Below are 72,089 nucleotides of genomic sequence, written 5' to 3'. Positions count from 1 at the left end.
AGTGATTTCTGTCCTATCGGACATGTCTGAGAGAACAAACACCATGCATTCATATAATTGATTCTCTTCGATGGGTGATGAATGCACAACCTTCAGAGCAGATCCACAACAACGTTCAACTTTCGGCGAGAATCTAAAATTACAGAGCATTGAGGACATGGACGCGGATTGCGTACAGGTGATGCTAGGTGGGAGTGTGAATCGGCCGGGAAGCGTGCTGAGATAGTCCGCGCATTTGCGATAAACACTGTGTCCGGATGGCGCCGCACTTAACTCAATTGCCTTGTAAGCAAGTTGGCCGTCACCGACAGAGCGGCGAGGACGTGTGCTTAGCGTCCCACCGGTCTAGTGGCGTACGCGAATTTGTTTACTCTGCACGAGCGCGAGTCGCTCACAAGTTCATTGAAGTAACAAGGCGAACTCCTATAGGAATAACAGTGTACATTCCAAGCCGAATACCCGCGACCGCGAGCGTATGAAGAGGTCGGAGAGATATAGTCGCAACATACTTTTTTTTTCGAAATTGAGTTTTTCATACAACGACATTGTTAACGATGCCCTCTTCAAATTTTGTTGAATATGTTCCGTCTTTGTGTATCAGATGGCAGTATATAGCGAAGTTCCGTTCTATATTTTGCCATCTGATGATATTTTCAGAAGATACATAGTTGCAAGAGACAGCAAAATTGCAGTTAGCTCAGGAGCGTGTGAAACTTCTTCGCATATTCAACGAATATTAGTGACATTACTGGAAATGAAAACTCTGGTTCTTTTGATACTGACAGTGATGAATCTTGGGATCCATCGAGCAACAGTTCCAGCTCAGGAAAGACGATTTTTAAGTAAATATATAAAAGCTTTCATTTCTGGTAACTTTTGCTTAGTTGCTTGTGACTTGTCCCTCTTAACCTTGCTCACACTTTTGATCTTCGGCTTTTGTCTTAATGGGAGAGATCTGAAGGCATATGCCATTGACAGCTTAACGTTGTAATAGTCTAACCTTAATGACAACAGACGTGTAAAAATATCTTTCTCCTGAATGCCACTTCGACGGTATAGAATTCTTTGTGTGGTTTATGACTATATCTCATTCGAGTTCGTGACTATTTTGCTCTTCATATTACAGCTTTAAATAAGTAGAATAGCTGAAGAACCGCCACAGAAGCCAAAATCTCAAAAAAATTAAGATAAATACTGACCAGTGGAAAAAATGAAGACGTAACGTCGACGTAATGCTGCTCAGCAGTACGTGTCTTCCAAACCCAACCAGACTGTTCAGTTAGGTACCGTATGTGGAATGGTAGTCTTAAGACGTTTTTCTAAGGGTTCATGACTTACAGAAATATGCGAGAAGAGTGAGGACTTTACAACAGCAATTGAAGCTGCGTTTTCCTGTTACAAAACGATGACGAAGGAGCTTTGTATGTAACGCTGTGCTGAAAGTCTCCCTTTTGCTCCAAATACAATGTTCTAGAAAAATTTGTGTTAGAAACGAAAATATACATTTAAGTGGCCAGTCCTATCATGAAAACGTGAAATTAATCCACATAAATGTCAATATGGGGCTGTATAAGGCGTCAGAGGTTTTTTTCGGGGCCATTCAGGAGAAACAGTAGGCAACAAGACCCCAAGACAGTGTATCTGGAATGCAGTTTCACAATTGTATCCTTATTTTGAGATAAATAGTCGGATGCTACAAAGAAGAGCCCGATGATACTGTATCTGTAACTAAATTCAGATAAATTTTTGTATTCGAATTTCAAATAGGCTTCTGACCGCCAAAACATAACACTTGTTCAAAATGTGATGCGTTTCTAATGGTGATACATAATCCAAAATTATATGCAGTAGAAGTTACAGGAAAGAAACAACAGTATCAACTGTATCTCACAAAGGCTGAAAGTGGGCGAAATATTACTGTGTCACTAACTGCTCTGGCTGATGAGAATCCGAAAGAGCACCAAACAGTAGCAACGGATGTGCAACACATGTTTGCCACGTCTAAACTAACAGTTCGTCCACCATTTTGCAATAGGAAATTATGAACAGATAACTACAGTATGCACGACTGTGGATCATATAAGGGATATATGTTTCATGGAGTGAGAAAGAGAGAGGAGGGGTTTCAGATGGAGTTGGAAGCTACTTGATAAGGTACTTGGAGATAACTTACCATCAAACAAAATATTTCCGCATAATCACCGACAGCTGCAAGGGACAGGCAGAGGATTGTGCTTCTACTGCTTTGCAAAGATCCATTGTTGCTACCAGGAGATTTGAATGTGTCCAGCATTGTTTCCCTTTGGTTGATCATATTAGACTCCCTTTCTATAGCGATTTTGGTTGCAATAAGTGTATGCAAGGATCATACATTCAACAGTATACAGACCAGACGAATGACCGGAAGTAGTGAAATCTGCGAGTCCAAAATAATTCATTGCGACCAGTAAGGAAAGAGACGACTTCAGAAATTTGGATAACCTTAACACATTAATCTCGAAGCCAGCCTTATTCACATCCAGAGATCCGATTCGTTACAGTGAAGCTACTCAGTTTAAATTTGGGATGAAGATAACTTAAGACTAAGTGTGAAGCACTGCTTTTCAGACATAGGAGCCCTCACGTCAGTGGATATTCACATCATGAGAGGAAGGCATATTGAACCAGCACCATTTCAGCAGCCAGTGAAGTGTAGAAAGCCATTTTCAATTAGCTAGAAAAAACTGATAATGTACTGTCTCTCATGGCGTACATACCTGCACCAGATGAATACTTCGTTGTGTCACGTACTGAGAACAATCTGAGAAATGGTGAGACCGAGGAACTTCCTCGATGTATCTATCTCAGTGTGAACTAATTTATTGGACTGAGTGATATGTTACGTATACATAAACATGTAAAAATTGTAAATAACTAATCACTGTTTAGGTGTAGTTCAAAAGAAATCCTTATAAATTAATATTTTGTGTTCTCAGTTGTTTTTCGGGAGATACAGCCATAAGCCGCTACTGACAACATATTTATTAGGCTGTCGCTAAAATTGACATTACATACCATAAAACAAGCTCTGTATTTTACTACACGCTTTGCAATGTTTTAAACTATCATTTAAGGTACAAAGAAGGCTTCTATTTTGTATAAAATATTTTTAGATTTCCATGGAACTTTAAGGTTGCTGTATCGCAAAACTAGTTACAGGTGACTTATAACTATATCTCTCCGACACTTTCATACGAAGTAGAAAACTTCTTGCGTGATGAACTACATCTAGATCCACGGGACATCACTGGTATTCGCTTTTCGATCACGACCAATGTCGTCAACGTTAAGATGATTAACGAAGAACTTTGCACGAAAGTGGGTACCAGTGCTGCCGGCAAACTCCAGTTTAGGCACTCAGATGGACATATCAGCGCTGTTACCGTTGAACATACAGGCCTGGGCATGAAGACCCTACGGGTTTTCGAGCTACCTTTTGAGGTACCAGCCGATTCCGTTATCTTCGCTTTTAAGCCGTACGGTACTGTCACTAGACACGTGGCTGAGAAGTGGCAGATTTTTCCAATGTATCCCGCACTCAGTGAAATGTATCCCGTACTCAGTGAAGTAAGACAGGTCAAAATCGAGCTCACGAAGTATGTCCCTACATACTTAAACATTTCCGGCTGTCGTGCGGTTATCATGTACGATGGACAACCTCGCCCATCCTCAGGATGTGGACAGGTGGCTCATGATAGCCCTGATTGACTGCTGCGGCGGATCACCCAGATTCAACCGGACGAAGAGGTACAACATGTTCCTTTTTCGATTCTAACAATTACTCATGCACAAGTTATGTCACCTAAGACGTGGCCGGCCGCGGTGGCCGAGCGTTTCTAGGCGCTTCAGTCTGGAACCGCACGACTGCTACGGTCGCAGGTTCGAATCCTGCCCCGGGTAAGGATGTGTGTGATGTTCTTATGTTAGTTAGGTTTAAGTAGTTCTAAGTTCTAGGGGACTGATGACCTCAGATGTTAAGTCCCATAGTGCTCAGAGCCATCTGAACCATTTTTGAACCTAAGACGTGTGAGGTTGGGGATCGGGACAGGTTACCACTGCAGACAAACCGACACGTCATTGACGAGGCACATACCGCCCTCTCGCTGGAGAGGGAGTCGCCAGATAACCTCGAACAGCAATTGCCAACGCGCAACAAGCAGATGAATGTTGATCCACAAGTCGCGCCAGCTCAGGCTTTCCTCTCGGAAGCCGCAGAGGAGTCGGATGCACAGTAACATTCTCATGCGGAGACGCACTTCCGGAAGCAGCGTTCGCCTCTGCAAGGACAAGGAACCACTGCCTCTTGCAAACATATATACACGATCGTACTGATTTCGACCGTGTTGTGGGCGCACCTGCTACAGAGGCGTCGACCGACACTGCTCTCCCTTTAGGAACTGAGACGTTAGATTATTCTTCTCCTGGAAACCGGTTCAGAGATGAAAGGGCCAATGGAATAGAGTTGCAGTTGCAAGGAACCATGACAAGAACTCCTTGGTAGCCGCTGTAACATATCGGCAGCCTCTCTCCATTGACTCGTTGGCAGACGACGTGGAAGACGACTATCTGACGGGCACAGCACTTATAGAAGATGCCGAGTTACACCAACCTCACCAGCATGATAATTGAGATGAATGGGTGGCGTTGGGGTGACTAAATTGCTTCCACTGATGAATGCCATTGCCTTAGAGGGCTAACAACAGTCTTATCGATTCGCGACTAACAACATCAGTACCATGCGCCCGCGCGCGAAGCTGTCATTCCTAGGCGACCCTCTTTATGGGGCCGACGTTTACGTGGCCTTTTTTTGCAAGAGGTATACGTTCTTGGCTTTATGGTAATCTTTGGATATATGACACTCATATCACATGCACCGGATACCGGCAGTCGCGTCGCAACATTTCTCAAAGAAGGTTTATTGCCACCGATTTACGTTATCCACCGAATGTCGGGGGGATGGCGCGTATGGTCCACGGGATGCATCTCGTCAGTGTTTATGCACCGTCCGGTGCCAGGAAGAGGCGTGAACGTTCGCTATTCTTTACGGAGGAATTGACGCCATTATACCACGGCAGGATAGACGATATGGTGATCGGAGGTGATTTTAATTGTACACAACCTCCCAAGGACCAAATTCCTCACCATTCACCGTGCCCACCACTCCGCGCTGTCATTTGCAAGCTCGGATTGGGAGACACTTGGGACATTATCTATACTGATAGACCGGGTTTCACGCACTTCACGGAATATCCGTCCATCACACAGGACGTATACCCTCCGCTCTTTCAGGAATGCGGTCACGGCAGCCGAGTTGTGGCCAGCAGCATTTACTGACTACACTGCTTACGTCTCTACCATCACGCTTAGACCTCAACGGTTGCGGCGCAGCTGCAGCCAGTAAAAATTTAACATCGCTTATCTGACCTCGCCGGAGTGTCAAGCGGTGGTGGGAGACACATGGAGACTGTGCCTATGATGACGAGGACCGTATACGTCTGCTTTACAGTGGTGGCTGTACCGTGCCAAGCCGAGCCTTCGATGCACCCTGCAGACGTTTAGTAGGGAAGCTGAGGCGTGGAGGCGCAGCACTAGAGACTTCCACTACGCCATCCTCAGGGAGTGTTCCGTTATGCCCCCATCACCAGATGACTGTGAACCGAGTAAAAGCGAAGATTCTGACTTTGACGAGTCAAAACTTGGAACGGACCATCGTTCGTACACTTTAACGATCGGACTCGCCAACGAACGGCCCTCCGTGTGCGATATAGTCACGGAACGAAAGCGCAGACACAGGACTTTGTTCCATGAGGTGACTATGAAAGATGGAGATCGTCACATCACGCAAACAGACATAAACAATGAACACTTTACCCATTATTCTGACCTATACGCGGAGATCTGATCCAGAGATCGTTGCTGCTTTCGCTGGTTTGCAGCATGGCACAGTTACTCTGGAACTCTATCAGGAACTGCTAGAACCGGTAACTGAATAAGAAGTGTTGGATGCCATAGGAAAAGAGGCACCCAATAAGACACCAGGACCACATGGGTTACCCCTGGAGTTTTATAGGACGTTCCAGAGGCTGTTGGAAACCTATTGGACAATTACATGTCAAGAGCTCCTGATGCCAGACGTACAACTTCCGCCTCCTTTGTGGAAGGTGTCATCATCCCATTTCGTAAATAGCGGACGATCACGTATTACTCCCTAGCTACTATTAACTCCGTTGAAAAGTGCTACGAAAATCTTGGCACGTTTACCGGCAGCTGGAATTCGGCGTACGACATCTCTTGTCGTATCAGTGGATCAGGCATGGGTGGGTATGACGCCTAATATCCACGCCGCACTATGCCGCTTCAGAGACCTGATTGCCCTCACTAAGGTGCATCGTGTACTGGGAGCGTTCGCTGCAACTGACTTTAGTCAAACATTTGATCGCGTCAGTCATATGTACTTAACTGCTGTTCTTCAGAATATATGAATATACTTTACCTGGGCGCTTTCGTCGAGGTTGTGCTACGTCTACTACGCGGTGCATCTTCGAAAGTGCTTGTCAACGGTAGACTGTCGAACACCTTGCAGATTCGCTGCTTTGTTGTACAGAGATGCACCTTATTGACGAGAGACTACGCTTTAGCATTAGAGCTTATATTGTGCGATCAGCGACACCGCCTCACGGGATTGTTTTTTGGTGGCAAGGTTTTTATGTGCACTGCATACGCAGATGATATGATGTTAGCTCTTCTCGACAAACATGATGTCCGCAGAGTCATGGATTGGTTAGCCACTTACGTTAAAGCTTCGGGGAGCCGTATAAACGTACATAAATCGGTGGCCTTGAAATCGGCATTGGGATGACATCTGCAAGCGTCGTCCCATTCAGACTGGGCGATAAAATCCGCAGTCTTGGTATCGACTTCACATAAGACATCTCATGCACGACGACATTTAATTATCGGAGCTTCCAGCAATATATCCATTATCGTCTTCCAGCTCTGTACCTTCATTAATGTCTATCAGTCATCACGAATTCCGCGTGTAGCGCAAACGCTACCGATGCCTAAACACATACAGGGGATAGGCAAAATAATGTGAACAGTGGTAGTAAAGGGATGGTTGTGTCTGACGGTCAACAACGCAGATAAGGCACGTGTCACGCTGGACTATGTGTGTTCAATATGGACTGTACATCAGTTCAGGTTGTTTACGAGTAGTGCACATTTGATATTTGCGTTCAGAGGCTGAGGTCTTCAAAGTCATGACAGCCTACAGAAATCGTGAAAAGAGATCATCGCGTAAAATTAATAGTGGGCGTGAATCAAAACTAAATTACAGATAACGCCGTACGCTAACACAAATTATGTCAAAACAACACAAAACTACGGCGGCTAAAGTGACTGCAGAGCTCAATAGCCATCTTCGAGACCCTGTATCTATCGACACTGTCCACTGAGAATTGCATAAAGCGAATATCCACGGACGAGCTCCTACACCGAAACCATTAGTGATGACGACCACCGCAATGAATCGCAAAACGTGGTGTTAGGAGCATAAATCCTGGACGGCAGATCAGCGGTCCGAGGAGTCAATGTTTCCGTTATTTCTAACACTGGGCCGGGTTTACGTCTGGAGAACGTCAAAAAAAGCCTATAATCATGATTTCTTGATTCCAACGGTTAGGCATGGAGGTTTTTCGGTATTCTGCTGATCCCATCATTACTCTCAAAGGCCGTGTTACAGCCAACGATTATGTGAATATTTTAGGTGATCAGGTGCACCCCATGATTCAAATGTTGTTACCCAACAATGATGCCATATTTCAGGACGATAATGCACCCATTCACAAAGCGTCTTTCCTGGCCAGCACAGTCCCTGGACTTGAACATTATTGAACTCTTGCGGGCGGTATTGAAGGGCAGACTCCGGAGCAGATTTCCGCCTCCCTCGTCACTACAGGAGTTAAGAGGTTCTGATCGAAGAGTGGCATAGCATTCCACTGAAGACTATACAATAATTATATGCCATCATTCCAAGAACAATCCCAGCTGTATTACGGGCAAATGGGGGTCCAACCCCTTATTAATAAACCGTTCCCAAGTATATACAGGTGTTCACATTATTTTTCCTATCCCCTGTAGCTCAAAGCTTCATGGAGGTATTCGGCTCATTTGTCAACGGTGGAATGATTTAAGGCTTGATACGGCTCCCTCACTCTTCCTAAAGAACGTGGTGGACTTGGACTTGTTAATGTTCACGATCGAGAAGGTAATATGGCGCAATGTCAACGCGGTAAGGCTAGATTCAGACGTAAGTTCGACCTGTTACTTGACTGTGAACAAAAAGCAGATTCCTCTAGAGAGACTCCATAAGATTCATCTTGCCGATTCGCCTTTATGGGTGAATTGCTACATTCAGGATATGGAAGAATGCCGACTACGTTGTGGGCCGGAGGATGAGCTGTGGTATTTTGTGCGTCAAACTTTGGCTGTCTTTTTGCGAATGTCGCCGACTTACGTCGAGTCCCGCACTCCCCTCTGCCCAGACGCTGTTTATTATCCGAGGACGAAACACAACGCTGGCATATGGATCGGAGATCACGCGATTCATTAATTGTTTGGAGATGGTATCATAGGACTCATGGATTTGTGGAACTACTTAAACGATCGCCATTGCGCTATTGTGAAGAACCCTAGGTACAGCCAATACTTCTCGAACTTCTTGCGGAGCATCTTCGACAATCCGCCCCGTAGCTGGATCATTCATGGCAGGAGGTAAATTTGATACATCCACATGCAGGAGATTGAACAGATAACGGTATCTACACATGTCATAACAGTACCTATACATGTCATGAAGATGGTTCGGCGGCTTCCGTGGATTATCGACGTCGTATGTCCGTGTTCCAGATGTGTTACTTTGCATTTGCTTCCTTTTTTACACGCAAGTAGTACGTATGCCTTCTTCTTTAAGCCTCTTGGTGACCGGGACAACTCATGGGAAAGACAGATTTATTTTTTGTCAATAAGTAAAAAAATTATCTCCTGCGGCACTTACCCCTTTCGTATCTTCCTCTTTGGCGACGGAAACATCGTGGCGACGCCTCGTAAAATGACCTATGCCCACTTTGCTCCCGGGACCATAACCTTCTCCTTTTTTCTTAAAGGAAAAGAAAAAAATAACAGGAGACCTGAAAGAAAAACTAAACAGGACACCATAGGTTCAAGTCCCAGTTCGGCACCCATTTTCACTTGACACCGTTGCTTCTGCATAAAGTTCCGATGCAGCTGGTATCATTAGTTCCTTCCCTTTCCTTTCCTTTCTCTCCTCTCCACACCAGTTTCCACAAAATGTTTTACTGCTATTTTTGTCCTGAACTTTTTTTCAGTTTAGATGCAATAACTGTAGCAATTTCACCACTGCTGCCAGTCAATACTGTCTATGTCTGGCACGGCAGTAGCCACTATTCAGTGAACTGCTTATTGTTTGACCTTGAGCTCTGGCTTTAATTTAATTTGACTTCATATTCAGTACTACAACCAATTGTAACATGTGAACATGAACGTCACTGTTACGCGCATTCCGTGCGTCGTTTCCATCAGATAAAATCATCAAAATGTAGCACGAGCTGAAAATGTTATCAGCAACTTTCCACTCCTAGGGGTGGTAATGGTGCTTACCCCTTTGTTCCCTACCTAGCACGCCTCTGTTCCTTAACAAAAAGTAAACAAACTATACAGTCTGCCCACGACCGCGGCTGCGCTATAAGGAACGGTGCGGGCAGGCAGTGGTGTGCAGTACTGGCAAATTCACGTGTCATACGGATAAATCAGGATGACAGAAATGGCGCGTGGAAGTAACAGTGTTTCGGGAAAGTGCGTTATAGTTCTTCACTCATGGTCATTCACCGCCAATCACAGTATAATGAATCTATACACTGCTAATAACACAGCGCCACCCACTAGTTAGTTTGCATATGCTAGCAGTTGTTTCAACGACAACGCCTTCCGGTACCTACCTATAAATACTGGATCAGAGGCAGGGGCAAATTGTGGCGGCCAGACACTGAAAATCAATTTATCCCAACCGTTTTTCAGTTGTTCAACTTCAGCATAATTCTCATTAAATTCAAGGGAAGCTTGAACATCAGTTAGTTAAATGGCTTCTGTTTCCTGCATTGCCACTGGACAACGCGAAGATATCATGCTGTATACTTGTCTGGCCGTAAACGGAAGTTATATACAACGGTGCACTCGTTGAAATAAATTTATACTTACTGACAAATTAATAAATAGTAGTTATATGTTCTTCCGCCGCTTCTTGGTAGAATCACTTCATATTACATATTTATTTTTGAATAACCACTTTACTGTTTTTGTTCCACTTATTTTTCTTTATTTCTAACTGACATGAAACTTCCTGGCAGGTTAAAACAGTGTGCCGGACCGAGACTCGAATTTGGGACCTTTGCCTTTCTATTTCTAACCACTTTTCGGCTTATTGGGCGATCTTCAGGAAAAAACAATCCCGAAGATGGCCCATTATTCCGAAAACTATGTAGAAATAAACGAAAATCAGTAGAACAAAGACATTTTAGTTGTTATTCACCCCTACCTAATAAATAGTAATTATTCCACAGTTACATAAGAGATTTATCTTTTCCGTTTTTCACTGCTGCAGCTTGAGCATCAGGTGACTAGATTTGTCGTTTTCTTTATCATTGTTCATTGAGGCTGAAACAAATCCGAGGTTGAAAAACCTGACTATTTTCTCTTCCTCTTCTTTCTCTTTTTTTCTTTTCTCCTTATTGTCGCACATGCATCTGACAGGTAACAGGGCTGCGCGAAGACTGTGATCTTCAGGAACAGCAAGGAGAATCCCTGAGACGGTATAGTTACAGTAATTCTTCACTCTAGCATTGGCGGATGCTATCTGCCGTTGTCGCGAAGAGAACGTAGGAATGGGGATAGGAAGAAACAACAGGTTTTTTAATTTTATTAATCGGTTTTCCGTTGTTTATTCAACTTGCCCTATCAGTGGTGATAAAAATTGCAGTTTCTGAATAAAAAGTTTTATTGTAAAAATTCCCATGGTGTCATAGGACTCATGCATCTGTGGAACTACTTAAACGATCGCCCTTGGGCTATTCTGAAGAACCCTTAGTACAAGCAATACTTCTCGAACTTCTTACGGAACGCCTTCCACAATCCACCCCGTAGCTGGATCATTCATGGCACGAGGTAAATTTGATACATCCATATGCAGGAGATTGAACAGATAACGGTACCTACACATGTCATGAAGATGGTTTGGCGGCTTCCGTGGATTATCGACGTTGCATGTCCGTGTTCCAGAAGTGTTACTTTGCATTTGTTTTCTATTTTACACGCAAGTAGTACGTATGCCTTCTTCTTTACAAATCTTGGCGACCGAGACAACTCATGGGAAAGACGGATTTATGTTTTGTCAATAAGTAAATGGATATTCTCCTGTGGCATTTACCCCTTCCATATGTTCCTGTTTGGCGACGGAAAAATCGTGGCGAAGCGTCGTAAAATGAACCCTGCCCACTTTGCTCCCGGGACCGTAACCTTTTCATTTTTTCTTAAAAGAAAAGAAAAAGTGAACGGGAGAACCGAAAGAAAAGTAAACAGGAGACCCTAGGTTCAAGTCCCAGTTCGGCACACATTTTCACTCGACACCGCTGCTTCTGCATAAAGTTCCGACGCAGCTGATATCATTAGTTCCTTCCCTTCCCTTTCCTTTCTCTCCTCTCCTCTCCACACCAGTTTACACAAAATATTGTACTGGTATTTTTGTCCTGAACTTTATTTCAGTTTAGATGCAATAACTGTAGCAATTTCACCATTGCTGCCACTCAGTACTGTTTAACATCGTCTGGCACTGCAGTAGCCACTATTCAGTGAACTGCTTATTGTTTGGCCTTGAGCTCTGGCTTTGATTTCATTTGATTTCACATTCAGTAATACAACTAATTGTAACATGTGAACATGAACATCACTGATAAGCGCATTCCGTGCGTCGTTTCCATCAGACAAAGTCCTCAAAATGTAGCACGAGCTGGTTGGTCCCGGCGGAGGTTCGAGTCCTCCCTCGGGCATGGGTGTTTGTGTTTGTCCTTAGGATAATTTAGGTTAAGTAGTGTGTAAGCTTAGGGACTGATGACCTTAGCAGTTAAGTCCCATAAGATTTCACACACATATGAACATTTTTTTGTAGCACGAGCTGAAAATGTTATCAGCACAGTAACTGGATTGTTAGAAACAAAGTAAACCAAGCAGTGCTCGTTTAATGACGATCTTGAGCAACTGTCACTTGACATTAGAAACACTGCAGAGCTAATAACGTTGTCGCCAAGTGGTGTCCATGTGCAGTACTTCGGCTGGCCTGTTAGATGGCGCTCGGTGGACGATTTCATTTATGCGTACATCGAACAGCCAATTTAAGAGTGCGCTGCCGTGTGCAATCTTATGTTGCTAGAGGTGTAACTATAATATTTCTGAATTGGCAACAGTGGCCTTCATTATGAGGCGATAACTGATGAATGTTGTCATCTTTGGACATGTTCCAAAAGCCGGTGTGATACAAAATTTGTTTTCCAATATCAGTCTGATATTTTCCTGCCGAGCAATCTGGGAGACCCAAGTTCTGGAGAGACTTGGATCCCCCACGAGATTTGGGACGCCGGGGATTTTGCCCCCTGCCCTCCCTCTCATAGGACCCACTACGGTAGTTCGTGCAGTCGTGCAAAGCTGCTGTGTGAGCGTGGCTTAGTGGTTATCTTATCTGCCTAGTGATCAGGATGCCACCGTTAGAATCTTGGCTGGAAGAAATTTTTATTCGTCGCTCCAGTCTGCATATACACTTCAGTATATGTTTCTTAACTTGTTTTCTTTTTTTATTTATTGTTGTATAAAGCCATGGTTCCCAACCAGGGATAATTACCCACTTAGAGTTAAAATGAAATTTTCTGAGGGGTAAAAATCAAACGATTCGATACTGTTTAAACTAAACTAAACTAAATTATTTTCAAAGATCGTTACTATTATCACAATCTTGTAATACTATAGTACTGATTATGTAAGTTATTAATAATTACTTGTCTCAAGTAGCAGCATTAATAAGATGCAGGTTACAGGTTCCGCGCATGGTCTACCCACTACACACATATGTTGTGCTTTGTCCCGTCAATCGCTAATGACAAAAGTGAAACGTATACGTAACAAATGCTAAATATCTCAATGTCTTCTCCAAGTTGTAGATAGTAACTGCAGGAAGTCCATAAATTGCTACATTACTCGCTTAGAGACAAATAAATGAATTAATTGACAGCACGACACAGTAGTAACTACGTAAGGGCTACTGTAGTGCTGTTCACAGTGTTATTATTATTATTATTATTATTATTAGAGTGGTCAGACACAAAGCATTAACAGCCTGAAGTCGTTCAATTTCGGCCATTTCTGGGGTAAGGAGTGCAGTAATCAAGTGGTTTACAATTGGTAAGTATGGTGCAAATATCTGAATCTGTTTGAATTTAAATGGGGTTGCAGTGTATAGGTCAAGCAAGCCGCAATGGAGAGGAGTAATGCAGGGGAAGTATGTTTTGTAACAAGTGTTTACCCCCACTGTGAATAGATACCTTTCTTATCTGCAAAGTGGTTGCGAGTAGCACTTGCGATTCATCAGGAATTCCTTCGCCATTCATTGTAACACACACACACACACACACACACACACACACACACACACACACACACATGAAATATCGTTCATCCTTCATCATTTAAAAATAAAGGTGTTCCATCAAAGAATTCCATTCTACAGTTTAGTTATGTACTAAAGTTGGTTGTAATCTTTGGAGGGGGGTAGGAGGGGGGGGGGGGGGTAGGTAGGGCAGGGGTAATAGTTTATGTCTGATTGCACTCAGGGGTAATGGTCTAAGAAAGCTGGTATAAAGCAGCTGCAGTCAGTTAGATAGATTAATGAGACAAAGAAATGTCTACTAGTCAAGTAAATGGTGATACCAGTTTTGCGCCAATATGTCAAATAATTAACGAAACACGGACAATAAAGTCATTTAAAAAGTTTAAGGTGGACACCCTCGCCTGCCCTCGTAGCAAGGCTGCTGTTAAGTATTAATAACTTTCATCACTGGACTGGTTCCTTGTTTTAAGCGAAATGAAATTAGATAGTAAAATAAGGAGTCAATAATGGGAAGCTACCGTCAGAACTAATAACATGTAATACGTAAAAAACAACTGTCTTGACGTCTTTCTTAACAGTGAAATAATAAAAATTCAGCTATTTTTACGTATGCAAGTTTTGTTGGTATCCAGAATTCGACCTGTAAGTTATAGCTACACTGTGTGGTCAAAAGTATCCGGACACCTGGCTGAAAATGACTTACAAGTTCGTGGCGCCCTCCATCGGTAATGTTGGAATTCAATATGGTGTTGGCCCACACATAACCTAGATGACAGCTTCCACACTCGCAGGCATACGTCCATTTAGGTGCTGGCAGGTTTCTTGGGGAATAGCAGCCCATTCTTCACGGAGTGCTGCACTGAGGTGAGGTACCGATGTCAGTCGGTGAGGACTGGCACGAAGTCGGGGTTCCAAAACATACCAAAGGGGTTCTATAGCATTCAGGTCAGGACTCTGTGCAGGCAAGTCCATTACAGGGATATTATTGTTATGTAACCAGTCCACCACAGGCCATGCATTATGAACAGGTGCTCGATCGTGTGGAAAGATGCAGTCGCCATCCCCGATTTGCTCTTCAAACCTGTGTGAATTCTTAAGGGACCAAACTGTTAAGGTCATCGGTCCCTAAGCCTACACACTACTTAACCTAACTTAAACTAAGTTACATTAATGACAACACACACACACACATACACACACACACACACACACACTCATGCCCGAGGGAGGACTCAACCTCCGATGGGGGTAAATTGCTCTTCAACAGTGAGAAGCAAGAAAGCGCTTACAACATCAGTGTACTCTTGTGCCGTGATAGTGCCACGCAAAACAAGAAGGGTTGCAAGCCCCCTCCATGAAAAACACGACCTCACCATAACACTACCTCCTCCAAATTCTACTGTTGGCACTACACACGCTGGCAGATGACGTTAACCGGGCATTCGCCATACCCACACCCTGCCATCGGATTGCCACATTGTGTACCATGGTTCGTCATTCCACACAACGTTTTTCCTCTGTTCAGTCGTCCAATGTTTACCCTCCTTACACCAAACGAGGCGTCGTTTGGCATTTACCGGCGCGATGTGCGGCTTACGGGCAGCCGCTCGACCATGAAGTCCAAATTTCCTCACCTGCTGCCTAACTGTCATAGTACTTGCAGTGGATCCTGATGCAGTTTGGAATACCTGAATAATGGTCTGTATAGACGTCTGCCTATTACACATTACGACCCTCTTCAACTGTCGGTGGTCTCTGTTACTCAGCAGATGAGGTCGGCCTGTACGCTTTTGTGCTGTACGCGTCCCTCCACGTCTCCACTTCACTATCACATCGGAAACAGTGGACCTATGGATGTCTATGAGTGTGGAAATCTCGAGGACAGACGTACGGTACAAGTGACACCCAATCACCTGACCACGTTCGAAGTCCGTGAGTTTTGTAGAGCGCCCCATTCTGCTCTCTGACTATATTTAATGACTCCTGAGGTCGCTGATATGGAGTACCTGACAGTAGGTGGCAGCACAATGCACATAATATAAAAAATGTATATTTTCGGGGTGTCCGGATACTTTTGATCACATAGTGTATAGTAAAAATAATGACAAGTGGCCAGTAATCTCTTTTAACAATGATTCTCATTCTGAAACAACAGAAGCACCTGGTATATACTTAATCAGACTTTTTTCATAATAAACCATGGAAACTATCAGGAACCGATACAACTAATTCCAATGTTCCGGAAATAGTCCTTACAGTGTTACTCTAAACAGACTACACCATTTAACAAAAAAGTGAAGCACTCAGAAGACATGTTCGGTTGTCGTTGTCACTTCGTACATCTATACACCATAGACGGATATATAAATGATTCGAGTTGCGATTCTCTTTAGAACTGATACCATAGTGCAGTATTGTTGTTCGTGTTTAGTGTTGTTACCTGACCTTGTTGGGTATATAACGGGCGTCAACAGCGTCAGATGTTGAGTGATCACTGTGAAGGACACGCAATAGTATCCGCGATAGTATCGTGGTACCATTTTTCAGTAGAGCAATACTTGTCAACTAATGGTACGTGTCTCTATGAACTGTCTACGTGATGTTTAGGTACTCCTATGGCCAGCAAGTTCTCCAGATCAGTCCCCGATTGAACATGTGTGGGACCAGCTAGGACGTTAACATATTCCCAGTTTCAGCGTCTAGGGTATCAGGGACCTGTTATAACAATTGTGGGCCAGTTTGACTCAGAAGATGGTATTACAGCTGTATGACACCCTTCCCAATCGAAGTGGGATACAGTGCGTGCATCCAGATTAGAGGAGATGCATCATCATACTTGTGAGTGAGTTCATACTGCGAAATTCTTTGTACAGTATGTGATCTAAACTATCAGGACACCCCCAAAAACATACGTTTTTCATATTTGGTACATGTGCTGCCACATACTGCCAGGTACTCCATATCAGTGACCTCAGTAGTCACTAGACATCGTCAGAGAGCAGAATGAGGAGCTCCGCGGAACTCACGGACTTCGAACATGGTCCGGTGACTGGGTGTCACTTGTATCATACGTCTGTATGCGAGATTTACACACTCCTAAGCATCCGTAGGTCCACTGTTTCCGATATGATAGTGAAGTGGAAACGTGAAGGGACGCGTACAGCACAAAAGCGTACAGGCCGACCTCATCTGTTGAGTAACAGAGACCACCGACAGTTGAAGAGGGTCGTAATGTGTAATAGGCAGACATCTATCCAGACCATCACACAGGAATTCCAAACTGCATCGATACCTCTCCTCAGCTCAGCCGTCCGTGAGAAATGGGCTGCCATTCCCCAAGAAACCTTCCAGCACCTAATTGAAGGTATGCCTGCGAGAGTGGAAGATGTCAGCAAGGCTAAGGGTGGGTCAGCACCATGTAGAATTCCTGCATTACCGATTCCTGCATTACCGACGAACTCGTAAGTCATTTTCAGCCAGGTGTCCGGATACTTTTGATCACATAGTGTATATTTGCCTCGATTTTGTACACACTGACATAACATCACTTACCCTCTCAAACAATGAAATGGCAATTAATTTTCTCTTCCAATTCTGGGTGCTTCATTTTTTTGTCAGGCAGTGAATTAGTGTAATCTTTGTGATAGTTTAGTAGTACGTGACTATTAGGAAACATTAATAGCAATGCTAAAAATTTCGTGTATAAATGTAAGGGAGTGGTGAAAAGTAATGCCTCAGAATTTTTTATTCTGTTCTCAGAGCCGATTGAGACAGTACGTGCCGTGGATATTACCTGGTCGACTTTCCCGCTTCGCTGACGCTAGTTGCTACAAGGCTCCGAATTGAAACGTGTAACATGGCGATATGTAACGTAACTTTGTCGGTATGTGAGAAACAGCGTACTGTAACCGACTTTCAAACTTCAGAGAACGTGCCTCGAATTTAAATCTACAGGAGAATGACAGCTGTATACGGTGATGACAGTAGCGACATCACTAATGAGCTACGATGGGTTGTCTCGTAATTAAGGAAGCGGTGGTGCTAACCTCAACGAGTGTGAGCGAGCTCGGGGCGGACGACCACGCACGGCAACCGAGGAGACTCATAGGAATCGTATTGATGAAGTCATCAAAGAAAATCGTCCTGATAACACAGACACAGCTCTCAAATAAGTGTGGCATATCACGAGAACATGTACAGGCCATTACTGCAGAAAGGCGGTACAGAAAACTGTGACCTCGGTGGGTGCTTCGAAAGCTCACTCCTGACATGAAATAGAGGATATTGGACATCTGTCCACAGTTTCTTTTGTGTTTTGAGTGTAAGGGGGATCGGTTCCTTAACAACTTTGTGACATGTAACGAAAGCTGGGTTCACCATTTTGACCAAGAAAACAAGAGAGCATCAATGGAGATCTGCCGCAAAGGAACACCAACGCCACAGAAGTTCAAGGCCACGCCATCAGTGGGCAAAGTCATGCTCAGAGGGGTATGGAATGGGCAAGCTGTGGTGTATTTGGAATTCGTGGCTGAAGGCACCACTGTAATTTCTGCAAGGTTCTACGAGATCGTGAGAAAACTGAAAACACGAATTCGTGGAGTTGGTCCACACATGGAGCACCCTCTCCTTGAGCATAACAATACCAGACGACACACAAGCCTTGCAACATTTGCAGAGGCCGTCTCCTAGGTTTCACTGTCATCTATCGTGTTCCGTACAATCCCGACTTGGCGCCATCCGATTTTTGTCTGTTTCCTAAATATAAAGAAAACCTTTGAGGATTTCGCTTTGCTAGTGATTTAGCGGTGCAAGCAGACGTGAGATTGTGGCTCCGGTAACAAAGTCAAACATTATACAGTGATGGCATCAGAAAACTGGTCTCGCCTTTGGAGTAATGTGTTCTTCACCAGGGTGGAAAAAAGGTTCAAATGGCTCTAAGCACTATGGGACTCAACTGCTGTGGTCATCAGTCCCCTAGAACTTAGAACTACTTAAACCTAACTAACCTAAGGACATCACACACATCCATGCCCGAGGCAGGATTCGCACCTGCGGCCGTAGCAGTCGCACGGTTCCGGACTGCGCGCCTAGAACCGCGAGACCACCGCGGCCGGCTCACCAGGGTGACTATTTTGAGAAATAAATATGTAAATATGAAGGATAAAGATGTAGAATGTTAATAAAGTTTGTTTTATTTAAAAAGCTTTAAGAGCTCTCACATAAAAATTCGGAAACATTACTTTTTAGCACGCCCTGGTATATGACCTCATCAACCTCTATCTCACTGTTAATGAAAGTGAGCATTTAGTCTGGTGCAGAAATTGTAATAGGATCACTGGGCAAATGCAGCAGGAGTTAAAAAGAGGTCCGTTGGAGGTTCCTTCAGATGAAAAGTAAAGTAGCGAAACACATTGCATGCATTTATGCAGAGTGCAGCGACTATTTGCAGTGCCTGTATTGTCCTTGAACAAGTCAATAAAATGTTCAAGTGTGTGTGAATTTCTAAGGGACCAAACTGCTGAGGTCATCGGTTCCTAGACTTACACAGTATTTAAACTAACTTATGCTAAGAACAACACACACACAGACACCCATGCCCGAGGGAGGACTCGAAACTCTGGCGGGAGGGGCCGCGCAGTCCGTGACAGGGCGTGTCTGACCACTCCGCGCAGCCGCGAACAACTTATCGGAGTCAAAAAGTTCTGCCAAAGTGTAAAACATTAATTGTGTTCATTGTGTGCCACCCTGTATAATCTGTTGTCTTAAGTGTACAAAAAGACTTTATTTCCTTCTACTAGAGTGAAATGCCACATGAACAAGGAAGTAATCAAGATGGTTCAAATGGCTCTAAGCACTATGGGCTTAACATCTGAGGTCATCAGTGCCCTAGACTTAGAACTACTTAAGCCTTACTAACCTAAGGACATCACACACATCCATGTCCGAGGCAGAATTCGAACCTGCGACCGCAACAGCAGCGTGGTTTTGAACTGAAGCGCCTAGAACCGCTCGGCCACAAGGGCCGCCAAGGAAGTTATCAAGGTTGAAAATAGGCCTGATAGGAGAAGAGAAGTAACAGCACATATCTTGACATGTTAACTAAACCTGATATTCGTGTCATACCTTCTTGCCTACACAAAAGGTTGTGTGTGGTTTATATAACGTGATTTTTGAGAATTCTAAGAATGTTCGGAGAGTAGAGCGTGACGTATTCGTATGAAACCGACAGTTGGTGTTTATACTTGTGAGTTCCATAAACTCTGACTATGTTATTTAGCCCGTGTAATTTTTTCCTCTTGAGTGTAGTATTTTTATATCATTTCTGTTATATGTCCATGTTCTAAAGTTGTATTTTCAGTCACGAACAGAGGCGTGTTACCTTATAGAAGAATATATTCATAATCTGTATCTCCACTACAAAATAAGCTCGGTTGGTGGCAATTGTTTGTTTCTCTAAACTGTGTCTTTTTGTCCAGTGGATATCATTGTATGTGATGTTTTAAATTTTATTTTCACTAGCACTTGTTGTAGGCTGCAAAATTTGTTTACCAGTATTCCCATGTGAATTCCTTATCTAATATAACATATCAATTTAGGTTCATTTATTTAAATTACTAAGGAGTTCCATTTTAGAGTGCTGTTTTCTAAAATTTATCCACAGTTGAAAAGCGTCTAGACTATTGTAGAGGAATTGGAAGCTATCTGTTGTTATGTTGGGCGAACTACAACGAGAAAAATACTTTAGATAACCAACGTATTAGATTGCTGCCCACCCTTACAGGTGCTACAGTTTAATGTTCTATCTGAAACACATGTCATTCCTGATGACTCATCACGTCGTTGAGAGGTGAAGACTAGATTAAAGATAGACTGAAAATTTTTGTGATCCGACCTGGATTCGATCCTCTGAACTCTCTGTTTGCAGGCACGCCCTCTGCTGCTACATCTTTTGGCCTGACATACTCGTAAACTACTGGTCAAGCTGCTTCAGTGCGACAGATATCTCCTGTTGAAAAGATTTCAACAACTCGTGCCACGTCAAAGCACTTACTGACGGAGAACATTCTGCCGCTCGTCAGCAGTTCGAGTGTAGAGCGTATAAAGGCAACCAGTACCGAAACTGTGACAAGGGAAGGGAATGATCCACGTGCACTCAGAATAAATATCTGTGGAACACATTCAGTATGTTGAAAGACAGTTCTGGTTGCAAATGTATGTACGGGTTGCACCCAGTTTCAGACTATAGCCCATGTTAAAAGAAACGATGAGTTTCATCTGGGCTCTGAGGACATATTCGTTTCATTCTTGTTACTCAGAGAAGGTAAAAAAATTGCCGTGTACACAGTGTTTAACAATCAGTAGCATTGACCATAGCAATGATCGTGTCATGTCCACAGCACTATAGCTATAAAACAAAACATAAATTCATATACAGTCAGATGTTAGCGTACTTTTGCTAAAATGCAACTATTTCCGAGGACTGTTAAAGACATTTTAGAGAATTTCCCACGAACAACAGGTACCTGATGTACAAAACTGGCCTCACTATTTGTCGATGATAGTCACATTACTTTTGAACGTTGCCATTTGCTAACACTGTTGCCAGTGGAGATGACGACTGTATAGATTTCACATAAGATGACCAAGAGATCTGAGAGATCTCGTACTTACCTCTCCTCGTAATTATTTTACCTCGAGCTCATATGCTTTTGCGGTTCTTCAGATTTCACCAACCAGAGTGTAAGGTGCAGGGGGTTCTCTACGAGCCCCTTAGGGAAGCCAACTGGGACGTGAACCTCTGCAATGTTGCTTAACGCCGGTCTCCACGCTCACTGATCTAAATAAGGGGGCTACGTTCAATTTAATTTAATCGTATGGCTAGAGCCCCGCGTCTGGAAGACCGTTCACCGGGTGCCGATCTTTCATTTTGACGCCACTTCGGCGACCTGCAGTCGATGAGGATGATAAGATGATGATGAGGACAGCACAAGACCCAGTCCCTGGGCGGAGAAAATTTCCCGACCCAACCGGGAATCGAACCCGGGCCTAGAGGATTGACAATTCGTCACGCTCACCATTCAGCTACCGGGGGCGGACAAGGGGGCTGCGTTGACGAACTCTCGTAACATTCTCCACTCACGCACACAACCTAAAATCTATCAGAGTCAAAACTTTTAAAAAATACTAGGCAGCACACGGTTTTTCAATTTGTTATGCAGTTATAAATAACTCACTTAAATCAATGTACACTGAATACCCAAAGAAACTGGTACAACTGCCTAATAACGTGTAGGGAATCCGCGAGCACGCAGAAGAGCCGCTACACGACGCGACATGGACTCGAGTAATGTCTGAAGTAGTGCTGGAGGGAGTTGACACCATGAATCCTGAAGGGCTGTCCATAGATCCGTAAGAGTAAGAGGGGGTAAGACCTCATCTGAACTACACGTTGCAAGGTATCGCAGATATGTTCATTGTTGTTCATGTCTGGCGAGTTTGATGACCAGGGGAAGTGTTTCAACTCTGAAGAGTGTTCCTGGAGCCACTCTGTAGATATTCAGACGTGTGGGGTGTCGCATTGTCCTGCTGGAATTTCCCAAGTCCGTCTGAATGCACAATCGACATGAATGGATGCAGGAGATCAGACGGGATGTTTACGTAGGTTTCACCTGTCAGAGTCGCATCTAGACGTATCAGTGGTCCAATATCACTCTAACTGCACACGCCCCACACATTTACAGAGCCTCCACAAGCTTCAACAGTCCCCTGCTGACATGCAGGGTCCTAGGGATTCATGAGATTGTCCCCATACCCGTATACGTCCATCCATTCGATACAATTTGAAGTGAGACTCGTCCGATCAGGCAACATGTCTCCAGTCATTGACAGTCCAGTGTCGGTGTTGACGGGCCCAGGCGAGGAGCAAAGGTTTGTGTCGTGCAGTCATCAAGGGTACACGAGTAGTCCTTCAGCTCCGTAAGTCCATATCGATGATGTTTCGGTGAATAGTTCGCACGCTGACACTTGTTGATGGCCCATCATTTAAATCTGCAGCAATTTATGGAAGGGCTGCACTTCTGTCACGTTGAACGATTCTCTTCAGTCGTCGTTGGTCTCGCTCTTGCAGGATCTTTTTCTGGCCGCAGCGATATCGGAGCTTTGATGTTTTATGAGATTCCTGATATTCACGGTACACTCATGAAACGGTCATACGGGAAAATCCTGACTTCATTGTTACCTCGGAGATGCTATGTCCCATCGCTAGTGCGCCGACTATAACATTATGTTCAGAGTCATTGAAATCTTGATAACCTACCATTATAGCAGCGCCGAATTCTGCCTGTTTACGTATCTCTGTATTTGAATACGCATGCCTATACCAGTTCCTTTGTCGCTTCAGTGTATGATTATTAGCTACCGACTGAGCGTGTTGTTTTCTACTATTTTCTTGAAGAGTCTAATTAAATACGTTCTACTGACTCATCCAGAATTAACAGCAAGGCTTTGCGATGCTTTCAGTGTGTTTACTTTCTTTGTTTCTTCCTTTGATAACAGATACCACTTCTAAAACTACTAGGTTCTGCCATGTATTTGCAGTCACAGAATTAAGCGAATGAACTCTTACACTAGTAACGACGAACAACACAGTGCTGCAAGTAGAAATGTGTTCCATGTATTATTCGCAGAACACAATTTCGAAATGAGGCTGCAACCTCTGAAGCAACGGTTCACTTTGCCAGAACCAATGAGAGTAACGAGTTTTGGCTGGTAACCAAGTAATACATCTGGCGGGAAGACAGCACAGAACAGGAAGCAGCATTAGCTGCAGTCTAGCGGGAAACTGGAGCGCGCCGAATTGATATACGGTTTGTCGCCTCCGCCTCCGGGACAGCGCGAAAATTACAGGCGTCCTCCGCGACTTTCCCATCCGGGCGAACCACGCCTCCGACCTAACTCAATCCGGAATTTGAGCTTCTGGTCAGATGAAAGTATGGGCCGACTTAATGGGACCCAGTCGTGTTAGAAAAACTGAATGACACAGTTTTAATGTCCTCCAGTAGGAAAGAAATATTTCCAGTGAAGTGGACAGGTTGCCCTAGTATTCTGGAAGCACGTAATTTTATCAGCTCGTGCTTTGAAAAAGAAAATTTAAGTTTAACGTGCTGTCGACTTCGAGGCTATTAGAGAAGGAGCACAAGCCGAAAGAGCATAATGATATGGCAGGAAATAGTCTATGTATTTTCTAAAGGAGCCATCCTGAATTCGCATTAGCTACTTGACACATGCTTATCTGAGAATGAGTACATCATTTCACCATTTTCAAGAGCATAGAATATTTTGAGTCATTCAGCAGGTACGAGTTCATGAGCCACAAACTTATTTTTTTCAGTATCAGATCCATATAAGCATGTGCAGTCATTCAACTACACCAAACCAGAATGAATTCTTGTTTAATACTAACAAGAATCCACTATGTATATTCATAGAACTTGTAGGCTACTTTAGCGGAATGCATAAATTATAGATTGGGTTGTCCTAATGGTTAATATCTGTAATGTTTAATCGGATTCTGATGAAGACATAAAACTTACGATACCGGAAAAACAGTAGTGGCCCGACTGAGTTACCTTTCTGAAAGACGACTTTTTGTCACTCTCTTAATCATACATTCAAACGTACTTGTGTTCGCCCTTACCTCTAAACACACACGAATAAATGTAAATGTGGATTATAAAATCTATGTTTTAAGCTCACTGTGGTATCTATCAGGTATAGTTTAAAATTTCATTAGCAGGTTAAATGTTTGAAGTTCTGTGAAAGCGAGCAGTCCACTTCCGCTTCATAGATTGATACGTGGGAAAAACGCTGAATAAGTTTATGGTCATTTACATTTAATGGCATTGCGTATCCTGGAATACTGAAAAGTGGTTAAAGATGATTGATTGTCTGTATACTGGTGTAAGTTTTGACACGCTGCAAATGATTCAGGGAATCTGGAACCAAAAGTAGGCAGTTGTCTATTGAGTAGGTACTAAAACATTTCGACTCTATGATCAGTTACGAATACGTTTGTAGAATTTGATTTCCGGCGAGGAGTAGTGTAATAAACGGAGCTTTTTCTTCTATAAGGGTCTATCAAAATGTTTCCGTCTGAGGGCGTTTGCAACTGTGTGGTTATTTGTGTTTCGTCCTACGGAAACAGTTCCGCTCACGTTGCAATGATATATTTTTATGCTGTCCGGTTCACACGCCAAAAGCTATAGTAGAACCAGTGGCATTATACGAATCCAACGGGTGCAAAAAATGTTTTCAGTATGAGGTTAACTGAAAGAGTAATTGAAAAGTAGATTGATAGTAAAATCTTCAATATATTGTGACTTATTTGATTCAAAACACCACCAAGCCCGTGCTAATCTTAAGTTGCAGTTTCGTCATTCACATGCAGTCACACTCCCTCTTAATATCCAGCTTATGGTAAATAACTAAATCCGGTAGCAAAGGGATTACCAAACGGATTGCTTGTAACTGAATAGTCGCTCAAATATTATACAATTTGACCGCAACGGCCGGCCGTTGTGGCCGAGCGGTTCTAGGCGCTTCAGTCTGGAACCGTGCGACCGCTACGGTCGCCGGTTCGAATGCTGCCTCGGGCATGGATGTGTGTGATGTCCTTAGGTTAGTTAGGTTTAAGTAGTTCTAAGTTCTAGGGGACTGATGACCTCAGATGTTAAGTCCCATAGTGCTCAGAGCCATTTGAACCATTTTGACCGCAACGAATGTTGCTCCTTGTGTAACACACCCTGTGGATTTTTGGCACTCAAAAGTCACAGTTTGCATATTAAAAGTCGGAGTCTTACCTGCTGGTCTTTCTCACACTTTCAGATCCACTTTGGTATTCCACGGTAGAATTTTAATCATAACTCTGCAAAACTATCACACAGTTTCATGCTCCTTGTATCCGAATCTCAGTATGATGACGGCAGATCTCCGAATTGCACTTAGGGTTCATACGCCAATTCTCTCAGACGACAAAATACGCGCGAACGTACTGTCCTCTGATTAGTTGATATACATCGTAAACAATCCAGTAATAATATTAAACTGCGCAATCCCGCTCTTTCACTTTTGATCATAATTCCATAACATTTGTGATAATTTATTAAAAGAACAATTTTATAATGTCCACAAACATCAAAATAACTCCCTCTTTAAATAATAAAATTACCGTAAAATATATCTTGATTTCCCAGTCTCACAAACTGGATAGTTGCACTCAGGGGAAATTTCAGAGTATGACTGGCTCTCTCAGTACACAGTGCTCACGCTAACGTATATTCAGTCAGTACACTTAACAATGTACATTTATTTAATACTTCACATTCACACAATCATCAACACTAATAAGTAAAAAATTGAGGAATAATTAATGAAAGTTGTAATAAATACGAATTAATTTTAATCCATATTTTGCAGCTGCATACGTCACTATATTCAATACACCGGAAGTACCAATTAAAAATCGCCTTCAGTCACAAATTTTCTTGTGTTATTAAATAGGCGATGCATTTCAGACCCTGTGGGTCCATCGTCAGATGTAACTAGTTGTAATACGTGATTTGTTTTTGTTATTGAATGAGGTAAAATGCATATTCCTGTCTGAAATGCATCGTGTATTTAATAGAAAATTTGTGACTTAAGGCGTATTTAAATTCATACTTCCAGTGCAATAAATAGTTTTGTTTCCTGTCTCTTACTTACATACACACGGTACAAGGCGCTACCCCTCACACTGCTGCACGACTCCGATGCGGGTATACAGTGTGCCTCTCCTGTGGGTCGTCAGGTGCATTTTCTCTGGTGTTTCGGCAGATATTTGCAATTTCGCTTTTGCAGCGTGTAACTGAAGTCAGCCCAAACAAATCCTGCTTATCATGTCTTTCATACGACGCCCATTGTCGATGGGAAGCGTCGGTTTGTTTCCCATTAGAAACAAAATTATTTTTAAATCGCAATCTTATATGCCAATGCAACAGGGTGATCCAAAATTAGTTCAGCACGTTATTTGTTTTATCGATTTGTATTAACAGGAACAGTAAGATGTGAAGAATAATCAGTACTCCAGCAGCGATTAAGCAGCGTTTCAGCATGGCGGCAGGGCGATGTTGTCCCTGCTGGAGTACTGGGTATTAATCCCGTTTTACTGTTCCTGTTAATCTACATTGCTAAAATGACTCTCGCACTAGGCTAATCTGAGGCCACTCTCTCGAATGAGCAAGTAAAATCCCACTTTAAAAATCATTTTGTTTGTAACGGCAAACAAATCGCCACTTCCCATCGACGCTGGGCTCTGCATGAAAGACGTTTTAATATTTTTGTGGGATCTGAAATTTAAAAACCTCTCTCACACCATCCTGATTTAGCTTCACTGATCAGGATAGTAAAAAACATGCGTATATTAAGGGAATTTTCATTCACAAAGCAGGTTTACCACATTCACACAGTTCAATACTGTTCTATCCTGATTAAATTGAGCTTAACTTAAATTCCATAAGGCAGTGAAGCAATTTCGAAGTCTCGGTGCTACGAAAATTGTCAGTCGATCTCCTGAAAACATTTATAATAATTATTAACTTTCGGTGATCACATGGGGAAGACCGGAGATCTGCTGGTAAGACCGTGTTAGCCCATTTATTGAAAGTAATAAACTGGTTATCGTGAGCGTACAAAACGGCAGGTTCGTACAGTGTAAATCAGACGTTCCCCACTTATCCCGTGCAACACAGCGTAGTAAGCAGACACTGTCAATAATAATCAGTTAAATAATACGCGAACACACTTACTTTAGTTTAGTTCATGTATTAAATTCCTTATCATACAGAATCTCATCAAGATGTCGACTAGCTCAACAATACATACATATACATCTTCGTTCTTTCACGGCTAATCGGCAAGATCTGAATCATTCTTTTCATAAGAAAAAACATCGATAGCAGAGAAGCTATTCCATGGAGTAAATACACGCTCCAAGGAATAATAGGGCTTGAAACTACTTTGCATTGATAATCATCGTATATTAAAGTTTAGGAATCGGTAAGATAAGAAGAGATATTTCGAGATATGTACTGAGTTATTTAATTTATAAAATTTCTGAAAATACCGCGGAGAGACCGCTGCAAGAGACATTACAACGTGACGGGCAGTATTTGTTTGGGATGACTCCAGCTACACGGAGAAAAAATGAAATTGCAAGTATCTGCCGAAACACTAGAGAAAATGCGTCTGGCGACTCTTAGGAGAAACGTTCTGTACAAGCACCGACATGTAGGCAGAGGATTGATGTGGCATTCGTGACTTCCCGAAGTGCGTTCAGTAAATGCGGAAACATGAACTATGGTGACGTTGTTGCCAAATGGGTGCAAACATGACCTACGTGCGGTTATTCTTTTCTTGGCTGCTGAAGGTCAAACACCAGTAGATGTCCATCGGAGAATGTGTATGGGGCAGCATGTCTACTGAAAACCACCGCTGTTGAATGGTGCGCCAAAAAGTGCTGCTGCTTCATGAAACGCAGAAGTTACGCCAATGAAAGTGGGAGATACCCAAGTACCCGCCCCATATCTCCACCGGCGATTATCTCGCCTTCGATCCCTTGAAAAAGGGAAGATGTACAGCTGGCAGTTACTGACTTCTTCACGCAGCAAGACTCGATGTTTTGCCAGTCGGTTGTCTTCAACCTGGTGAGTCGGTGGAATGGTTGCCTCACTGCTCACGGTGATATTGCCTGGCTGGCGTACTGATTTTAGATTGTGCGGCCTTCTAACGCGAACTACTTGATCGCCCCTTATAATATTTTTCTGTGTACTACACCGCTCTGCTAATAAAGGAAGTAGCATAACATATTAACAACTCAGTGGAAATGCTTCAGAGTGTGGGAGAATGTTGTCAAAGGTCTCCCAGTTGTTCACAGAAAGCTAGACGTTGCATGGCTTGAGGTCAGCGTGACAATGTGGCTGGGAGACACCATTTGGATGACTTCACACGGCAAACTGGAAGAACGATGAAGTGCTGTAAGTGTAGCCCAGGAGTTTGGTATTGCTTGCAGCAGCGTTTCAGGTGCATTACAACCACACTCATTGCTCCCCGAATGATAGGAGGTGATCGACCATGGTCAACTGAAGTCGCAGATAACAGCTAGATTGTGCAACAGGCAAGAAGAGAACCACGTCAAACAATGAGTGCGATTGTAGTGAGACGACGACTGCAAGTGGATTATCTCTTTCCCCGACGACCATTAAGTTCTATTCCTTAGGCATCCACACATCGGCCGCACCGTTTGCTACGGCTCCAAAAACATAGTGTCATGACCAACAAGGCGTGGGGTTGGGAGCTCTTCCCGTATGACTGTGGATTCAGTCTTAGTAGTGATTCTGAGCGTACCCTCATATAATTAGAGGTGGGAACACACCATGTATCCACGAACATGGTCGAAAACTATCATTTTGCCAGTCCAGAAAATGAGAGTTTTTCCAGTCCAGATATTGTGTGGGGAGGCATAATGTTGCATGGGCATACTGACCTCCAAATCTTTGAACACGGTACACTCACCGGTCAGTATTATTGTAACACTGCAGTCCTTCCCCATGTGCAGAGTTTCATGGCTGCATTCGGACTTGACTCCATGTTTATGGATGATAATACCCGACAGCACCGAACAGTGCAGTTGGAGGAGCTCTTGGTACGAGAGATTTTTCGGCGAAAGAGCTGGTCTGTCCGATTCCCCGACTTACCGACTTAAATCTTATCGAGCACGTTTGGGATGCGTTGAGGGGACGTACTGCAGCACGTCCACATACACCAACCGCCATCCAGCAGTTGTCAATCGCGCTGGTGGAGGAATGGAACGCCCCACCATAAGAACTCCTTACCAACCTTGCGTCCAGAATGGGAGAACACTGCAACGCATGCCTATCCATTCGTGCTGATCACATACCCTATTAAGAATTAAATCCCCACTTTTTTACTTTGACCGCAACGGACGGCCGTTGTGGCCGAGCGGTTCTAGGCGCTTCAGTCTGGAACCGTGCGACCGCTACGGTCGCAGGTTCGAATCCTACCTCGGACATGGATGTGTGTGATGTCCTTAGGTTAGTTAGGTTTAAGTAGTTCTAAGTTCTAGGGGACTGATGACCTTAGAAGGTAAGTCCCATAGTGCTCAGAGCCATTTTTTTTCTAGGGGACCGTTGACCTCAGAAGTTAAGTCCCATATTGCTCAGAGCCATTTGAACCATTTTTTTGTTAAGTCCCGTGGTCCTTAGAGCCATTTGAACCATTTGAAAACGCTTGAAGAACGGTAAAATCACGAGAAGGTAACAAGGTGTTGGACATCCACACCTCATCACGCAACGTAGAGATCAGAGGCTTGCCCGCTCTGTGGAGTAAGATAGGCGGCGATCTGTAGCAGACATGACGACCCTGTGCCGTACTGGTGCAGGCAGAAGTGTTCCAGAGCACACCGTTCAGAGCTCATTGCTCAACATTGTACTCCACAGCCGACGACCCCTGCTTGTTCCTATGTTCAGCCAACGACATCTTTATGTTCGTGCAGTAGGCTTCGGATCTTCGACAGTGGACAATGAATCCATGGAAACGTGTCGTCAGGTCGATGGTCATCTCCGGATATGTCGTCATCCAGGCGATGACCTGTGACAATAATCGAAGGCACCATGACAGCTATGAATTAAATGAACATCATTGCGGACCAGCTGCATTCCACCAGGCTTGTCGTCTTCCTCGTCAGCAGTGGTATCTTCCCACAAGACAACTGTGCATTTCACAAGACCAGAATAGTGCTACAGTGGCTTGAGGACCATGACAGTGAACTCATGTGGATGTCTTAAGCATCAAATTCTCCAGATCTGGGTCTAATGGAAAACATCTGGTACGCTAACGGGTACCAGCGTCGAGCCAACAAGCCACTGGCCCATAATTTAGCGGAATTACGTGCCCTGGGAGTAGACACATGGTACACGTACATCCGAAAACCTACCAAGGACTTGCCGAAGCCATGTCACGCACAATCGTTCTTATATTGCGTACCAAAACTAGATACACGCACAATATTAAGGAGGTGGTTATAATGTTTTGGTTACTCAACTGGACTCCCGTGAGATCTGTGATAGTAATCTAAGGCACCGCAACATTATGGGATTTAATCTCTCTCTCTCTCTCTCTCTCTCTCTCTCTCTCTCTCTCTCTCTCTCTCTTTCCCTCTTTCTCTCCCTCCCTCCCTCTCCCTCTCTTTCCATCTCATCCCCTCCTTCCCTCTTCACCCATCAGGGAAAAAGATTGGCATGCAGAATGTCAACACTAATTAGAGTGGAGCGTATGTTTCTCCGATACGTCTCGAATGACTACAGCTCAGGCAGATATTCGTTAGCGAATGCAGAGACGAAGGAACTCCAGGGCACGACGTTTTCTGTTTCATTTTATTCCATAATTTCTACAAAATATTCCGTCTTTACTTGACCTATGGACGACCTTAAGAGGCTCCCATACCCGAAGAGCAATAATTAATGATCAAGTGAACAAAATGTTCAATATACTTAACAGAATATAGGAAAACCTGCCACCGTGATCTTTTTAGGCACTGATCTAGCAAATAATGCGACTGAGACAGCCTGAGAGTGAGGTACGGAAACTGTGGTTTGCGTGGAGAACTCATATCCTCCAACTTTAAGAACTCACATCCTCGGAAATACTCAAACGTAGGTAACCGATGAAGAATAGAGCTACTGCTATCTCATCTGTTGTCAAATGGTCTGCGATGTTCACTCAATGTAGAGGTTCATACACCTATTAACATTAAAACTGTGTTACATTTATACTAACAATAATTACAGAATATGTACGAGTTTAGACCAACTAAATTTAAATTATCATTACAAGTGTACCAAATTGCATAATTTTCTACTGATAGAAAACACTTTATATTCTGGGCAACCACAGCTGTGAAAATACAACTTGAGAAGTGAAGAACCGCAGCATCTGTTAAGTGATCCTTAAAAAAAACGACCGGTTTCTCAGATTATAGCTGCAACCTCAGAAATAAATAATCGGTTTATATAGAATCCAGACCGAGATTAAATGGACGACCCAACAAATCAAAATAAAACCTTCGGACTGCAGCTGCTTCGAAGGACGTTTTATTTTGATTTGACTGAGAAAGTTGGGTCTGGATTTTTTGTGAATTGGTTACTTATACCTGAGGCTGAAGCTATAAGCTGCGAAATCGATCGTTTTAATAAGGGATCATTTAACAGCTGTTGTGATCTTCATTCAACAAGGTCTGTATCTGTAGAGGCTATTAAAAAACAGCGCTGTAATGGCATAACAAGCTCTAGATCTTTAGAGTCTAGAACAGCTTAGAAATTGAAAGAACCTGCTGGTCAGCTGTAAGATTCGATGTATGCTCCTAAGTCACAACCGCCAGCGAGCTGCCATGAGACACTATATCCATATATCAGCCTATTCCCTGTTCCCTCTTATCTCCCGCTGTCCTTTAATTAAATTAAGAATACATTTGTTACCAGAATTTGAAACATAGTTATTATCTCCATAAGAAAGTAATATCAACACATACACAAAAGCAGATTGTCTTCAAATGATCTACACTACTGGCCATTAAAATTGCTACACCACGAAGATGACGTGCAACAGACGCGAAATTTAATCGACAGGAAGAATATGCTATGATATGCAAATGATTAGCTTTTCAGAGCATTAACACAACGTTGGCGCTGATGGTGACACCTACAACGTGCTGACATGAGGAAAGTTTCCAACCGATTTCTCATACACAAACAGTAGTTGACCAGCGTTGCCTGGTGAAACGTTGTTGTGATGCCTCGTGTAAAGAGGAGAAATGCGTACCATCAAGTTTCCGACTTTGATAATGGTCGGATTGTAGCCTATCGCGATTGCGGTTTATCGTATCGCGACATTGCTGCTCGCGTTGGTCGAGATCCAATGACTGTTAGCAGACTATGGAATCGGTGGGTTCAGGAGGGTAATACGGAACGCCGTGCTGGATCCCAACGGCCTCGTATCACTAGCAGTCGAGATGACAGGCATCCTATCCTCATGGCTGTAACGGATCGTGCAGCCACGTCTCGATCCCCGAGTCAGCAGATGGGGGCGTTTGCAAGACAACAACAATCTGCACGAACAGTTCGACGACGTTTACAACAGCATGCACTATCAGCTCGGAGGCCATGGCTGCGGTTACCCTTGACGCTGCATCACAGACAGGAGCGCCTGCGATGGTGAACTCAACGACGAACCTGGTTGCACGAGTGGCAAAACGTCATTTTTTCGGATGAATCCAGATTCTGTTTACAGCATCATGATGGTCACATCGGTGTTTGGCGATATCGCGGTGAACGCACATTGGAAGCGTGTATTCGTCATCGTCATACTGGCATATCACCCGATGTGATGGTATGGGGTGTCATTGGTTACGCGTCTCGGTCACGTCTTGTTCGCATTGACGTCACTTTGAACAGTGGACGTTACATTTCAGATGCGTTACGACCCGTGGCCCTACCCTCCATTCGGTCCTTGCGAAACCCTACATTTCAGCAGGATAATGCACGACCGCATGTTGCAGGTCCTGTACGGGCGTTTCTGGATACAGAAAATGGCCTCTCACCAATTGAAAACGTCTGGTCAATGGTGGCCGCACAACTGGCTCGTCACAATACGCCAGTCACTACTCTCGATTAACTGTGGTATCGTGCTGAAGCTGCATGGGCAGCTGTACCTGTACACACCATCCAAGCTCTGTTTGACTCAATGCCCACGCGTATCAAGTCCGTTATTACGGCCAGAAGTGGTTATTCTGGGTACTGATTTCTCAGAATCTATGCACCCATATTGCGTGATAATGTAATCACATGTCAGTTCTAGTATAATATACACTCCTGGAAATGGAAAAAAGAACACATTGACACCGGTGTGTCAGACCCACCATACTTGCTCCGGACACTGCGAGAGGGCTGTACAAGCAATGATCACACGCACGGCACAGCGGACACACCAGGAACCGCGGTGTTGGCCGTCGAATGGCGCTAGCTGCGCAGCATTTGTGCACCGCCGCCGTCAGTGTCAGCCAGTTTGCCGTGGCATACGGAGCTCCATCGCAGTCTTTAACACTGGTAGCATGCCGCGACAGCGTGGACGTGAACCGTATGTGCAGTTGACGGACTTTGAGCGAGGGCGTATAGTGGGCATGCGGGAGGCCGGGTGGACGTACCGCCGAATTGCTCAACACGTGGGGCGTGAGGTCTCCACAGTACATCGATGTTGTCGCCAGTGGTTGGCGGAAGGTGCACGTGCCCGTCGACCTGGGACCGGACCGCAGCGACGCACGGATGCACGCCAAGACCGTAGGATCCTACGCAGTGCCGTAGGGGACCGCACCGCCACTTCCCAGCAAATTAGGGACACTGTTGCTCCTGAGGTATCGGCGAGGACCATTCGCAACCGTCTCCATGAAGCTGGGCTACGGTCCCGCACACCGTTAGGCCGTCTTCCGCTCACGCCCCAACATCGTGCAGCCCGCCTCCAGTGGTGTCGCGACAGGCGTGAATGGAGGGACGAATGGAGACGTGTCGTCTTCAGCGATGAGAGTCGCTTCTGCCTTGGTGCCAATGATGGTCGTATGCGTGTTTGGCGCCGTGCAGGTGAGCGCCACAATCAGGACTGCATACGACCGAGGCACACAGGGCCAACAATCGGCATCGAGGTGTGGGGAGCGATCTCCTACACTGGCCGTACACCACTGGTGATCGTCGAGGGGACACTGCACGGTACATCCAAACCGTCATCGAACCCATCGTTCTACCATTCCTAGACCGGCAAGGGAACTTGCTGTTCCAACAGGACAATGCACGTCCGCATGTATCCCGTGCCACCCAACGTGCTCTAGAAGGTGTAAGTCAACTACCCTGGCCAGCAAGATCTCCGGATCTGTCCCCCATTGAGCATGTTTGGGACTGGATGAAGTGTCGTCTCACGCGGTCTGCACGTCCAGCACGAACGCTGGTCCAACTGAGGCGCCAGGTGGAAATGGCATGGCAAGCCGTTCCACAGGACTACATCCAGCATCTCTACGATCGTCTCCATGGGAGAATAGCAGCCTGCATTGCTGCGAAAGGTGGATATACACTGTACTAGTGCCGACATTGTGCATGCTCTGTTGCCTGTGTCTATGTGCCTGTGGTTCTGTCAGTGTGATCATGTGATGTATCTGACCCCAGGAATGTGTCAATAAAGTTTTCCCTTCCTGGGACAATGAATTCACGGTGTTCTTATTTCAATTTCCAGGAGTGTATTTGTCCAATGAATACCCGTTTATCATCTGCATTTCTTCTTCGTGTAGCAATTTTAATGCCCAGTAGTGTATATATTTCATACTACGATGCAATCATTTGTAACACATAAACAGCACTGTAATGACTCACACATTGTATACAGACAACACTGTATGTTACAAATTATTGTTGCACATTTGTCTCTTATTAAGGGAACTTATGGTCCACTATAATATCTGGATAGATCGTAAACTTCTTACGGCAATAAAGAAACGTCGAATAACAAGCGGACTGTTGCCAGAGCGCTTCGTAGTGCAGGCACACCGCCGAGTCTCGTGTTGTTTAGCGGATCTCGAATATCCCTTATTATTTGAGACACATTACAAAAACCAAAATAATTGTACAGTGTCTACACGTCGCTTGCTCAGCGGCAACTGTCTCACTGCGGGGCACAGCTTCACTGCTAACGTTAAGTATAACGCACAAGCCGGCAGACTGACAGCTCACAAAGAGCGGCGCTTTTACTCTTGATTAAGAGCCTGCTCGCACAACTCTGACAATGAAGCATTTTTTTCGCCTCCTAAATTATGAGGGCCATCAGCCAAGTTATCAGTCACGCAGCGTGGAGTCCCTTTCTACGGAGCTAACGCGTGCAGCCTATTCCACTAGCTAGCCTTTACAGCTCCCTTATCCGATTTAATTAATCGGTGAGTGTTTCCGTTTTGAGCCTTCATAACAGGACGGAAAAATCAATGATAACCTAATTAACTTACAAGCTGACGGCGAACTATCAACAGTTGCTAAAAATGAGAGAAGGCAAAGATGAGGCCAGGTTTACTTTGAGTTTTGAATAAAATGTTAGGTTGTAATGGTCTTTAATATCATTGTCGAAACATGGTGTTACAAGCTTTACTCAAACTGAATCTTAACAGTGATGATAAAAGTTAATTAGTTCTCCGGTAAAGAAATAAATATCTGCCATAGGTTAGTTAATAGAGAATATCGTATTTTTATTTTAGGACAATTCACGTAGAAAAGAAAGATTCACTAATGTCAACAATTTAAGCTATTTATATCCAGCTTACAAACTTCAAACGCATGAACAATGTCTTCAAAATGTATTTCATCTATTTAGAGTTGCCCACGAAGCTTTTGTTGCTTGCAGTATGTAACTAGACTAAACACAAAACTTTTGACACTGCTGTAATAGTGTTTGCAAATGTTTTCACACAAAGAAAGACAGTAACTCAAGTATGTGTGTCTATAGAGAGCTAGAACCACGCAATGCGGATACCCGTTCTCCGCATTTACGCAAACGTATATCTGGAGGACAGTTATGTTTGAGACACTGTTGTGTTAGGTATTTTTATATTCTCTAACTCCTGCACTGATGCAATGGCAATACCTGAATCAACCTGTTGCGAGTCATAATGATTGGAAACATTGCGTAATGTTTTAAATTCTTTTTAAACATCTTACGTACGTGGACCATTGAATGACCATGCTTTTATAACGCAAAAGCGTTTCACACAAAGGCTTAGATGACTCAAGGGTCGTATAACTGAGGAAGGGATTTGCCCAGTAGCTTTGTTGATCATATGATACGTGTAACATTATCTTTCTGTTTACAAAAATGAATAATTTTGCTTCTCATATGACACGTTAACTTGGCTCACTTTGATTTGACGCCTCCTTAAACAATCCAGAAAGTCAACCATATAGGAGTGAAGTTATTATCACAGTATGGCCGCATTTTAATACTTCACTACTTTCGCTGTAAATTTCGCTCATACTCTAATATTGTATGTAGTATACTATAAACTTTAAAGAAAATCAACAGAAAAGCAGGATACTGTCAAGCTTCACACGACTTAGGAGGACGCAAAAAACTATAATACTCCATAAATTATAACCGAGATGTTCACATATCCTAATGTAACGAGATGAAGTCTTACAGTGTGTTTTATACATGCTACAATCATGTTTAAACAAGTTTCAAAGGCAGACTCGGAAATTTAAAGGATGTCACACACGACCTTAACGAAGGCAATAGACTTTCTGTTCGCAGTTCACAGTCCTCATTAAATACCCTAAGATACAAAATACTAAACTGAGACACAATTTCTTGCAAAATTACAGCCTATGTGCTCAAACAATCTCAAGGTAGGACATAAAATTTCCCATTTTTGGTAGGTGCATCAACATATCTCAGCCGAATAAAAAAACCGTACATATTAGTGCAAGGTGGATTCATGTATCTTTTAGGATTTATTTTGCTTACATGGAGAAAATTTCATTTTCTCCTTTAAGTATGCTACCACATAATGTATTTTCATTAAGGTGTAGTAAAAATTTGGCAGTAATTGAAATAAGTAATCATGTCGCTATTCTACACCTCTCTAGACATATACATGCTAATACAAGGTGTCTTCAGTTTTAGAGTGTGCAACAGGACTTAAGAACACCACAAATTATAACATTTTGCTACTTGACTAGAATTTCAGCCTGTAACTGAACTTCTGCTTTTATAAGCTAGACCCAGAGGACCAGCGGAACTCCAGTTATGTCAAGAGAGAATACACGTTTTGATTATATTCTCTATAGAATTTCATCTACTAAAGCCACATAGCCTTATACAGCATTGTGAATTCTCCCAAAAATGTAGGTTATTACTCCAAAATTCTCTTCTGGTACAATTCTTCCAAAAATAAAATGGCTCAGTTTCATGTTAGTGCCTTCCAAACTTACGGCCCGCATCTAAGTATCTCGACGTTATAAATTAATATTCATTTGAGTCCTGATAAGGGTTTTACTACAAAAGATGAAACAAGTGAATATGTTAGGTATTTTTTGCAATTTATGCTAATTTTCAATGCTGCTTGGTGAAAACAAAGATGTTCCTTTTACAGTAAAACATCGGAAACATGAACGTTCTGGATTTTGGCGCTGTGTAATACACAGAAGTGAATATTACAGAGATTCCCTACTATGCTGTGGAGCAAATGTACAATACATGTTCCTGGGAATTATGAAGAAAGTAGTTTAAATTATTTTAAAGATATTCAGAAATTTGACTAAGGAAATCCCTAACACGTAACGACAGAAAACAAACATTAAAATTCCGTAAAACTTTATTATATAACTCAAAATATTGGTAAGTTATAAATACATCTCCATGATCTTGTAACAGCATAAATAACACCATATCTTCGCATTGAATGTAATCTTAAGTTGAAAAATGCAGAATTTCTTCGAATTAGTCTCTAAAACTTGCCATATAATATAAGCTTTGGGAAAATACAGAGATTGTAAATACGACAGCCATACATCCATTCAGATTCATGACATAATCGTTAGGCAGACTAACTATAAACTTGTAAACAATGTAATGGAAGTATAACATTATTTTTTACTCAAGTTAAAATTCATTCCATTTCGATAAAACGTGTGTAATTCTGTAATTACATGGATAACTGCAACAGATATGAGAAATCTCAATTAGAGCCTAAAAATGAGTTTTACACTAATGAGTGTATCAGTGATGTGATATGCATAAAACGATTGACCAGCCAGTAAATATCTTTCAGAATTTAGAACAATATTATCTTCGAATCCCAGAAACAGCTGCATTGGATTTAGGAGATGAGGATTTCAAAGAAACTGACTTTGATGAAAAACCATATCTTACTCCTCATGATTAAATTGAGGTGGAATATTCGAAATTCTACTGATTGACTTTACTTACTGTATGAGTCTGACATATTCTTGACGATTGAGAAGTGAATTATATGACGAGAATCAGTAAATATTTTTAAATAATTATGTGGAGACAAACGATAAGTAGATGAAGGGATGCCATTCACACAACATATCAAATTATCTGTTGTATCTTGAAGTTAGTTACCCATAAGACAGTGGAAGATGTTAATACATATTTTATGAAGCTTTCCAGTGAACTGACTATCCAGATATTACTCTATAATATTTGGACATGTAGCATGTTGTTGTTATTGTGGTTCTCAGTCATAAGCCTGATTTGATGGAGTTCGCTTGTATGGTGATATTGGAAGAGGATTCAGACCACTGATACAGTCTTACTAATGCACTGACTGTCCAGATATTCCATTATAATTTTTGGACATTTAGTCTGTTGTTGTTATTATTGTTGCTATTGTGGTCTTCAGTTAGGAAACCGGTTTGATGCAGTTCGCCTACATAATGATACTGAAAGGTGATTCAAACCACTGATATATTCTCGATATTCGTTTAATTGGTAACACGTTGCACATAAATAAACCTATTATGAAAATAATGTTTTGCAAAGAGGTAACGTATCTTTACTCACTACAGGAATTATATCGAAGCTGTGAAACAAAGGTGGTGGATATGAATAGAGTACTCAGGTTTCATGAACTGCACATGTTAATAAAATTTATAAATTTCCGTTCACGATGTAAATTAGTGTCTTTAAATATTTTTGAACTTTATTTCTATAAACTCATCAACAGCTCTGTCTTCTTGTGGACTATGAAGAAAAATAGAAACAGATTTACTATACAAGACAGCAAGCTACAATGATATGCAGTGAAATGTAGAGCCGCAGAGCGCGCCTGGGCAGGTTGGCAAGGAGGTGGGCATCTGGAGAGTTTTTTTTTTCATTGAAAGCGTTAGTTAAAAATTAAGAAACTCTATATATTCAATATACTGGATGCAAATCGGCATGCCCAGGTTGTTCTGTGTGGCCATCAGCCACGGATGGCTGCCATAAGAAGTTGTTAATTCGAGTGTCAGAACAAAGTACGAGAAAAAGTGTAGGAAACGGTTCCTGTTAACGGCAGCTAGAAGCCGTTGCCAGAGAGTGCTTCGAACCCGAAACAGACGGTCCAGACCGTGGCCATCAGTTAACATGTAATTTCTCTCCCACGATCCTTAGTCTCTACCGCCATTGAGTGCATTGTGGGCATGTTGTCAGAGTGATCACGTTGCACAGGAACACCTGCTGCAGAAGAAAAGATTATACAAGGAATCAAACCTGAATTTTATAACAGGTAACAAAATGAGAAATTTAAAGAAAAATAGAAAATTAAATCCCAGTCGGACTGGCTGTGCAGTGTGAACAGAAAATACGTCTTATTACAAACATGAGGAATCGAAGACAAAATTTGAGGAAACAATTTACGTGAGGAGTAGTATCTTACTTGTATCTAAAGAATTAATTTATGACATCCACTACAAGGAAATGAAGAAAGGTTGGGCTTAAACATCAAAGCCATTAGATATCTACCATAAATATGGATATGATAAGAATGAGGCTATGAACTGTCATTTTCAGAGGATCCGTCCTGGAATTTGCTTCAATTCACACAGAGAAACTACACAGGCGCTAAATCTGGATGGGCACACAAGGATTTGAATCTCACAACTCCCTGATTTATATACCGTTACATTTATAAGACAGAGCTACAGAAATAATGTCAAGTAGTTGTATTAAGGTACAGATAACTATTTACGCAAAATGAAGGTTAGATACATTTTATAAATAATAAGAAAATTTTCTTAACGTGTTGCCATTGCTAAATAGGCTTCAGACCCATTTTAATTCGATCTAGCAATCTCTATTTCATGTTACACATATATCCTCTCCATTGCACTACTTATCCTTCAGTTACGCCACACCAGTACACTCACTAATGGCATTAAAATTAATGTCTGTTATATACAGGGCTTTAAAAAAGTATTCAGTATTTTTTAGAGGTGGCCGTATGCACCAAAACAAGGAAAAAGTCCTGTAAACATGGGCCCTAAAACGAATAACTTAAGATCTACAAGCACTCGTTCATCTTCACTGCCATTTCTTCTTCTGCGTGCTGTTTGCTATTACTAACGACTTATAGAATTCAGTAAACAAATAAGGACACATTTCTCTGTAACTCTCCATGGCTACAACATGCAGTAACGTCTGTTAGTATTGCTATTGTAAACCGTATTCGCAGTTCTGGGTAAGTATAGTACATACATTATTTCTAATGAAACCAGTTTGTTTTGAAGAGTTTGTGAAATTCTTTCACATTGTAGTTTCATCCTTGTACTTACTAGCATAATAGAAGCCTATTACTACTCACAGAACATGGAAAACATTATCTTATTTTATGGTTTGACAAATGGAAGCCACTGTTGATCCTATGTCCTGTATGCCGAAAAATATCCAGAACACAGGGTACCATCTGCTCATTATCCTCATAAGTGCAAAGATATAACTACGATGTATAGGCATTTCAGAGACTTATTACAACACAGACTCGTTCCATTACAATAGATGTATACGATGCATTTACCCAGAACTGTGAATAAGGATTACAGTAACAACACTAACAGATGTTTACTGCTTGCTGTATCAGTAGCCAATAACAGAGGAATGTGTCCGCATTTGTTTCTTGCAATCTGCACGACGTACGTAATAGCAGAGAGTTTGCCGTAGAAGAGATGGCAGTGCAGATGAACGAGTGCTGATAGCTCTTAAGGCGTGCATTTTTGAGCCCAAGTTTACTGGATATTTTTGTCTTGTTTTGATCCTTACTGCCACCTCTCATGTGGATTACTATTATGTAATTCCCAGTATAAACTGACACTGTTGGTAACGTCCTTATAGTTATAGTTATTTGCACTTGCCTAATGTCTTCTTCTACGAAATCTTCGTACATGTCAGTTCTGAGGTTTCTTTCATGCCTGACTTAGACGTGCTATGTTACTAATTTTATCACCTACGTTTTTTGAGCCCTATAATCAAAGGATCGCCTATAGACTACATGCAAATAGCACCACTTGGAATCCACCGTCGGTGGAAGAGCGCGGATGACATTGACACAGGTAACATATTATACAATACGGGGTGATTCAGGTGCCACTACTGATGTCGTTTTATGCAACCCACAATTGTGTATCTGACCTTAAAAACCAAGCGCGAAATTTTCATAGTGTCTCGCTTGCTAAGTGCGTGCTATTGGTGCTATAGAAAAAGTGAATAGCACATTTTCCTAGGAAACTGTAGTTAAATTTTGAACTGGGATACATTTTTGCTAGAGGCCAACAGTGGCTTCCAAATAGGGTTGGTAGAAAAGGTAGACAAGCTCCAACGGAGAGCAGCGCCCTTCGTTACAGGATCATTTAGTAATCGCGAAAGCGTTACGGAGATGACAGATAAACTCCAGTGGAAGACTTTGCAGGAGAGACGCTCAGTAGCTCGGTACGGGCTTTTGTTGAAGTTTCGAGAACATACCTTCACCGAGGAGTCAAGCAGTATATTGCTCCCTCCTACGTATATCTCGCGAAGAGACCATGAGGATAAAATCAGAGAGATTAGAGACCACACAGAGGCATACCGACAATCTTTCTTTCCACGAACAATACGAGACTGGAATAGAAGGGAGAACCGATAGAGGTACTCAAAGTACCCTCCGCTACACATCGTCAGGTGGATTGCGGAGTATGGATGTAGATGTAGATGGTACCAGCCACATATGCTGCTTCTTTGAACTATAAGATTTTTTCTATCACCCGCGTTCTATCGACATGACATCTAACGACTTCTTCCTGTTCGCTCATGTGCCGTAATCAGTACATGGCAGAATGAAGAAGAGGTCATTAAAATATTTCAAAAGACGATTACGCTATACTTTCAAATTACATTACTCATATGTCATGTTTTCGATTCCCAGATACATTTTCACTATTTCATGTCGTTTTTTTTCCATTTTCAACCGTTTCACAAGTGTCTCACTAGTCTGTCCCTCACTTTTCCGTGCCAACTTCTCTACCCCCAACTCCAACTTCCAGTTTGCAAGAATGATTTCTGAGCTCACATAATTTGACCTCATGCAACAGCAGTTTTTGGTTACCCGTCTTTCGTAATTTACTGTATCACTTAATTAAAGCAACATTAAAAATTGCACAGAAAATTTTCCACGTACAGCAGCACTAATGCATAATTTCTTAAAAATATCGCATGTCAAGAAGCGAAGGAAGATTACAGCTTAATGCATCATCGACGAAGAATTGGTTAAAGATGGAGCCACAATGCAGACTCAGAAAGGTAGGAGAAGGATATGTACTGTATTCCTTTCAAAGGCACCATTCTATAGTTCGCTTCAGTCAAAGTATGGCTATCATAAAAGATGTAAATAGAAAATGTCAGCCTGGTATGATAACTTGACCTCTTCTAAATCCGAGTCCATTGTTTGAACCGCTGTGCCACTTATTCATGGACATATATTGTTTTTATCTCACACCACATACACAGCATATTAAGATCACACCAAGGCTTATCGACAATCATTCTTCCCACGAGTTGTTCACTAGGGGAACAGGGAATGGGCGATCAGAAGCACTCTCCGCCAAGCGCCGTTAGGTGACTTGCAGAGCATGATGTAGATATATATTCTGGCCACTCAGGCTACTAAATCACCCAAGTGTTGTAGTAATTACGTCAAAGGCATATAACTCGGTTACGTTTTTGGCAAACGGTAAATAGTTCCATGGTGCTTTGGCTAGTTGATTTAGTGCACAATATTTTGAAAGATTACTGTGACGAACTGAACACAGGTCAACTATAAGTGCTGCTGGAGGGATGAACTTTGTCTGGAATTACGATAAGGCCAGTGCAGTGCTATTACTATAAATACAATATTACTTTGTGATAAATAGTGTCTTTCTGAGCCTCACGTTCCTTCAGTATAGTTTTAAGGTTTACACGTTCTTATATTATTTTTTATCTGAGATGAATATGTTTGAGGGCACTATATTTTAAGTATATATCAGTTTCTTTTTTTTCCTTTTACTTTATCCCTCTACTACCCCAAACAAGCACACTAAAGCAAATCGATGTGAATCCACAAATGGTGCATGTTTCGTCACGTTTCATGTTGCTAACTCCTGTCATATGAAACACCTTTGCAGTGTATGGGTTCTCATCTACATCTACATCTACATCTACGTGATTACTCTGCTATTCACAATAAAATACCTGGCGGAGGGTTCAATGAATCACCTTCAAGCTGTCTCTCTACCGTTGAATGGCACGCGGGAAAAAAGAGCACTTACATTTTTCTGTGCGAGCCCTGATTTCGTTCTTGAACTGTTTCTAGACGTAGAAGTTGACGTTAGTATTTTGTTACTCTATTAAATACTTGATTATTGTATTCAACAATAAACAGTGATTTTATTGTCTTCTCGCACGAAATTTAAATCTGCAGAATCACAGTATATCTTCCAAGAAAAAAATAGAGGCTTAACTTGATCACTTAGCTATTCCCACAGAAACAACGTAGGTTAATTGGGACTCACAAACCCACTTTCGGTTTCCTCTAACCGCAGAAAGCAAATTAAATAGTCGGATCACAGTAGTAAGAACCATAATTCATAGGTTGCCTTGCGGGAGACATCAAAAATTTCCTAAGGCGGTCAGTAACAAAACTTTTCCTTTAATGACTATTCTGTATCATCCATCCGGAAAGCAGTTCGTGCTATGAAAGATGTATCTATTTATGAAACATTCGAGAACTGCTTAACACAAAAATTTTCAATTTTGACCTTTAAATCTATTAATTAGAAAATTATGTTTCTCAACGTCGTTGTTTATCTCATTTTGCATTCACACGGCGAACAATATGTCATTAATCTGCAAGACTACTTCAGCATTCCTCCTCTGCACATTCCACTACTTCAGTGACATACTTTAAAACTATTCTTACATCGATGGAGAAACAACTTTCTAGGAACCTCTTGGTGAATGCAAGAGATGGAGCCGCCCACAGATCAACATGCACAGCGATGAGATCCTCTGTCCACCCCGGCACTGCAAGCCTGGAGGCAAATACCAGCCGTTTAATCTGCAGAGATCCCGTTTTACGAATGCCGCCAAAGAAATGTCACAGACATCGTCTGGTTTCGCTCTCTAACGAAATGACGTCCCAGCCTTCGATTACTGCTGAGAACAATGATCCGTATAACTGCTTCAAAATAAAATTAACTTAAAGGAAACCAGAACTTTACTATCAATGTACTATTTGGTTTCACTGTTGCTAATTCGCGTTGAACATAAGTGAGCTATATATATCGTATTATTACATGTCTTCATACATTAGGTATTTATATCCATTATTATGAGCAACTGCTTTAATTATATTGTTTTCATTTTCTTGGTCTGTGTCACTTATTGGTACTTTTTTAATTCGGTGTACCATGGCTCTGAAATATGCCATTTCTTGTTGGCGGGGGTGGCAAGATGAGTTGTCAATACTGACATCTGTGGTGGTAGGTTTTCTGTAAATACTCAAGTAATGTTTATGGTTACTATTGCAAATCTTCAGGTCAAGAAAGTTAATGTTTTATTACTTTCATGTTCAACTGCGAATTTAATATTCCTGTGCATTTTGCTTAGAACTGCTGCTAATGTATCAATTTCATTGTTTGTACCATCACAAAGCGAGATTGTATCATCAACATGTCTTCTGTAGTAGATTATTTTGTTTAAGGTATGCTGGTTGGTTGAGAAGAATTTTTGTTCTATATGGTTGATGTAAATATCAGCCAATATCCGAGCTAAGCTACTCTCCATTGCCAAACCATCATGTTGTTGGTACAGTTTGTTGTTGACGCTAAAGTAATTATGCTCTAGAATAAGTGAAAGTATTTCTGTGAGTTCATAGATCTCTCCAGTACTTTTGGTCTTTATCTACTTCACCGTCTATGTGCGGTAGGATGTGTGAGAATTGTATGGATGAGAGGCAGTGTCCTAGCTGCAGATCCAAGTTGTACATGACGTTGTTTAAATTTTCTTTTTTCTTGCATTGCATTTTTATCTGCGTTTTTAGCCGTATATTTTCACATTTTCGCTTAGCAAACCTGGCATCTTTAGTTTTGCAGTTAACTTTGACTTTGACATATCTCGGAGCTATGTTTAAGTGACATACACTCTTTGTTGAATTTAATGTTAAGAGACGTTTTCATCAGGTTAATTTTATGTTTCTTGAAAGCATGTATATTTCTCATTAGCTGGCGAGGTAAGTTTCATGCAATTTTGTCATATGTTGACATGGTTGGATACCGTGACTGTTATCTGAAGACAAATGTTGATGGTGTTGAGACAGCAACCAGCCACGAATTTATTTTCAATTCCGTTATTCAAAAGGTACTGTTACCGGTTTCGAATCATTATGGTTCATCTTCAGACGGTTTAAATGCTTTCATTAGAACATGCGGTGCGTTTTTTTTTACAGATTAATTGTCCTAAAATATAAATAATACATCATTATAAGCACGCCACACAGATGGTTGCCTTACAGATTTGCATTGGATGCGACTTACGTGAAATGTCGGTTTGGAGTGTTTATTTCATAGTTTTCGTCCAACATACGTGAATACATTCCCACTGGAAATTTTCTCGCTGAATACTTTAGATCTGTCACAAAAAAATGGTTCAAATGGCTCTGAGCACTATGGGACTCAACTGCTGAGGTCATTAGTCCCCTAGAACTTAGAACTAGTTAAACCTAACTAACCTAAGGACATCACAAACATCCATGCCCGAGGCAGGATTCGAACCTGCGACCGTATCGGTCTTGCGGTTCTAGACTGCAGCGCCTTTAACCGCACGGCCACTTCGGCCGGCTTAGATCTGTCACAGAATAGATTTCTAACACGCACCACATGTTTCAATACATACAAAGTGCTTACAAACATATGAGTGTCAAAGATGCTATGATATATCCTAACATTACAAAGATGTCCCGTGTTTGGAAAAAGATCGTATATTAACTTATGCAACTGAAACGCCTTTTTCGCTAGTACAGAGAGACATTGATTTTGTGAGTTTTAGAGCGAATTCTGTTACATTAATTATAAAGATGTTCCATGTGAAAGATAGATTTTTTGTGAGTACTGTATAGGTAAGACATTATTTATTTACATTTAGCATCATTAGAATTGAAGTAAGATATAAATTTCCTTTTGAATAAAGGAACTGAAAATAAATTTGAGGCTGGTTACTGTCTCAACACCATCAACATTTGTCAACTACCATCTGTTTACACTATGACAAACGGCTTTCACTACTCCGAATACACACACGCATATTAAATTAACTTACAAGGCGCATACATTCGCTCTTCCTTCCTGTGTCACCCGTGTGAATAGTGCGAGTATGATGCCATTCTTACAGATGACCATCAAGGTGCATCAGACCGACTTTCATTTCTGATAGAGGGTGTACCATATTGTCTCATGACCGAAAGCTTACTTTGTACATCTTATGTGGAGTAGTGTCAATTCACCCAGCAGCTGCTCTTTGTAGTCAATCGTGACCGCCATTGAGGCTGCAAAATGTACACTCTTTGCCTGACTTTGCGTGGCAAGCGAATCTGTACGGTACACGTTGATATTTTATCTGAAGCCCATAAACTTCACAGTCTGCAACCTGTTTGCCTCGTCTTTCATTAGGCCGATAATTTTATTGTTTGGAGGCAATGTTATGCCATAAGGATTATCAGCCGCATATCCAGACATGTCGAATCAGTCGGGGTGGCACCTTATTACTTCGTAAGGATTGGAACCTTTCATCGAATAGATAAAATTATCCGTACCGATTTAAGTAACTTTGGCTCTGTGAAATGGGTTTTCATAAACTCGTAATGAAACTGGTACATGTGACGTTTGGATATGTCCAATATACACATACAGACATAGGTCTTGTGAACACTGCCGAAACCTTAGTCATCGTCACAGTGAAACACTTTTCATTGAACATAGTGCCCTGTTTAAAATGTGGCTTGGTAATATAACACCTTGCACCATAATGCCACTTCCAGCGGTAAGTTATGTAAATTTCTCTGTGGTTTCTCAAATTACTCAGAGGCTTACCGAAAACTGCATTGTTCATTGGTTTTAAAAATTGTGTTTCAAAGTCATGCGTCTAAGAAACTCTCACGTCGGTGTTAAATACCAGTATACTCCCTCAAACGGTCGAATGAGTGTATTATAGTCCGGGCAACAACTAGAAGCAACTGAACATTTAAACGTTGTATGCCATGAAACTGTGTGTGTATGTTTTAGCGTGCTTTATATAGGGTAGCTCGTAACGTCTATCACGCGCTTGTAAGTGCCGCACAGCGGATTTAGTATCTAAGGTTATGAGAAGGAAACCATATCCGGAACGTATCATTTGAATGTAAAATAGGTTCGAAGATCAGATCACTTTGAAATATCCCTATTCACGGTAAGCTCACAGTAACAGAGACAATAAGCTCTGACCTGTGAACTGTACAGGATCCCATGGTATGGGCAATGTTTCGAGTACTCCTCGTCAGGTTCTCTTCTAGGGATGAAGGACGTCCTCTTCAAAGTCAAGTGCGCGGTGTACCGTGGAGCACCGAAGTCTGACCTCCTATTTGAGAACCTACCAGTTTCTCACAGTTGATTCTGTAGGCGTACGAAAGTGGTTATGTCATGTCTCTTAGTACAATAACTACCGACGACGTCCTCTTATCAGTTTGTGTTCGTACTGTGAACCTGGAGATTTGAAAGCGATTCCAACTTCCAACTTATTTTATATAGAAACTGAACATTTCCGAACATGGGTTCCTTATCGAAACTTTACCTACTTAGTCTCCTCCACAATCCCTCGAAGCCCGTAACAGGGACTGCGAAAGAGTGTATGAGACGCCATAGGCTGGCATATTGTAAATTTTATGCTGTGTTAAGATATGTCACTACTGGCGACGCGGCTGGAAGGTACACAGTAAAAGTGACACCGAGTGACAGGTGGCGAGGGAGCACGTAGTATGAAAGGGCTGGGCGATGATGCTTGTTTACGCACGAAAATTGACGCTACGTCCTGGGGGGGGGGGGGGGGGGGGGGGAGTAAAGCTGGACATATTGTGCAAGGAGATGGTTGAGTGAAGAGATCATGAGAGGATGGCACAGAAAAGTTGATTTTCTGAGTTCTGTGCGGTATACAGCGGCGTATTCGAAATAATTTTGTGGAAGAAGTCATTGTGGGTCTTAGGTGTTTTCGCAGAGCATTTTATGTTAAGAACTCTAACGACTTCGCCAGGTGTCGTGATAAAAGAAGTTATAAGTATAGGAAAAGACTTTTGGTTTTCATTTAGTCGGATGATAGTAAAGTAATGAGCGCATTGACTGTAAAAAAAACTGAAGTTTAAAGTACCTCCAACTTCGATGTCAGTTAAAACGTATCAGTAACTCAGCAGGACAAGAGAAGAAGAGGGGGCACCCAGATTCCACCAGAGATTTCTGAGGCTGCTCAGGGATATTTTTTGAGTATTTCACTAAAAGCGATTCGTGGCATCCAGTCGCACTTTACGAAGTAAATACATTTCATTTGGTTTCATTCTCTCATCTATATTTGTATCTCTGTTGCACTAATAACGCAGTGTCTGACAAAAAAAGTAAAGTATCCATTAGACATCGACTGATGTTAATGTAACCAACTACTCATACACAAGATCGCCGAGAGAGTAAATGATTGAACTAAAAATTCTCTGTGACAGCTGAAATGGCCACCAGAGTGCATTAATGTTGTTTGTATTTGGTATATTAACAAGGTTTGGTAGGATATACTGTATATGGGGCGTGAACAGTGTCAAACACGATAATAATGCCTCACTAGTGTGAGACAGCATTATCAGCAAGACAGCATTATCAGCACCTGACGGAGTTCGAAAGGGGCCTCATTATGTGTCTCCATTTGGCCGGCTGGTAGAATCGTACAATATGTATACAGGGTGTTTCAAAAATGACCGGTATATTTGAAACGGCAATAAAAACTAAACGAGCAGCGATAGAAATACACCGTTTGTTGCAATATGCTTGGGACAACAGTACATTTTCAGGCAGACAAACTTTCGAAATTACAGTAGTTACAATTTTCAACAACAGATGGCGCTGCGGTCTGGGAAACTCTATAGTACGATATTTTCCACATATCTACCATGCGTAGCAATAATATGGCGTAGTCTCTGAATGAAATTACCCGAAACCTTTGACAACGTGTCTGCCGGAATGGCTTCACATGCAGATGAGATGTACTGCTTCAGCTGTTCAATTGTTTCTGGATTCTGGCGGTACACCTGGTCTTTCAAGTGTCCCCACAGAAAGAAGTCACAGGGGTTCATGTCTGGCGAATAGGGAGGCCAATCCACGCCGCCTCCTGTATGTTTCGGATAGCCCAAAGCAATCACACGATCATCGAAATATTCATTCAGGAAATTAAAGACGTCGGCCGTGCGATGTGGCCGGGCACCATCTTGCATAAACCACGAGGTGTTCGCAGTGTCGTCTAAGGCAGTTTGTACAAGCTTTGTCAGTAAACCAAATGCTGCCCACATGCATATCGCCGTCATCAATCCCGTGCACTATATCGTTAGCGAATGTCTCTCGTGCAGCAATGGTAGCGGCGCTGAGGGGTTGCCGCGTTTGAATTTTGTATGGATAGAGGTGTAAACTCTGGCGCATGAGACGATACGTGGACGTTGGCGTCATTTGGACCGCAGCTGCAACACGGCGAACGGAAACCCGAGGCCGCTGTTGGATCACCTGCTGCACTAGCTGCGCATTGTCCTCTGTGGTTGCCGTACGCGGTCGCCCTACCTTTCCAGCACGTTCATCCGTCACGTTCCCAGTCCGTTGAAATTTTTCAAACAGATCCTTTATTGTATCGCTTTTCGGTCCTTTGATTACATTAAACCTCCGTTGAAAACTTTGTCTTGTTGCAACAACACTGTGTTCTAGGCGGTGGAATTCCAACACCAGAAAAATCCTCTGTTCTAAGGAATAAACCATGTTGTCTACAGCACACTTGCACGTTGTGAACAGCACACGCTTACAGCTGAAAGACGACGTACAGAATGGCGCACCCACAGACTGCGTTGTCTTCTGTATCTTTCACATGACTTGCAGCGCCATCTGTTGTTGAATATTGTAACTACTGTAATTTCGAAAGTTTGTCCGCCTGAAAATGTACTGTTGTCCCAAGCGTATTGCAACAAACGGTGTATTTCTATCGCTGCTCGTTTAGTTTTTATTGCCGTTTCAAATATACCGGTCATTTTTGAAACACCCTGTATTTGTGCCAGTACACCGTTGTTGAATGCATGGGAACGTGAGACCAGGCATAATCGTCGTCAAGGTTCCAGTTGACCACATCTGACCACCACAAAGGAAGCTCGCTGCATTGTGTACACATCGTAACCTCTTGCACCAGAGACCAAGTAAGGGACTCCCAGCAATATCCTGTGTCAGCTAGCACAATTGGTTGAATGTATGAACCTAGGGAATTACCGTCCTGTATGTAAGCTGCTGTTAACAACAGAAGGCAAATAGCAGCGTCGTGGAGTAGTGCCGTGGCCACGAGGCACATTGTTGATGAATGACGTCACATTATTTTCAGCCATGAATTACGGTCCTGCACTACCCATCGTTCGGTAGTATGGCGACGACCTGGGAGAGGTCCCATTCTTTCAATGCTTTGGAGAGGCATATCGGTGTTACTTCTGGCGTCATATTGAGGGGAGCCATCGGGTATGACTTCTGGTGATGGCAGTTACTGATTCTGGTAAGGGGGTGGGGGAGGGGAAGTCGCGGCACATCGTGCGTCCTCATATGTTACCTCTCGTGCGTCAATACTGTAGTGCCGTTTTTAAACATAACAATGCTCATTCGCACATACTAGGCGTCTGTATGAACCGTATGCGTGGCGTTGAGGTACTCCTGTAGCCAGCGAGATCCCCAGATCTGTCCCCGATAGTACATGTGTGGGACCAGCTCAGACACTAACTCTGCCGGCCGCGGTGGTCTCGCGGTTCTAGGCGCGCAGTCCGGAACCGCGCGACTGCTACGGTCGCAGGTTCGAATCCTGCCTCGGGCATGGGTGTGTGTGATGTCCTTAGGTTAGTTAGGTTTAAGTAGTTCTAAGTTCTAGGGGACTTATGACCTAAGATGTTGAGTCCCATAGTGCTCAGAGCCATTTATTTTTACACTAACTCTGTCCGAGTGCCAGAATCCAGTGGATGCATCCAGGCCAATGGGCGCAAAAATGGCTCTGAGCACTATGCGACTTAACTTCTAAGGTCATCAGTCGCCTAGAACTTAGAACTAATTAAACCTAACTAACCTAGGGACATCACACACATCCATGCCCGAGGCAGGAATCGAACCTGCGACCGTAGTGGTCGCTCGGTTCCAAACTGCAGCGTCTAGAACCGCTCGGTCACAGCGGCCGGCCATGAATTTTCATTTCTCATCCGCCTCCCTTTCTGTGTGTTTTACATTTTTGTCAGGCAGTGTATCTGCACAATAATATAAATGTACATGGTTGGCTCTGAGCACTATGGGACTTAACTTCTGAGGTCATCAATCCCCTAGAACTTAGAACTCCTTAAACCTAACTAACCTAAGACATCATACACATCCATGCCCGAGGCAGGATTCGAACCAGTGACCGCAGCGGTCTCGCGGTTCCAAACTGTAGCGCCTAGAGCCGCACGCCCACCCCGGCCGGCAATGTACATGGATTGCGCTGTATATCGCTGTTCCATTCACTCACGGTAGTTGCTGTTAAGTAACAGTAACGTCCACTTTACTCTTCGCCTTCAAGCTTGCATTCAGTGCTGCTCAGTTCTTCCTCAGGTTTGTTTTTCTGGCAGTATTAGTTGTACGTTGATAGTGATACACAGCTGTATGGACATTTTTATTGATCAAGAATTGACCTATGTGTACCTGGTTTGCGAGTTCCATGCTGAGATGTTTCCACACTGACTGCAACCACATCACAGTATCTTTGCATCTGCACATATCGAGAATCGGAATCCTTCCATGTTAGAAGGTAACGTTTTAAAGGCTTTTTCGTCACTATGAAGATACTTTTACAGGAACAAAGGTAACTGGCGTAGCATGCGAGTAAATCACAATTACATTAACACATATGTAACGAGCCACAGGAGATCACGAGACGCAGATACTAAAATATTCAAAAAACGTCAGTGAACAATGCCCAAAATTTTGTCGGTGCAGTTCAGGATCAATTTGTGTAAGAAACTACCTGGGAATTTGTCTGACGACAACTATAGAAACCTAATTTAGCAAGCGAAAGAGCGTCGTCTTAAGTATATTAGAATATTATGGTGTCACTTGCAGTGCTTCAAAGCGGTTCGAGTCTTACCTAACTAAAGGAAACAAAGGGTGGCGTTGCGAAATACTTGTGGAATAAGCAATCAGTCTTCATCTCAATGGAAGTGAATTACATATGGTGTTCCTCAAAGTTCCATCTTGTGTCCGTTGCTTTTCCTTTTGCACATTAATGACATTTCGTATGTTAGACTGCTAGATACAAAGTTTCTTTTGTTTCCAGATTATACAAACATTGCAATAAATAGCAAGTCAAGTACAGATTTAGAAATGGCTGCTAATCAAATGTTCAATGACATTAATAAACGATTTAAAGATAATTCACTACTATTAAACTTTGAAAATACCCACTATATGCATTTAGGAACCGGCAAGAGAGTTCTTTCCAGCATGCGTATAACATATGAAGACTTGCGTATAGAAGAGGCAGACGTTGTTAAATTTCTGGAATTAAAACACGATAGTCAATTCAGTTGGGAAGAGCATACCACAGAATTTCTGAAACGCCTAAACAAGTCTGATTTTGCAATGCAAATCATGTCTGATGTAGGAGATATAAATAAAAAAAATTACTGGCTTTACATACTTTCATTCTGTTACGTCATATGGGATCATATTCTAGGGTAGCTCGCGAAACCGAGCAAAGGTTTTTGAGGTGCCAAAGCGTGTAATAAGACTCATTTTTGGTGAAATTCAAGAACATCATGTACAAACCTGTTCAAGGAACTGGGTATTCTAACACTGTTTCTCAGTATATTTATTTCTTATCGAAATTTCTTACAAATAATATGTCTCTATTTCCAACCATAGTTCAATACGTACTATCAATACTAGGAATGAGTACAATCTCTATAAAGACCTAAAATTACTTTCCTCGGTCCAGAAAGAGGTGGGGGACTGATTACCTTAGCTGTTTTGTCCCCCTTAAACATCCCAACAACCACCACCAGAAAGAGGTCCAATATTCAGAATCACACATTATCAATAATCTGCCAGCAGTTATTAAAAACATGGTTTAAGATAAAGCAAAGTTTAAACGGAGCTTTAAGGACTTTTTGGTAGGCAACTCCGACTCTATAGATGCATTTCATAATAGGTACTGTTAGACCAGCTTAAGTAAAAAGTCTGTTAGAATTCACGTTTGAGAGCACTTAGTCACAGCATTCAAGTTCAGGTATTTCGTGTATGATAAATTTATTAGAAGTGCATAACTATGTTTCATTCTGACGGTCTATTAATTCCGTATATATTAGCAGTTCCAGTTTAGTGTAATGCATTCATGTATCTTGACAATATCCTGAGAGATGATCAGGGAAGTGAGTATTATATTCAAATGTTCTATGTTCTTTGTTTCATACTTGTGACTTGTTCCACACCGATGAGAATCATCTCAGGTTTGGGTCTGTGGAACGACAACTGAATCTAATCTAATCTAATCCCGGGGAGGGACACTGAGCTGTACGGTACGCTCGTGATGAAGGGGGCGTTGTCGGCACGTTAATCGCTAACCCTCCAGTAACTTGGCATGGAAAGAAGCTGCGATGAGGAAAGCTAACTGCTCATTGGTCTGAGGAGAGCGTCCAAGCCGATGGAGGCAGAGAAGAAGCAAATGAGCCCCGGTGGGCCCACAATGAGTGGCTGGCTGACTGCGTAGTGTAACTTCGTTATAGCAACGTCACCGCTAATGCGCCGCCTCGGTATTGTATCCAGAAGAGTAACTACGTTCTGAATGTAAACTTGGTCACTGATGTATGATGTCAGTTTTTTAAAATTAGAAGACCTGTTCAAGTACAGTGAGTTACCTTTTAAAACAGACTGACCTTCTGTCCTGATGAAATATTCTAACACTAAGAAGTGCTACAAAAATTACCAGATGCATTAGTAAAAGTTATAAAACTGCTAAAGACGTTATGCGCTGCGCTCCACTGAGCAGCCATTTGGATAGGAACTGTAACTATAGCGCTGCATCGTGTCTGATCATTGTTGAAGGGCTTGATATTACATGTATTATGTTTTATAGTTTGTATATGGGTGAATGATTGTGTATGGAGCGTAACTGTGGTGATAGGACTGTGTCTGAAATTGAGTTCTGTTTCATAATTGCTGCAATAGACTATTTTCCAAGTTAAAAATATGGTTCGGGTAGTTGCTATTCTGACTGATTATAACATTTAAACAGCATTTACGGTCAACATGTTCACAAAATATATGTTATTCCTATATAATTAAAGCTTAAAAATCATTAAATACCAAGATATGGTCACGTTTTACGCTCTGGTGACGTCACAGACTAGGAGCAAAACGAAGCTATACGTGCGCTATAGGAGGTTTTTACGTGCTTTTTCTGCAAACAGTTTACCTATTTAGTGACGCAAAACGGTATTAGAACTTTTAAGTAACAATAGAAAGGAAATTTGTGAACGCTAATAGTGGGAGTCTTGCGAAACTTGATGCGTTAATGCTCCTCCATTTAGAGCGGCGATATGTGCAACGACGGAAATTCTTTTCCCTGCTCCGAGCAACATCAGCAAACTCGCTCAAAACTAAGGAATTGTAAAACTTTTGCAAATGAGTCCGTATATTATAACTATACTGTCGACTATCAGTCACGAGCTTCGACCCAAAGTACAATAAAGTTATTCTTGACAAAACGTAGTGCTGATTTTGTCTCCAGAACACACTCCGCAGAAAGTTGTCATCCGGAGGCGTTAGGTGGCGTAACGAATAGCGCATCCAACTGCAAAGAAAAAGATCACTTGTTCGAACCCTGGAAGCGGAATATGTTTGAAAACTTTTACACGAAAATAGTGTTGGCAAGAACTGAGTGTAGCAGTTGTTTCTACTATGGGATGTATTATTTATAGCTTCAAATTAGTCTTTTTCTGAGAAATGGACAGCAGAGAATAAATGCATTTACTTTGCGAACAACAGTTCACTTTTTGGAAAGCATTGCTAGTAGTGAAGATACACGATACGTTCACAGTGCAACGAGGTGTAGGACGATGAGGTAATGAGGAGAGATTCAGAGCATGTACAATATGCAGGTGACACAAACGTTAAGGGCTGCAATGTTTGTGAGTGTAAACTAACGTTGGCGACTGAAGCAGACTTACTTCATCTTTATGTAAGATGATGAAACTGCAACAGTTTAAACAGTAAGGATCCCAGCTTGGCAGTACGAATATAAAAACATTGTTTCCAATAAAGTAAAAAATGAGTGGTCACATTAACTAGAAATATCTTTTTGAATGTGACGTGTGATAACAGCGACTGCAAACGTAAGCGCATGTAAACAGCAAGGAAAACACAATAATATTCTGTTTCTGATGGGTTTGGTGAAATTTTGTAATTGTGATTTGGTTTTTTGATATGGGAGTACTGTCGAGTCGTCTTACAAATAAGTCAAAATATTCTGTCTGGGTAGATTCAAACCAGCGATCTTCGGACATTATGTAGTGAAATTCGACGCTCTTCCGCTCTAACAACTGAACCAGCGAATAATTTAAACGTGGTTGGGTAAAACGACGATTTTCACTTGGAGTTTACTTTCCTTTGAATGACGCTATCCTTCGTTGTTACAGCAGGAAAGCATATTTCAGAGAGAAATTAATGTTAACTTTACAGTGCAACACATTTTTAATTAAGTTAGTGGACTTGTGCGTAAACGTGGTGGTAATTTGCCGGTACAGTGCAACAACGTTTTATTCATCTTCCCATTCTCTGGAACACTCTAAAACAACTTTTCAGTAACAAACTTGTTTGCGTAGTCATCCTCCGCAACAAACACAGAAACACTTGTTTCAGTAGTTTTTATAGATTTAATTGTACAGTATGGCACAACACACCACTTGTAACCCATTTTCCGAAACGTAAATTCCAAAATAAGACATCACTGTGAATTAGCATTGTGACTATAGGAGCAGCGAGCTAGTCAGAGACGTCACAGGCATCACATGATTCGAATGGAGCGTTTTAGCGGGTTTTCAAGTTATTTAAATTTCATTTCCGTTTTTATAGAGGGATACTGAAATTCAAGTGGAAAAAAGCATGTTAGGATCATAAAATGACATTATTAATCATTTAAGACAATTTCCAGAAAACAGTCAAATGCCTTATTCTATTTCTTGTAAATGGTCGGCATGAGTTCGACAGTGTTCCCTGGATATGTGAGGCCGTGGGCAGAGTTGGCCTCGTTAATTAAGTGTATTGTGCAGCCTTGCCCATGACAGTATTAATCGTGCTGTACCAAGCTATTTGGTATTATTTTTCTGAGATGTCAGCTTAAATATATATGTAGTATTCTTTGCGTCATGCTACCCGTAGCTTGTTTAGTTAACCCTACCAGCGATCAGTGCAATTACTTATTATCAGAAACTGTTGGCATTTTGCATGGAGGATTCACATTAAATTGCGTCACGGTTCAGAAGAAATATGTTATCTTGACATACAAGACGTAACTAAAGTTTCCCAAAGGCCTATTACAATTCTGTTTCGACGAATAATTCCTCAATGAACTTTTCTGTTACGTGGACTATGCGTAATCCATTGATGGTAAGGGACTAACAGCACCTCAGAGTGATGGGGCTTGAAAAATGCCGCAAAATCAGCACAAAAATCTCTATGTTCAATATTTATATTCTTCATAATTTCTTGTTGGATCTAAAAATGAGGGATCATTGAATTTGTCTCATCGAGATTGCTATTCTGACGGAAAGAAATAGTCTTAATTCGTTTAGCAAAACAAGTTGATGTATCACGGTATTTAATAAAGTTACAGGGACGCATTGCTCTTTGTTTCATGAACCCCTGATCACTGTTCGTCTAAGTGGAAACAGATTACAAATCTCTGTAAGAGATGAAAATTATAGTCAATTTCCCAAGAATGTGTACTCCATATTTTTAAATGTATCGTCCGTAGCGACACTTTTGGCAGTGGTCTCTAATCTGTTATCAGTGCCGTTTGCACAGTATATAGTGTGAGAGTTGAGTGTTTTGTCTTGTCGATTGCACTTTAAAATGATTGCAAAATATTTGAAGCGTCACGAGGGAGTGTTCCTTATAAATCATCCAAAGGAACCAAAACTTTCATGTGAAGCTGCTGCTAAAATTCTTAGAAAGTCAACGACTTTCATTGCGAAGTGGATCAAAAGATATTTAGAGGTTGGAAACGTGGGTGATTTACCGGAGAGGACCAAGGTGCCAAGCTATAATCGATAGTGACGGTGATTAGGTAATTGTGCAATTAGTAATAACATGTATTTTCACGTAAATATATATCTATAATAGCGTCTTTTATTTCATGCAGATAACGGCGTCACTTTATTGTGGAACTGACTGTAATTTGAGATGAAAATATTAGGCACCTCATCTTGTATATTCCTCAATAGCCGCCGTGACAAGTGACTTAACCATTGCACCACCCTGCGCGGTAAAAGTAAAACATATGCATTAGTTTTATAAGGGCACGCAGATCCCATCTATTTGTGAAATATCAGCTGCAGGACATAGTGAAATCTGTATCGACTGAACATGCTTTTGCGAAGAGTTATATTTCAACAGTCGCTCAGCCGACAGCATATCGGTATCCCAAGATTTCACAAAGTCACTTAAGAAAGTTGCTACGAACGTACTTCTGCTCCGTCCTGAATACACCATAAAAGTTGCTTGGCCAGCAGAGTCTTAAATAGAAAAAAAACTTGAGGTACCCTGACATACTGCGTTAACAAGTACGTAGCGAGAGAAGAATACTAAGAACATTGTCAGTTTGTATAAGTACACTTAAAGCGCCGAATAGACTGTTTTTTACTATTTTCATTATTGGTGCGATTGTGCAGCATATCCAGTCTAGAACAAACTTTTCAAATGGATGGAAACATTCACAAGATAGTGGCAGATGCACGTGGCTTACTAGAGGATGAAAATCCTTGTGAAATACGTGTTGCATACAATCATAGAATCATACAATTATAGAATTATCTCGAGCTTACGCATACACAGTCTTAACTCTTTTAATGCGACTTTCTTTAGGTGAATTGTTTTACAGAAGTTCATCGCTCTGTTTTAATTACATAAGAAGTCTAAGGACATGCTTAGTTTAATAAATCAATAGTAATATTAGAGATGAAAACAAATCCATTTTAATATTGTTATCATGTTCTGCCAAGCACCGATGGAAAATTCAGTAAATGTTAATCAACAGTAAGATTCAAATATATTCTCAATACGTTGCACTATAGACCTACGAGTATAGGATGTTGTTTTAGTAGATACAGTATGTTTTTAGCGATTATGTGGAGGACCTTACAGTACGCTTTCTGGTTGTTTGCAGAAATGGCTCTCTGGATATCCTGATAGCGGACACGCCTATCCTCGACTACTATCGCGCCACGGACCATGGATGCAAACTCCAGAAGATCGGCGACGCCATTAATGAAGATACGTACGCTGTTGGCATGACCAAGGGTTTCCCTCTGAAGGTGATCACTGTTTAATAATTCACTACTCTATGTGTCCAAAAGAAAGATTCAGAGTCTCACCGAACTCGTTAATGAGATAAAGAAGGACTCTATAGCAAACATCCCAATCTGCTCTATAAAACATATTATGGAGTTCCGCCTCTATAAGGCGCAGTCACTGTTACATTTATTGTATGCCTCAAACACATTTCAGTGCAGCCGTATCAATCTCAGTAGGTGGTATTTGCTTAACAATAGGACATGGAATAAGTCTGAGGCACTATAATGTGATCTTCCTTTTTTTTTTAAGATGGAGTTACATTCAATTTTTTGAAATGTTTTTTTTTTGGGGCGGGGGGGGGGGGGGGGCGGAAATCATTTCCGGTCATAATTGTTTGGGTGACTATCTTCAATTACTAAATTACTGACAGTTAAACGGCTTTCTAGGACCTATATTAGGTATTTATTTTTACGTGTGTGTATTTTATCATTGGTCGTTTCTGTTCTGACACTGCAAAACTCAACAAATGTTTCCTAACGTTTTGACACACTCCTGGGTGGTTAAACTGCTCTTTATACAAAAAACAGTTTCAGTAACATTTCTGTTCTGAAAGCGAAGCATTTGAGTGTCGACTAGTCACCTGTTAAGGGTTTTGTCATTGATGGAAGTATGAGGCAGCTAAACATATCCAAAACGAGTAAATGTATCAAGGTGCAGCTTTCGGTAAACTATAGCGTACAGGCAGGTGCACAAGCAATTTTTAAAGTTTGTAACTGTCGAATTATGACACCGGCTTTGAGTTTTCTTTGGATGAACTATATACCTGCATCTGAGGAATCGAAAGAGCCTTGGAAGAGTACTTCAACGACATACCATGTGTAGAACATGATCAAATAGTGAAAAGATAAAAACACCGCCAACCATTGTCCGATCATCAGGAGTAGTCTCGCAAACGTCTATCCTACTTTGTCAACCATTGGCAAACAAGTACGGTCGGGGTGTTTACCGATGCGTTTGAAGCCTATCAATCTGTGTTCTGCTGTTGTATCTATCTAACAAATTGTTCGATGAACGCTCTGCCAGACACTTAGTTGTGAACGGAGGAGTAATCACGTATATGTAGAAGCTATTCAAATTTTGACAATGTCAACGAAGTCGAATAAGTGAATAAGTATTATTTTATGGCAAATGTAAGCAAATTATCTAGCAGCAGTGTGTACGTATGCTGAGAGGTATCCTGATCGCTAAAATCACACGCTCTGTGCTTGCTAACAGTATAAAAAAAATGTTTCAAGTACCTGAAAGTAAGAAGAATAAAATACGCTAATGAAAAGTAACGGCAACTAATGAGAGAAATGCAACTAAAATTTCATCAGTACTAACACACAGTACACAGCTGGAATGAGTGACTGGGACCAGCCAAAGGAGTGAGCTGCAAATAATACATTCCTCAGCATTTCATCCTTTCAAATTTCTTTCCATGGCGATAACTTTCAAAATCGATTACATTTCTCCGAATGGTGCGTACGAAAAGTGCAATGTGATGCGGTGTCCCTATGCAAGATTTTCTTTACTGATGAAGAATCATTTAAAAGCATGGGTAAATCGGTCTTCGCCGTACGCACCGCTGGTCAGTTGAATATTCAAACTAGCTGACAGATATGGGTAAAAACGATCGTGGTCTGTAGACGTGTGATGCGATCTTATCAAGAATCACATCATTGGTCCTTATTTATTAATGGGACTCCAAAGAAGCGCAAGAATCGCAGTTATTGAATCATATCTCATTGATTGTACAGCAGTCATGCGGTACGAACTTGGCAGATGTCCCACACATTCAGCACAGATAGTTACAGACCTTATTAACAGAACATCTGTGGATTGTACGATTGTTCTTTGAAGAAACACAAAATGGTCTGTGTACAAACCAGATTTAACGTCTCTGGAATTTTATTTGTGCGGAAAGTAAAACAAGAGCTCTACAAGAAATTACTGACGGCTCCTGAAAACATGAAATACCGTACTACACGAACCGGCGCTGCGACAAGAGCAGATGAAATTAAGTGTGCAGTATTGTTGTCCGAAATCGCTTTGTAGCATGTATGTGTTCAAGCTCTACATGTAGATCACGTAATATAGCACTCACAATAATAAACATGGGAAATATACCTGAGTTACCTGTTTGCCAACATTTGGTACAATGGGGTACACATTTCTGGAAACTTTTTTCCTGACGCTGGGACAATAGTTTGCGACATTTATCTAGTTCCTATTTCATAAAGATTCACTCATACTATGTCGTTCAAGTCCTCTTCAGAGGTTCTTTCCAGTGCCACAGAAAATGTATGTAGCTCTACTTTAAAAAAGTCAGTGTCATAATTTGACAGACCTAAAAATTAAAAATTACTAGCGTACGTCAGAAAATTCGCTGCATCGTCTGCCACATGTTAGCGAAAACCAGACATCACCGTATTTACTCGTTCTGTATATATTTTAAGCGGCCGGTCTCAGCTAATGTTTTACATCTCTTCCCTCGGTAAACGTCTTTCTTTCGTACCTCCGCTTGTTGTTGTTGTTGTTGTTGCTGCTGCTGCTATTGTTCTTGTTGCGGCCTGCAGTACGAAAACTGATTTGATGCAGCTCTGCAGCCTATTCTGTCATGTGCAAGCCTGTTCATCTCCGAACAACTTCTGCAGCCAACGTCCTTCTGAATCTGCTTACTGAATTCATCTCTTGATCTCCCTCTACGATTTTTACCCCCAACACTTCCTCCAGTACTAAATTGGTGATCCCCTGATGTCTCAGAATGTATCCTATCAACCGATACCTTCTTTTAGTCAAGTTGTACCTCAAATTTCTTTTCTCGGCAATTTTGTGCAGCACCTCCTCATTAATTACGCGTTCTACCCATCTAATCTTTCTCATTCTTCTGTAGTACCACATTCCAAAAGCTTCTGTCCTTTTCTTGTCTAAACTTTTTATAGTTCATGTTTCACTTCCATACATGGCAACACTCGATACAAATACCTTTCGCTTAAGTATCTCAAATTCTTGCGAGTGGAAACACATTATTCGGGCGGCATAAAATACTAAGATCACATACATTCATGCTATCACTTCCTCTTGGAAACATTATATAGCCTTTGAGTACGAATATTTTTTGTATATAATAGAAATGTAGATAGCTACTGAATAGGACTCTTTCTTCACACCATTAAGTGTCAAGAACGATTTTGTTTCTACCATAAATATAAAAAAAGAACTGTCCTGTGAAGCTCTTTCATAGAAGTATAATTGTTCATAAGCCAAAAATTTGCTGATGCAGGTCATATCAGGGTATCAGGGAGCGAAATCTATTACACAGAACTGCCACTTTTGGCGGCAACAATGGTCTCTATTCCGGACGGGCATCTTGCTGAACTAAGTTTGGATGCAGATATAGGTTCGTCATTCCATGCTGCTTCAGTTGTATACCAGAGTTCCTCAACCGTGAAAGATCAGGAGAAAATACCTGAAGTGCAACAGGCGAACGCACTTTATAGTGAGAGAGGCCAGGACAGCACAGGCAACATGCGGGATTGGGCAATATTTTTGAGAGCTACCGACCTTTACACGTCAGAAATATGCTGTCCACGTTACTGCCTATGCGAGCCAGAGGTGGTCCTGTTATATATTCAGTTGCACCCTACACCATAATGCCAGCTGCTGGTCGCGTTTGACGATGACGAATGCTGTCAGCGTTAGTTCCGCTCGAAGCGTCAACGTGAGAATACGTAGATCGTGATGCTGTACTCCAGCCTCCTATGAAAAGACGGGCTGGTGCCAATTCAGTGTCCATTGTTGTCTTTCGGCGCCGTACGAAGGGAAGACACAATGTTAACCATACCGACAGTCCGTGGTGCTCCGAGCGTCGTACTGTCCGCCTGGATACCAGTCATTCTGCAAACAAACCTACATCCTTGCTCAAACGACGTGATGTGACTATGCTATCCTACATCTACATACGTATTCCGCAGTCCACCGTACGGTGCGTGGTGCAGGATACCCTGTACCATTACTAGTCATTTCCTTTCCTGTTCCACCCGTAAATAGAGCGAGGGAAAAATCGACTGTGTATATGGCCCCCGTAGGAGCCCTAATTTCCCTTATCTTACCTCCGTGGTCCTTCCAGCAAATGTGCGTTGGTGGCAGTAGAGTCGTTCTACCGTCAGCAACAAACGTCACTTCCCTAAATTCCCTCAATAGTGTTCCGCGAAAACGTCGGCTTCAAAAAATGGTTCAAATGGCTCTGAGCACTATGGGACTTAACATCTGTGGTCCTCAGTCCCCTAGTACTTAGAACTAATTAAACCTAATTAACCTAAGGACGTCACACACATCCATGCCCGAGGCAGGATTCGAACCTGCGACCGTAGCAGTCGCGCGCATCCGGACTGAGCGCCTAGAACCGCTAGACCACCGCGGCCGGCAAAACGTCGGCTTCCCTTCAGGGATTCCCACATAAGTGGGAGACTCATGTGGTGATCGAACCTACGCTACCAAATCCAGCAGCACGCCTCTGAATTTCTTCGATGGCTGCTACATGCCCGAATGAATAATATGCTTTATCTGTCCTCTCGTGCGCTAGTTAATTGCGACCGTTGAGCATCTCTTCCTGAAGCCATCGATAATATATCCGTATGACATTCATGGTGTCCCAGAAAACGCGAGAACCGGTGATAAACCATACACTCGAAAGGTCATAATCCGGCTACTGTCCAAAGCCGACCTGCGCCGGTTGACGTTTAACCTCCTTCCACGATCATCTCTCACAAACAACGTTGAAATGCAATGCCTGAATGACAAAACCACTGTGTTATCTTTCCTTGAATACAGACTGTAGATGGCGTGCACTACCATCTACTTTGCGCTGTTGCACTAAAATTTTAAAATTTGCAGATACAAGTGTATAGCACACCTTACGCCATCATGACATTTGTTGCACGGTGCCTTCATGGTGTTGCAGTTTTAATGATCAGAAGAGTATTTCCAAGGTTCCGTAAAACTTACAGAAGGATGATACAACAAATAATCCCTCTGCTTAAAACAATATTTATCGTTCTGGCAACATCGAAAGATTAGTATTTATAATACATGTTCAAGTGAGCAAATCAACTTTGTAACACACACCAATAAGGTTTCGGAAACATGGTTTCACCACAACTGGCATTTCTTAAGTAACTGACGACATTCAACTGATTATGGATTGACAGTAGGCTACAATATTGGTACTTATCTACTTCATCGAAGAATTCAGCCCTGTCGATTGCAAAAATGAGAAAACAAAGTTCTGTGCCACAGCACAGATATTGTTCGAATTATATTTCACAATGCGCCTAGTCGAAAGATACCATGGAGAGGCATGGCATCAGGTTTCGTTCAAGAATAAAAGTTAGGACGACTGTTACAATCACCTCAATATACACGACATACCTTCTGTACTCTCACACTGTAACTACCATTTGTATATCTTCAATAGGTAATTATTTTAGCAAGAATATGCGTGATCATGATGATGATCATTATAATTTTCTAATACCATAGCCGCGAGGGATTAGCCGAGCGGTCTGAGGCGCTGCAGTCCTGGACTGCGCGGCTGGTCCCGGCGGAGGTTCGAATCATCCCTCGGGCATGGGTGTGTGTGTTCGTCCTTAGGATAATTTAGGTTAAGTAGGGTGTAAGCTGAGGGACTGATGACCTTAGCAGTTAAGTCCCATAAGATTTCACACACATTTGAACATTTTTTTCTAATACCATACCAGGATACAAACGAGTCATAATATTTGTAATACACTGTCCAGTCACATTAATGTGACCACTTGTCAAAAGCATGAATAACCACCTTTTGCAGCGAGACGTGCAGGAGTACAGTCAATTAGGTTCTGAAAGGTATCAACAGGGATGTGATCCCATGCCGATCCAGTGCCGTGGGCAGCTGCTCTAGGTTTCTTCGTTGAGGATCCATGACGCGAAAAACCCGATGAAGATGGTCCCTCAGATTCTCGATTATGCGTAAATCCTGCCAATTTGGGTGGCCAAGGCAGTGTGGTAGAATCATCCCCGTGCTCTTTGAACCACGTATGTACACTGCGAGCTATGTGACAAGTTGCATTGTTCTGCTCGTAGATGCCACTATGAAGAGGAAAAACAAGCTGCATATAGTGGTCGAAATGGTCCCCAAGGATAGATGCATACTTGTGTTGATACACTGTACCTTCCATAATGATATCACAGAGGGAATGCAACGAAATATTCCCTAGACCACAACACTTCCTCCTCCGGCCTCGATCCTTCCGACTTTTGTTTCAAGGTATTTTCCAGATAATTCATCTGGAAAGGCCACCTGCCGCAACTCAGTGGACGTCCTGTTGCGATTTGCCGTCAGCATGGGTGCACGGACAAGGCGCCTGCTGCGGAGGCTCATACGCAGTAACGTTCGTTGAACAGTCGTTGAGGAGACACTGTTGGTAGACCTTGCTTCATCTGGGTGGTCAGTTGCTCAACAGTTGCACATCTACTCGCCGGTACACATTTCCGCAGCCGTCTTTCCCCCTGTTATCTACGACACGTAGTGCATCGCAGCTGCCTCGCCGCCGGCTTAGGATAGCGCCATTTTGCCACACACGGTATACTTCAACCACGTTGCCACGCGAGCAGTTTACAAACGTAGCCGTTTCGGAAATGCTTCCACGTTTGGCCCAAAAGCCAATGATCATGTCCTTTTGAACATCAGATAAATCGCTCCGTTTCCGCACTAAAACAACCACCCATCCATACGTTTTGCATATTCTTCACTGCTGATGCTATCATCTTCCCTGTGTGGGTGGTTATTGCACTTTGACATCGAACATAGACGGCGTTCATATTAATTTGATTGGACCGTGTATGTGGATTTCAGGCTTTTACACTCTTAAAGTCAGAACGTCGTGGTGGACAGAGTTATTTTTTATTCACAGGACAGCATATCGGCAGTGATCTCCAAGTATTCAAACAACGGCTACATGGACATCCTGCAGGAGAAGTGGTACGGAGCATTGCCCTGTTTCAAGCTAGCCACCGATATGGCGCAGCCTCGGCCGCTGGGCGTCGCTGCCGTCGCAGGTGCGTCGCCATGGCAACCAGCATAAGTATATTTAACACTGACTTCCATGATTACATGTTTTTAATTAAGTATAACTGCTCAATATTCCATACTCAAACTTCTTTTTAGTGTTACTAAAGGTAAGCTATTATCTACCAGACTGCGTCGTAGTACCAGACGTCTCAATATTTAACACAAAAAAGTACGAGAAATCAGAAGGAATCGGAAAATCTCGTGAAAAAATTTCGATACAGGACAAACAAAAGACACTGACAAATCTGCCGAATTTTCCCACATGATTCCTCAAACTCCCCGCTTCAAAGATCAGACCATCCCTGAAAACTTGGATATTACGTTAATACACATAATTGGTTTGTTATGGGAACAATCAAATCAGTTACTTCCGAGTGCAGCTGGCTTTTGCGTTGGTTGAACAGTGTATTTGAATACAGGTAGCCAATAACTTTCGTTAGTAAAATGATGTCAAGAAATTGATTTGTTCCTGAAGAATTCTACCATATTTCTAACCATTAACAGAACAGCTATCATTTAACCTAGATAAAGAATCTTGTTTAAAACGTAATATTGTTTCACATATATGGTTATGGTATTGGACTCACATTCTGGAGGCGTGGCGGTTCACATTTTCCTTCGGACATCCAGATTCAGATTTACCGTCGTCTCTTTAAATCTATTAAGGTGAATGCCACGAAACCAGGACACTGCTTATTCTCTTCCCTTCCCTAACCCGATCAAAGACTTTACTCCATCTCTATTGAAACAGTCGTCGGCGAAGTGTTAAGCCCTTATCTCCCTACGAAAGTTCTATCAAATAAGGAATATTTTGATGTAAAATCACTATTAAAAACGACAAATCTGATCCTCATCGTTTTCGCTGCATGTAATTCTTGATTCTTCTTTTCATTCTGTTTGATATGATAACTGTGCAAAGTTTCTGTCCAGTTCAGGAAGTCTATCTCTATGGTTCCGAATATAAAATACGAACTAAAAAAATTAATATCAGGCTTAAGAATGGACATCAGGAAAAATAGGTGAGAAATGCTGACTGGCATAAACACAGTGTGACATGACCCTAACACGAACTAGATTCTATGAAATGCCTCTAACACGTGAAATTCTGGTGATTGTATGACAGTGATAAAATATGTCCACTTTTTGTAAATAGGAGTGTGGATGGTCTTTTTGACAATTTTATCACAAATTATATTGACTTCTGTCGGAAATGCATTAGAATTATCGACTCCATAGCGTGTATGACGGCGAAATTGGAAAAGGAGAGGGTGCCTTCCGAAACATTGTGGAAAGATTGCGGATTCACGCAGAAAGAAACCAAAGAAGGTATTATTTCATTAACACGGTGTGAAAACCTTCAGTTTCACGTAAGTTGTGTAGTCATTTATCTTCGCGGCCCCGCGAATTTTATGAGACAGCCATTCACCGCCTTGTGTCACAGTGGGACAAGTGTCTCGACAGCCAGGATCAATACTTCTAACACACAGGTACTGGTTTCTGTAATTATGCCTCCGGCTCGTTTGTTTTTGAATGTCCCTTATATTAGGGACAGCTATGTTCCACCAATAACCATTTTTACCGTGGACGCCTGTATTTGCTTCATCGCTGTCTGAACATTAGGGAGACTGGTCAGTTTCGCCTTTGTCCATAGCTTCAGAATTACTTCCATCACGAAACTCTCTTATCTCACTTTCACAGTTGAGTCCTTCTAACAGTGCATGCCGCATAACATCTTCCATTGGTAAAATGTCATTCCTATGTGCCATTTTGACGTAAATGAACTTCACAGTCAACGGTAGAGTAGTGACATAATTGGTACTCCTAGGTCACAGTGACTCTTGAAAAAGTATTTCTGTTAAATTAATTAAACAACATAGTCTCACAACTTCGCACATTCGTCCTGTACTAAATCTCACTAAGTGCTGAATCCAACATTGGTGGTAGCGGGCTATGTATGTGCAGTGACGCATGCACAATAACAAACTGAAAACTCCAGAGTCAGATATCCCTGGTGTACACTAGGGTTAATGATCTTCGTTCCATTCTTATTGTTTTTGTAATTCTTCTCGAGGTGGCCTTAATGGTAGATACGGTAGTGATTGGACAACGCCTTACAAATGAACGTCGATAGATAATTTCCAGAGTGTCAGTCATGCTTATCGCGAGAGCAAATTTGAGTTTCCTACAAACGAGTCGATGTATTTTGTAATTTTCTAAAGTGAAAGGCAAAATAACGTTGACTTTTTTACTGACGGTTGAGAGATTAGTCTGGCTCGGAGAGTATGTAATTTGCGCATTCTCAGTCTAAGGCTGTGAATTTTCCCATGACAGAGAGTTATGACGAGTTGGGGAAAAGAACGTCGGATCTGAGTTTAGCGTCCCATCATAATGAAATTATTAGAGTCCTACAACAAGCTCACAATGGGCAAGGAATGGGCAAAATATGAACACCGAATTTTTGGAGGAAATTTTTCATCGCTACCTTGAATTGATTTAGGGACACTGTTGTTGTTGTTGTGGTCTTCAGTCCTGAGACTGCTTTGATGCACCTCTCCATGCTACTCTATCCTGTGCAAGCTTCTGCATCTCCCAGTACCTACTGCAGCCTACGTCCTTCTGAATCTGCTTAGTGTACTCATCTCTTGGTCTCTACGATTTTTACCCTCCACGCTGCCCTCCAGTACTAAATTAGTGATCCCTAGGGACACTATTTACAACATAATATGGGTACATGAAAAAGGATGTTTAACCTAACCAGCCCTGAATCCAGGACCATTGCCTTAACCACTGTCGGTGTTGTAAGAATTATACAAGTTGTGAATATCGGCAAAGACTCAGAAATTCCAACGCAAGAGGACATTCACCGTCCAATGTGCGAACCTGTTCCGGTTAATAAAAAAAATTGAAGAAATAAGGTTATGAGCTTCAGGAACATTGCTGAAATTACAGAACTTAGCACACAAAGTGAGCGTTTTGCAGAGCATTTTAATGTAAACTGTGAGGCAATCTTTTAAATAAGATGACGGTCTCTTCACTGATTTTCAATATATTTTAAACACAAATCCGTTCATAACTGTAATTGATTCTCATATTTCCGTGAACCTTCTGGAAGACGGTAACAGCATATTTTGGTTAAGTGTCTTCGAACGCAGTAAAGCAAATGACATTACCGTCATCTTTCATGCAATTATATCTCAATTGTTTTTTTCTACAGTATCTTCTAACAGAAGGAGGACCTAGTCGTTAGCGCTACAACTGAAAAACAAACCCATATCACTGTGGCATTCCATACTCCAAATCGAATAAAATCAAACAGAAAATCACATAAATTAAGCTCTGACACCAGAGTCACTACAACCATCACATTGCAGATCTGCTACGAGAGTACTTCTACGCTAGGTTTAAAAAATGCTAATTCGGGAGATGTTTATGCATACTGTGACTTCAAACCTTACTACAGTCCTTTCTCATCATCCAGCAACACATCCTTTCCTTGCATCCACTGCTATCCTCTCAACCTGCACCTGTCATACTGACGCATATCTCAAAGTTTCAAGCAAATTGGGGAGTGGAAAACCTCACTGCAGATCGATGAGTATGAGTTCTGAGAGACTTGCAAACTCTGTGTTCAGATACCAATAACATTTATGAAAGATATATACAGTAAAATATAGTGTAGTGTATTTGATAGCTCTTACGCATCCAAATTTTATGTTTTCATAATTTTGCCCTCTTTGTAATGTATTTTCCGTACTTTGGTGTGGGTAAATATTTCTGTAATATTTTCAGTGACGCTCTTTGCTTATTCATTGACTCAGTCACCAGTGGTGTAAATAATCTATTCGTTAGTGTCAGTCATCATGGTTTTCAGGCACGCCTACAGAGCTAGTAATTAGCCTAGCGCTCTTTTTGCCAGTGAAATATGTCATAGAGAAGATATTCCTCGTAAGGGCTCGATTACTGAATCAACAACTGGAGCTCACTTTCCCTGAAGTCATACACATACATTCAACAAATGAGCAACATTAATGGTGCTGTTTCATGAAGCTGAAGTCAGAGGTGTTTCGCAGAGGAGAGGTAAAGGTACTGGTGACAATTCTACAGACGATGTGTGACGGGGTGATGAGCTGCAGGAAGTGTAAGTTAGTGCAGTAGATGACGTGCAGGTGGTGTGTGCGCAGGTGTGTTCATCCTGCTGGGCGTGGGCATGGCGCTGGGGCTGGTGATCCTGCTGGTGGAGCACCTGTTCTACCGCTACACGCTGCCCATCCTCCGACACAAGCCCAAGGGCACCATCTGGCGCAGCCGCAACATCATGTTCTTCAGCCAGGTCAGCTACACACCAATGCTTATCACCGTCTGGCCTAGATCACAACTGCGAACCAGGTCAACACAACGATTTATATTCAACCATCTTTCAGTTCATGTGACTCAGTTATTCCCTGCAGTACTTAAAACGAAAATTAGTTTCTCAGAATTACGAAAGTGTTACCAAAGTGTCTCTATCAACATTCCACTTAACATATGCATATTTCCATTGGACTTAATAATGCACTGAACGTACTGTTTTAGGAGAAAAACATGAGTGTTAAGACAGCTGCATCACGACTTTATATGTTTCTTTTAACGACGGCAAAATAATTGGCAACATATGCATGAGTCACATTATGGCCAAAGTGGTGCAGTCACTACATCATGGAACGTTACCATAAACGTCTGAAAATACCACCATATACGGACGATATTTGGCACTTCTGGCTAACTCGAATAGTAACATATGGGTTGCAGTACAGCGGATTATTCGATAATCAAGTCTGGACCAAAGCTGAGCACTCAGACTGTTCTACACACTCCATCCAATACTTCCTACCGAAGCTGCCGCCCTGGATGAATATATAAGGTAACTGCAAACTGCCAAATAGCACAGATATTAGCAAGGAAAGGGCGGGGATTGTTAGGATAACGATTATTGTGTATTCGATGTATATAATTTAGTCAGCTGAACTGAAGTCGCGGAATAAATTGGTACATGTTGATGGCAATGGACCAGCCTTGTGCAGCTGAAGCCAGCTGTTGTATCCTCGTACTGGAAATGAATTTGATGAAACAGGGATCCCCCGCATATCTGATACGTAACTTCGTTCCACTC

This window comes from Schistocerca americana, chromosome X, assembly GCF_021461395.2.
Source record: "Schistocerca americana isolate TAMUIC-IGC-003095 chromosome X, iqSchAmer2.1, whole genome shotgun sequence".
Classification (NCBI taxonomy): domain Eukaryota; kingdom Metazoa; phylum Arthropoda; class Insecta; order Orthoptera; family Acrididae; genus Schistocerca; species Schistocerca americana.
This window is presented reverse-complemented; position numbering follows the sequence as displayed.